This window comes from Lampetra fluviatilis, chromosome 77, assembly GCF_964198595.1.
Source record: "Lampetra fluviatilis chromosome 77, kcLamFluv1.1, whole genome shotgun sequence".
NCBI lineage: Eukaryota > Metazoa > Chordata > Hyperoartia > Petromyzontiformes > Petromyzontidae > Lampetra > Lampetra fluviatilis.
The window spans coordinates 1,341,512-1,411,967 of NC_136351.1; positions in this window are offsets into that span (position 1 = coordinate 1,341,512).

The following is a 70,456-nucleotide window of genomic DNA, read 5'->3' on the forward strand; positions in this document are numbered from 1 at the left end:
GAGTGAGTGAGTGGCTGAGTGAGTGGGTGGGTGAGTGAGTGAGTGGGTGAGTGAGTGGCCGAGTGGCTGAGTGAGTGAGTGGGTGGCTGAGTGAGTGAGTGGCTGAGCGAATGAGTGGCTGAGCGAGTGAGTGGATGAGTGAGCGAGCGACTCACGTGAAGAGCATGCTCACGACGTAGGTGCCACCGCCGCCGCCGCGGTCGTTGGCGACGTTGTTCAGCTGCTCCTCACCGATCGTCACTGCAGTCTCCCCGGCGACTCCATCGCCCGCGAACACCTTGGAGTAGTTGCCCCACTGGGCGGCGCCGGCCCTGGCGAGGACGGTGCCCAGCAGCCGCACGTTGGCGCTGGTGATGTTGAACGGCGACGGGACGTCAGCACCGGCACCTTCGGGGGTGGAGGGAAATCGGTGAGCGGGAGGAGAGGGAAGGGGGGGGGGGACGTGCAGGAGATGGTGACTGCCTCGCCTGGTACGCAGGAGGTCGTGGGTTCGATGTTGAGATGGTGACGACATCGCCTGGTTTACAGGAGGTCGTGGGTTCAATGTTGAGATGGTGACATCACCTGGTTTACAGGAGGTCGTGGGTTCGATGTTGAGATGGTGACGACATCACCTGGTTTACAGGAGGTCGTGGGTTCATTGTTAAGATGGTGACGACATCGCCTGGTTTACAGGAGGTCGTGGGTTCGATGTTGAGATGGTGACGATATCTCCTGGTTTACAGGAGGTCGTAGGTTCGATGTTGAGATGGTGACAACATCACCTGGTTTACAGGAGGTCGTGGGTTCGATGTTGAGATGGTGACGACATCACCTGGTTTACAGGAGGTCGTGGGTTTGATGTTGAGATGGTGATTACATCGCCTGGTTTACAGCAGGTCGTGGGTTCGATCCCGGACCCGAACACCACGGTGGCTAGGATATATTAAAAACCTACCCTGGTACGCAGGAGGTCGTGGGTTCGATCACGGACCCTGACGCCTGTTGCGTATTTGGAGTTTGCGTCTCTCTCTCTCTCACCTTGGTCGAGGGAATTTTTCTCCTGGTGCCGTCCAGCATCTCCCTGATTCTACGCGTGTCTCCCCATGTCTCTTAGTGTATCCCAGTGTCTCTTAGTGTCTCTCAGTGTCTCCCAGTGTATGTGCCTGTAATCTGTGCCTCCGCATTTCTCTCCCTGTCTCCCAGTGTCTCCTCATGTCTCCCAGTCTCTCTCGCTGTCTCCCAGTGTCTCCCCGTGTCTCCCAGTGTCTCCCAGTGTATCCCCCTGTCTCCCAGTGTCTCCCAGTGTTTACCAATGTCTCCCCCTGTCTCCCAATGTCTCCCCCTGTCTCCCAGTGTCTCCCAGTGTCTCACCGTGTCTCTCAGTGTATCCCCTGTCTCCCCCTGTTTCCCAGTGTCTCCCAGTGTCTCCCCGTGTCTCACAGTGTCTCCCCCTGTCTCCCAGTGTCTCCCCCGTCTCCTAGTATTTCCCCCTGTCTCCCAGTGTCTCCCAGTGTCTCCTCATGTCTCCCAGTCTCTCCTGCTTTCTCCCAGTGTCTCCCAGTGTCTCCCAGTGTCTCCCCGTGTCTCCCCCAGTGTCTCCCCCAGTGTCTCCCAGTGTCTCTCCCAGTGTCTCCTCGTGTCTCCCAGTGTCTCCCCCTGTCTCCCAGTGTCTCCCAGTGTCTCCCAATGTCTCCCCCTGTCTCCCAGTGTCTCCCAGTGTCTCCCCGTGTCTCTCAGTGTCTCCCCTGTCTCCCCCTGTTTCCCAGTGTCTCCCAGTGTCTCCCCGTGTCTCCCAGTGTCTCCCCCTGTCTCCCAGCGTCTCCCCCTGTCTCCCAGTATTTCCCCCTGTCTCCCAGTGTCTCTCAGTGTCTCCTCATGTCTCCCAGTCTCTCCTGCTTTCTCCCAGTGTCTCCCAGTGTCTCCCAGTGTCTCCCCGTGTCTCCCCCAGTGTCTACCAGTGTCTCCCCGTGTCTCTCCCAGTGTCTCCTCGTGTCTCCCAGTGTCTCCCAGTGTCTCTCAGTGTCTCTCCTGTCTCCCCCTGTTTCCCAGTGTCTCCCGGTGTCTCCCAGTGTCTCCCCCTGTCTCCCAGTGTCTCCCCCTGTCTCCCAGTATTTCCCCCTGTCTCCCAGTGTGTCCCAGTGTCTCCTCATGTCTCCCAGTCTCTCCTGATTTCTCCCAGTGTCTCCCCCTGTCTCCCAGTATTTCCCCCTGTCTCCCAGTGTCTCCCAGTGTCTCCTCATGTCTCCCAGTCTCTCCTGCTTTCTCCCAGTGTCTCCCAGTGTCTCCCAGTGTCTCCCCGTGTCTCCCCCAGTGTCTCCCAGTGTCTCCTCGTGTCTCCCAGTGTATCCCAGTGTCTCCCAGTGTCTCTCAGTGTCTCCCCTGTCTCCCCCTGTTTCCCAGTGTCTCCCCGTGTCTCCCAGTGTCTCCCCCTGTCTCCCAGTGTCTCCCCCTGTCTCCCAGTATTTCCCCCTGTCCCCCAGTGTCTCCCAGTGTCTACTCATGTCTCCCAGTCTCTCCTGCTTTCTCCCAGTGTCTCCCAGTGTCTCCCAGTGTCTCCCAGTGTCTCCCCGTGTCTCCCCCAGTGTCTCCCCCAGTGTCTCCCAGTGTCTCTCCCAGTGCCTCCTCGTGTCTCCCAGTGTCTCCCCCTGTATCCCAGTGTCTCCCAGTGTTTCCCAATGTCTCCCCCTGTCTCCCAATGTCTCCCCCTGTCTCCCAGTGTCTCCCAGTGTCTCCCCGAGTCTCTCAGTGTCCCCCCTGTCTCCCCTTGTTTCCCAGTGTCTCCCAGTGTCTCCCAGTGTCTCCCCGTGTCTCCCAGTGTCTCCCCCTGTATCCCAGTGTCTCCCAGTGTTTCCCAATGTCTCCCCCTGTCTCCCAATGTCTCCCCCTGTCTCCCAGTGTCTCCCAGTGTCTCCCCGAGTCTCTCAGTGTCCCCCCTGTCTCCCCCTGTTTCCCAGTGTCTCCCAGTGTCTCCCAGTGTCTCCCCGTGTCTCCCAGTGTCTCCCCCTGTCTCCCAGTGTCTCCCCCTGTCTCCCAGTATTTCCCTCTGTCTCCCAGTGTCTCCCAGTGTCTCCTCATGTCTCCCAGTCTCTCCTGCTTTCTCCCAGTGTCTCCTCGTGTCTCCCAGTGTCTCCCAGTGTCTCTCAGTGTCTCCCCTGTCTCCCCCTGTTTCCCAGTGTCTCCCCGTGTCTCCCAGTGTCTCCCCCTGTCTCCCAGTGTCTCCCCCTGTCTACCAGTATTTCCCCCTGTCTCCCAGTGTCTCCCAGTGTCTCCCCCTGTCTCCCAGTATTTCCCCCTGTCTCCCAGTATCTCCCAGTGTCTCCTCATGTCTCCCAGTCTCTCCTGCTTTCTTCCAATGTCTCCCCCTGTCTCCCAGTGTCTCCCAGTGTATCACCGTGTCTTTCAGTGTATCCCCTGTCTCCCCCTGTTTCCCAGTGTCTCCCAGTGTCTCCCCGTGTCTCCCAGTGTCTCCCCCTGTCTCCCAGTGTCTCCCCCTGTCTCCTAGTATTTCCCCCTGTCTCCCAGTGTCTCCCAGTGTCTCCTCATGTCTCCCAGTCTCTCCTGCTTTCTCCCAGTGTCTCCCAGTGTCTCCCAGTGTCTCCCCGTGTCTCCCCCAGTGTCTCCCCCAGTGTCTCCCAGTGTCTCTCCCAGTGTCTCCTCGTGTATCCCAGTGTCTCCCCCTGTCTCCCAGTGTCTCTCAGTGTTTCCCAATGTCTCCCCCTGTCTCCCAATGTCTCCCCCTGTCTCCCAGTGTCTCCCAGTGTCTCCCTGTGTCTCTCAGTGTCTCCCCTGTCTCCCCCTGTTTCCCAGTGTCTCCCAGTGTCTCCCCGTGTCTCCCAGTGTCTCCCCCTGTCTCCCAGTATTTCCCCCTGTCTCCCAGTGTCTCCCAGTGTCTCCTCATGTCTCCCAGTCTCTCCTGCTTTCTCCCAGTGTCTCCCAGTGTCTCCCAGTGTCTCCCCGTGTCTCCCCCAGTGTCTACCAGTGTCTCCCCGTGTCTCTCCCAGTGTCTCCTCGTGTCTCCCAGTGTCTCCCAGTGTCTCTAAGTGTCTCCCCTGTCTCCCCCTGTTTCCCAGTGTCTCCCCGTGTCTCCCAGTGCCTCCCCCTGTCTCCCAGTGTCTCCCCCTGTCTCCCAGTATTTCCCCCTGTCTCCCAGTGTCTCCCAGTGTCTCCTCATGTCTCCCAGTCTCTCCTGCTTTCTCCCAGTGTCTCCCAGTGTCTCCCAGTGTCTTCCAGTGTCTCCCCGTGTCTCCCCCAGTGTCTCCCAGTGTCTCCTCGTTTCTCCCAGTGTATCCCAGTGTCTCCCAGTGTCTCTCAGTGTCTCCCCTGTTTTCCCCTGTTTCCCAGTGTCTCCCCGTGTCTCCCAGTGTCTCCCCCTGTCTCCCAGTGTCTCCCCCTGTCTCCCAGTATTTCCCCCTGTCTCCCAGTGTCTCCCAGTGTCTACTCATGTCTCCCAGTCTCTCCTGCTTTCTCCCAGTGTCTACCAGTGTCTCCCAGTGTCTCCCAGTGTCTCCCCGTGTCTCCCCCAGTGTCTCCCCCAGTGTCTCCCAGTGTTTCTCCCAGTGTCTCCTCGTGTCTCCCAGTGTCTCCCCCTGTCTCCCAGTGTCTCCCAGTGTTTCCCAATGTCTCCCCCTGTCTCCCAATGTCTCCCCCTGTCTCCCAGTGTCTCCCAGTGTCTCCCCGTGTCTCTCAGTGTCCCCCCTGTCTCCCCCTGTTTCCCAGTGTCTCCCAGTGTCTCCCAGTGTCTCCCCGTGTCTCCCAGTGTCTCCCCCTGTCTCCCAGTGTCTCCCCCTGTCTCCCAGTATTTCCCCCTGTCTCCCAGTGTCTCCCAGTGTCTCCTCATGTCTCCCAGTCTCTCCTGCTATCTCCCAGTGTCTCCCCGTGTCTCTCCCAGTGTCTCCTCGTGTCTCCCAGTGTCTCCCAGTGTCTCTCAGTGTCTCCCCTGTCTCCCCCTGTTTCCCAGTGTCTCCCCGTGTCTCCCAGTGTCTCCCCCTGTCTCCCAGTGTCTCCCTCTGTCTACCAGTATTTCCCCCTGTCTCCCAGTGTCTCCCAGTGTCTCCCCCTGTCTCCCAGTATTTCCCCCTGTCTCCCAGTATCTCCCAGTGTCTCCTCATGTCTCCCAGTCTCTCCTGCTTTCTTCCAATGTCTCCCCCTGTCTCCCAGTGTCTCCCAGTGTCTCACCGTGTCTCTCAGTGCATCCCCTGTCTCCCCCTGTTTCCCAGTGTCTCCCAGTGTCTCCCCGTGTCTCCCAGTGTCTCCCCCTGTCTCCCAGTGTCTCCCCCTGTCTCCTAGTATTTCCCCCTGTCTCCCAGTGTCTCCCAGTGTCTCCTCATGTCTCCCAGTCTCTCCTGCTTTCTCCCAGTGTCTCCCAGTGTCTCCCAGTGTCTCCCCGTGTCTCCCCCAGTGTCTCCCCCAGTGTCTCCCAGTGTCTCTCCCAGTGTCTCCTCGTGTCTCCCATTGTCTCCCCCTGTCTCCCAGTGTCTCTCAGTGTTTCCCAATGTCTCCCCCTGTCTCCAAATGTCTCCCCCTGTCTCCCAGTGTCTCCCAGTGTCTCCCCGTGTCTCTCAGTGTCTCCCCTGTCTCCCCCTGTTTCCCAGTGTCTCCCAGTGTCTCCCCGTGTCTCCCAGTGTCTCCCCCTGTCTCCCAGCGTCTCCCCCTGTCTCCCAGTATTTCCCCCTGTCTCCCAGTGTATCCCAGTGTCTCCTCATGTCTCCCAGTCTCTCCTGCTTTCTCCCAGTGTCTCCCAGTGTCTCCCAGTGTCTCCCCGTGTCTCCCCCAGTGTCTACCAGTGTCTCCCCGTGTCTCTCCCAGTGTCTCCTCGTGTCTCCCAGTGTCTCCCAGTGTCTCTCAGTGTCTCCCCTGTCTCCCCCTGTTTTCCAGTGTCTCCCCGTGTCTCCCAGTGTCTCCCCCTGTCTCCCAGTATTTCCCCCTGTCTCCCAGTGTGTCCCAGTGTCTCCTCATGTCTCCCAGTCTCTCCTGATTTCTCCCAGTGTCTCCCCCTGTCTCCCAGTATTTTCCCCTGTCTCCCAGTGTCTCCCAGTGTCTCCTCATGTCTCCCAGTCTCTCCTGCTTTCTCCCAGTGTCTCCCAGTGTCTCCCAGTGTCTCCCAGTGTCTCCCCGTGTCTCCCCCAGTGTCTCCCAGTGTCTCCTCGTGTCTCCCAGTGTATCCCAGTGTCTCCCAGTGTCTCTCAGTGTCTCCCCTGTCTCCCCCTGTTTCCCAGTGTCTCCCCGTGTCTCCCAGTGTCTCCCCCTGTCTCCCAGTGTCTCCCCCTGTCTCCCAGCATTTCCCCCTGTCTCCCAGTGTCTCCCAGTGTCTACTCATGTCTCCCAGTCTCTCCTGCTTTCTCCCAGTGTCTCCCAGTGTCTCCCAGTGTCTCCCAGTGTCTCTCCGTGTCTTCCCCAGTGTCTCCCCCAGTGTCTCCCAGTGTCTCTCCCAGTGTCTCCTCGTGTCTCCCAGTGTCTCCCCCTGTCTCCCAGTGTCTCCCAGTGTTTCCCAATGTCTCCCCCTGTCTCCCAATATCTACCCCTGTCTCCCAGTGTCTCCCAGCGTCTCCCGTGTCTCTCAGTGTCCCCCCTGTCTCCCCCTGTTTCCCAGTGTCTCCCAGTGTCTCCCAGTGTCTCCCCGTGTCTCCCAGTGTCTCCCCCTGTCTCCCAGTGTCTCCTCATGTCTCCCAGTCTCTCCTGCTTTCTCCCAGTGTCTCCCCGTGTCTCTCCCAGTGTCTCCTCGTGTCTCCCAGTGTCTCCCAGTGTCTCTCAGTGTCTCCCCTGTCTCCCCCTGTTTCCCAGTGTCTCCCCGTGTCTCCCAGTGTCTCCCCCTGTCTCCCAGTGTCTCCCCCTGTCTACCAGTATTTCCCCCTGTCTCCCAGTGTCTCCCAGTGTCTCCCCCTGTCTCCCAGTATTTCCCCCTGTCTCCCAGTATCTCCCAGTGTCTCCTCATGTCTCCCAGTCTCTCCTGCTTTCTTCCAGTGTCTCCCAGTGTCTCCCAGTGTCCCCCAGTGTCTCCCCGTGTCTCCCCCAGTGTCTCCCAGTGTCTCCTCGTGTCTCCCAGTGTATCCCAGTGTATCCCAGTGTCTCCCAGTGTCTCTCAGTGTCTCCCCTGTCTCCCCCTGTTTCCCAGTGTCTCCCCGTGTCTCCCAGTGTCTCCCCCTGTCTCCCAGTGTCTCCCCCTGCCTCCCAGTATTTCCCCCTGTCTCCCAGTGTCTCCCAGTGTCTCCTCATGTCTCCCAGTCTCTCCTGCTTTCGCCCAGTGTCTCCCAGTGTCTCCCAGTGTCTCCCAGTGTCTCCCCGTGTCTCCCCCAGTGTCTCCCCCAGTGTCTCCCAGTGTCTCTCCCAGTGTCTCCTCGTGTCTCCCAGTGTCTCCCCCTGTCTCCCAGTGTCTCCCAGTGTCTCCCCGTGTCTCTCAGTGTATTCCTTGTCTCCCCCTGTTTCCCAGTGTCTCCCAGTGTCTCCCCGTGTCTCCAAGTGTCTCCCCCTGTCTCCCAGTGTCTCCCCCTGTCTCCTAGTATTTCCCCCTGTCTCCCAGTGTCTCCCAGTGTCTCCTCATGTCTCCCAGTCTCTCCTGCTTTCTCCCAGTGTCTCCCAGTGTCTCCCAGTGTCTTCCAGTGTCTCCCCGTGTCTCCCCCAGTGTATCCCCCAGTGTCTCCCAGTGTCTCTCCCAGTGTCTCCTCGTGTCTTCCAGTGTCTCCCCCTGTCTTCCAGTGTCTCCCAGTGTTTCCCAATGTCTCCCCCTGTCTCCCAATGTCTCCCCCTGTCTCCCAGTGTCTCCCAGTGTCTCCCCGTGTCTCTCAGTGTCTCCCCTGTCTCCCCCTGTTTCCCAGTGTCTCCCAGTGTCTCCCCGTGTCTCCCAGTGTCTCCCCCTGTCTCCCAGTGTCTCCCCCTGTCTCCTAGTATTTCCCCCTGTCTCCCAGTGTCTCCCAGTGTCTCCTCATGTCTCCCAGTCTCTCCTGCTTTCTCCCAGTGTCTCCCAGTGTCTCCCAGTGTCTCCCCGTGTCTCCCCCAGTGTCTCCCCCAGTGTCTCCCAGTGTCTCTCCCAGTGTCTCCTCGTGTCTCCCAGTGTCTCCCCCTGTCTCCCAGTGTCTCCCATTGTTTCCCAATGTCTCCCCCTGTCTCCCAATGTCTCCCCCTGTCTCCCAGTGTCTCCCAGTGTCTCCCCGTGTCTCTCAGTGTCTCCCCTGTCTCCCCCTGTTTCCCAGTGTCTCCCAGTGTCTCCCCGTGTCTCACAGTGTCTCCCCCTGTCTCCCAGTGTCTCCCCCTGTCTCCCAGTATTTCCCCCTGTCCCCCAGTGTCTCCCAGTGTATCCTCATGTCTCCCAGCCTCTCCTGCTTTCTCCCAGTGTCTCCCAGTGTCTCCCAGTGTCTCCCCGTGTCTCCCCCAGTGTCTCCCAGTGTCTCCCCGTGTCTCTCCCAGTGTCTCCTCGTGTCTCCCAGTGTCTCCCAGTGTCTCCCAGTGTCTCTCAGTGTCTCCCCTGTCTCCCCTTGTTTCCCAGTGTCTCCCCCTGTCTCCCAGTATTTCCCCCTGTCTCCCAGTGTGTCCCAGTGTCTCCTCATGTCTCCCAGTCTCTCCTGATTTCTCCCCGTGTCTCCCCCAGTGTCTCCCAGTGTCTCCCCGTGTCTCTCCCAGTGTCTCCTCGTGTCTCCCAGTGTCTCCCAGTGTCTCTCAGTGTCTCCCCTGTCTTCCCCTGTCTCCCAGTGTCTCCCCCTGTCTCCCAGTATTTCCCCCTGTCTCCCAATGTGTCCCAGTGTCTCCTCATGTCTCCCAGTCTCTCCTGATTTCTCCCAGTGTCTCCCCCTGTCTCCCAGTATTTCCCCCTGTCTCCCAGTGTCTCCCAGTGTCTCCTCATGTCTCCCAGTCTCTCCTGCTTTCTCCCAGTGTCTCCCAGTGTCTCCCAGTGTCTCCCAGTGTCTCCCCGTGTCTCCCCCAGTGTCTCCCAGTGTCTCCTCGTGTCTCCCAGTATATCCCAGTGTCTCCCAGTGTCTCTCAGTGTCTCCCCTGTCTCCCCCTGTTTCCCAGTGTCTCGCCGTGTCTCCCAGTGTCCCCCCCTGTCTCTCAGTGTCTCCCACTGTCTCCCAGTATTTCCACCTGTCTCCCAGTGTCTCGCAGTGTCTCCTCATGTCTCCCAGTCTCTCCTGCTTTCTCCCAGTGTCTCCCAGTGTCTCCCAGTGTCTCCCCGTGTCTCCCCCAGTGTCTCCCAGTGTCTCTCCCAGTGTCTCCTCGTGTCTCCCAGTGTCTCCCCCTGTCTCCCAGTGTCTCCCACTGTTTCCCAATGTCTCCCCCTGTCTCCCAATGTCTCCCCCTGTCTCCCCCTGTCTCCCAGTGTCTCCCAGTGTCTCCTCATGTCTCCCAGTCTCTCCTGCTTTCTCCCAGTGTCTCCCAGTGTCTCCCAGTGTCTCCCCGTGTCTCCCCCAGTGTCTCCCCCAGTGTCTCCCAGTGTCTCTCCCAGTGTCTCCTCGTGTCTCCCAGTGTCTCCCCCTGTCTCCCAGTGTCTCCCAGTGTTTCCCAATGTCTCCCCCTGTCTCCCAATGTCTCCCCCTGTCTCCCAGTGTCTCCCAGTGTCTCCCCGTGTCTCTCAGTGTCTCCCCTGTCTCCCCCTGTTTCCCAGTGTCTCCCAGTGTCTCCCCGTGTCTCACAGTGTCTCCCCCTGTCTCCCAGTGTCTCCCCCTGTCTCCCAGTATTTCCCCCTGTCTCCCAGTGTCTCCCAGTGTATCCTCATGTCTCCCAGCCTCTCCTGCTTTCTCCCAGTGTCTCCCAGTGTCTCCCAGTGTCTCCCCGTGTCTCCCCCAGTGTCTCCCAGTGTCTCCCCGTGTCTCTCCCAGTGTCTCCTCGTGTCTCCCAGTGTCTCCCAGTGTCTCTCAGTGTCTCCCCTGTCTCCCCTTGTTTCCCAGTGTCTCCCCCTGTCTCCCAGTATTTCCCCCTGTCTCCCAGTGTGTCCCAGTGTCTCCTCATGTCTCCCAGTCTCTCCTGATTTCTCCCCGTGTCTCCCCCAGTGTTTCCCAGTGTCTCCCCGTGTCTCTCCCAGTGTCTCCTCGTGTCTCCCAGTGTCTCCCAGTGTCTCCTCATGTCTCCCAGTCTCTCCTGATTTCTCCCAGTGTCTCCCCCTGTCTCCCAGTATTTCCCCCTGTCTCCCAGTGTCTCCCAGTGTCTCCTCATGTCTCCCAGTCTCTCCTGCTTTCTCCCAGTGTCTCCCAGTGTCTCCCAGTGTCTCCCCGTGTCTCCCCCAGTGTCTCCCAGTGTCTCCTCGTGTCTCCCAGTATATCCCAGTGTCTCCCAGTGTCTCTCAGTGTCTCCCCTGTCTCCCCCTGTTTCCCAGTGTCTCGCCGTGTCTCCCAGTGTCCCCCCCTGTCTCTCAGTGTCTCCCACTGTCTCCCAGTATTTCCACCTGTCTCCCAGTGTCTCGCAGTGTCTCCTCATGTCTCCCAGTCTCTCCTGCTTTCTCCCAGTGTCTCCCAGTGTCTCCCAGTGTCTCCCCGTGTCTCCCCCAGTGTCTCCCAGTGTCTCTCCCAGTGTCTCCTCGTGTCTCCCAGTGTCTCCCCCTGTCTCCCAGTGTCTCCCAGTGTTTCCCAATGTCTCCCCCTGTCTCCCAATGTCTCCCCCTGTCTCCCAGTGTCTCCCAGTGTCTCCCCGTGTCTCTCAGTGTCCCCCCTGTCTTCCCCTGTTTCCCAATGTCTCCCAGTGTCTCCCCGTGTCTCCCAGTGTCTCCCCCTGTCTCCCAGTGTCTCCACCTGTCTCCCAGTATTTCCCCCTGTCTCCCAGTGTCTCCCAGTGTCTCCTCATGTCTCCCAGTCTCTCCTGCTTTCTCCCAGTGTCTCCCAGTGTCTCCCAGTGTCTCCCCGTGTCTCCCCCAGTGTCTCCCCCAGTGTCTCCCAGTGTCTCTCCCAGTGTCTCCTCGTGTCTCCCAGTGTCTCCCCCTGTCTCCCAGTGTCTCCCAGTGTTTCCCAATGTCTCCCCCTGTCTCCCAATGTCTCCCCCTGTCTCCCAGTGTCTCCCAGTGTCTCCCCGTGTCTCTCAGTGTCTCCCCTGTCTCCCCCTGTTTCCCAGTGTCTCCCAGTGTCTCCCCGTGTCTCCCAGTGTCTCCCCCTGTCTCCCAGTGTCTTCCCCTGTCTCCCAGTATTTCCCCCTATCTCCCAGTGTCTCCCAGTGTCTCCTCATGTCTCCCAGTCTCTCCTGCTTTCCCCCAGTGTCTCCCCGTGTCTCTCCCAGTGTCTTCTCGTGTCTCCCAGTGTCTCCCAGTGTCTCTCGGTGTCTCCCCTGTCTCCCCCTGTTTCCCAGTGTCTCCCCGTGTCTCCCAGTGTCTCCCCCTGTCTCCCAGTGTCTCCCCCTGTCTCCCAGTATTTCCTCCTGTCTCCCAGTGTCTCCCAGTGTCTCCCCCTGTCTCCCAGTATTTCCCCCTGTCTCCCAGTATCTCCCAGTGTCTCCTCATGTCTCCCAGTCTCTCCTGCTTTCTCCCAGTGTCTCCCAATGTCTCCCAGTGTCTCACAGTGTCTCCCCGTGTCTCCCCCAGTGTCTCCCCCAGTGTCTCCCAGTGTCTCTCCCAGTGTCTCCTCGTGTCTCCCAGTGTCTCCCCCTGTCTCCCAGTGTCTCCCAGTGTTTCCCAATTTCTCCCCCTGTCTCCCAATGTCTCCCCCTGTCTCCCAGTATTTCCCCCTGTCTCCCAGTGTCTCCCAGTGTCTCCTCATGTCTCCCAGTCTCTCCTGCTTTCTCCCAGTGTCTCCCCGTGTCTCTCCCAGTGTCTCCTCGTGTCTCCCAGTGTCTCCCAGTGTCTCTCAGTGTCTCCCCTGTCTCCCCCTGTTTCCCAGTGTCTCCCCGTGTCTCCCAGTGTCTCCCCCTGTCTCCCAGTGTCTCCCCCTGTCTACCAGTATTTCCCCCTGTCTCCCAGTGTCTCCCAGTGTCTCCCCCTGTCTCGCAGCATTTCCCCCTGTCTCCCAGTATCTCCCAGTGTCTCCCCATGTCTCCCAGTCTCTCCTGCTTTCTCCCAGTGTCTCCCAGTGTCTCCCAGTGTCTCCCAGTGTCTCCCCGTGTCTCCCCCAGTGTCTCCCAGTGTCTCCTCGTGTCTCCCAGTGTATCCCAGTGTCTCCCAGTGTCTCTCAGTGTCTCCCCGTGTCTCTCAGTGTGTTCCTTGTCTCCCCCTGTTTCCCAGTGTCTCCCCGTGTCTCCCAGTGTCTCCCCCTGTCTCCCAGTGTCTCCCCCTGCCTCCCAGTATTTCTCCCTGTTTCCCAGTGTCTCCCAGTGTCTCCTCATGTCTCCCAGTCTCTCCTGCTTTCTCCCAGTTTCTCCCAGTGTCTCCCAGTGTCTCCCCGTGTCTCCCCCAGTGTCTCCCCCAGTGTCTCCCAGTGTCTCTCCCAGTGTCTCCTCGTGTCTCCCAGTGTCTCCCCCTGTCTCCCAGTGTCTCCCAGTGTCTCCCCGTGTCTCTCAGTGTGTTCCTTGTCTCCCCCTGTTTCCCAGTGTCTCCCAGTGTCTCCCCGTGTCTCCCAGTGTCTCCCAGTGTCTCCCCCTGTCTCCCAGTGTCTCCCAGTGTCTCCTCATGTCTCCCAGTTTCTCCTGCTTTCTCCCAGTGTCTCCCAGTGTCTCCCAGTGTCTCCCAGTGTCTCCCCGTGTCTCCCCCAGTGTCTCCCCCAGTGTCTCCCAGTGTCTCTCCCAGTGTCTCCTCGTGTCTTCCAGTGTCTCCCCCTGTCTTTCAGTGTCTCCCAGTGTTTCCCAATGTCTCCCCCTGTCTCCCAATGTCTCCCCCTGTCTCCCAGTGTCTCTCAGTGTCTCCCCGTGTCTCTCAGTGTCTCCCCTGTCTCCCCCTGTTTACCAGTGTCTCCCAGTGTCTCCCCGTGTCTCCCAGTGTCTCCCCCTGTCTCCCAGTATTTCCCCCTGTCTCCCAGTGTGTCCCAGTGTCTCCTCATGTCTCCCAGTCTCTCCTGATTTCTCCCCGTGTCTCCCCCAGTGTCTCCCAGTGTCTCCCCGTGTCTCTCCCAGTGTCTCCTCGTGTCTCCCAGTGTCTCCCAGTGTCTCCTCATGTCTCCCAGTCTCTCCTGATTTCTCCCAGTGTCTCCCCCTGTCTCCCAGTATTTCCCCCTGTCTCCCAGTGTCTCCCAGTGTCTCCTCATGTCTCCCAGTCTCTCCTGCTTTCTCCCAGTGTCTCCCAGTGTCTCCCAGTGTCTCCCAGTGTCTCCCCGTGTCTCCCCCAGTGTCTCCCAGTGTCTCCTCGTGTCTCCCAGTATATCCCAGTGTCTCCCAGTGTCTCTCAGTGTCTCCCCTGTCTCCCCCTGTTTCCCAGTGTCTCGCCGTGTCTCCCAGTGTCCCCCCCTGTCTCTCAGTGTCTCCCACTGTCTCCCAGTATTTCCACCTGTCTCCCAGTGTCTCGCAGTGTCTCCTCATGTCTCCCAGTCTCTCCTGCTTTCTCCCAGTGTCTCCCAGTGTCTCCCAGTGTCTCCCCGTGTCTCCCCCAGTGTCTCCCAGTGTCTCTCCCAGTGTCTCCTCGTGTCTCCCAGTGTCTCCCCCTGTCTCCCAGTGTCTCCCAGTGTTTCCCAATGTCTCCCCCTGTCTCCCAATGTCTCCCCCTGTCTCCCAGTGTCTCCCAGTGTCTCCCCGTGTCTCTCAGTGTCCCCCCTGTCTTCCCCTGTTTCCCAGTGTCTCCCAGTGTCTCCCCGTGTCTCCCAGTGTCTCCCCCTGTCTCCCAGTGTCTCCACCTGTCTCCCAGTATTTCCCCCTGTCTCCCAGTGTCTCCCAGTGTCTCCTCATGTCTCCCAGTCTCTCCTGCTTTCTCCCAGTGTCTCCCAGTGTCTCCCAGTGTCTCCCCGTGTCTCCCCCAGTGTCTCCCCCAGTGTCTCCCAGTGTCTCTCCCAGTGTCTCCTCGTGTCTCCCAGTGTCTCCCCCTGTCTCCCAGTGTCTCCCAGTGTTTCCCAATGTCTCCCCCTGTCTCCCAATGTCTCCCCCTGTCTCCCAGTGTCTCCCAGTGTCTCCCCGTGTCTCTCAGTGTCTCCCCTGTCTCCCCCTGTTTCCCAGTGTCTCCCAGTGTCTCCCCGTGTCTCCCAGTGTCTCCCCCTGTCTCCCAGTGTCTTCCCCTGTCTCCCAGTATTTCCCCCTATCTCCCAGTGTCTCCCAGTGTCTCCTCATGTCTCCCAGTCTCTCCTGCTTTCCCCCAGTGTCTCCCCGTGTCTCTCCCAGTGTCTTCTCGTGTCTCCCAGTGTCTCCCAGTGTCTCTCGGTGTCTCCCCTGTCTCCCCCTGTTTCCCAGTGTCTCCCCGTGTCTCCCAGTGTCTCCCCCTGTCTCCCAGTGTCTCCCCCTGTCTCCCAGTATTTCCTCCTGTCTCCCAGTGTCTCCCAGTGTCTCCCCCTGTCTCCCAGTATTTCCCCCTGTCTCCCAGTATCTCCCAGTGTCTCCTCATGTCTCCCAGTCTCTCCTGCTTTCTCCCAGTGTCTCCCAATGTCTCCCAGTGTCTCACAGTGTCTCCCCGTGTCTCCCCCAGTGTCTCCCCCAGTGTCTCCCAGTGTCTCTCCCAGTGTCTCCTCGTGTCTCCCAGTGTCTCCCCCTGTCTCCCAGTGTCTCCCAGTGTTTCCCAATTTCTCCCCCTGTCTCCCAATGTCTCCCCCTGTCTCCCAGTATTTCCCCCTGTCTCCCAGTGTCTCCCAGTGTCTCCTCATGTCTCCCAGTCTCTCCTGCTTTCTCCCAGTGTCTCCCCGTGTCTCTCCCAGTGTCTCCTCGTGTCTCCCAGTGTCTCCCAGTGTCTCTCAGTGTCTCCCCTGTCTCCCCCTGTTTCCCAGTGTCTCCCCGTGTCTCCCAGTGTCTCCCCCTGTCTCCCAGTGTCTCCCCCTGTCTACCAGTATTTCCCCCTGTCTCCCAGTGTCTCCCAGTGTCTCCCCCTGTCTCGCAGCATTTCCCCCTGTCTCCCAGTATCTCCCAGTGTCTCCCCATGTCTCCCAGTCTCTCCTGCTTTCTCCCAGTGTCTCCCAGTGTCTCCCAGTGTCTCCCAGTGTCTCCCCGTGTCTCCCCCAGTGTCTCCCAGTGTCTCCTCGTGTCTCCCAGTGTATCCCAGTGTCTCCCAGTGTCTCTCAGTGTCTCCCCATGTCTCTCAGTGTGTTCCTTGTCTCCCCCTGTTTCCCAGTGTCTCCCCGTGTCTCCCAGTGTCTCCCCCTGTCTCCCAGTGTCTCCCCCTGCCTCCCAGTATTTCTCCCTGTTTCCCAGTGTCTCCCAGTGTCTCCTCATGTCTCCCAGTCTCTCCTGCTTTCTCCCAGTTTCTCCCAGTGTCTCCCAGTGTCTCCCCGTGTCTCCCCCAGTGTCTCCCCCAGTGTCTCCCAGTGTCTCTCCCAGTGTCTCCTCGTGTCTCCCAGTGTCTCCCCCTGTCTCCCAGTGTCTCCCAGTGTCTCCCCGTGTCTCTCAGTGTGTTCCTTGTCTCCCCCTGTTTCCCAGTGTCTCCCAGTGTCTCCCCGTGTCTCCCAGTGTCTCCCCCTGTCTCCCAGTGTCTCCCAGTGTCTCCTCATGTCTCCCAGTTTCTCCTGCTTTCTCCCAGTGTCTCCCAGTGTCTCCCAGTGTCTCCCAGTGTCTCCCAGTGTCTCCCCGTGTCTCCCCCAGTGTCTCCCCCAGTGTCTCCCAGTGTCTCTCCCAGTGTCTCCTCGTGTCTTCCAGTGTCTCCCCCTGTCTTTCAGTGTCTCCCAGTGTTTCCCAATGTCTCCCCCTGTCTCCCAATGTCTCCCCCTGTCTCCCAGTGTCTCTCAGTGTCTCCCCGTGTCTCTCAGTGTCTCCCCTGTCTCCCCCTGTTTACCAGTGTCTCCCAGTGTCTCCCCGTGTCTCCCAGTGTCTCCCCCTGTCTCCCAGTGTCTCCCCCTGTCTCCTAGTATTTCCCCCTGTCTCCCAGTGTCTCCCAGTGTATCCTCATGTCTCCCAGCCTCTCCTGCTTTCTCCCAGTGTCTCCCAGTGTCTCCCAGTGTCTCCCCGTGTCTCCCCCAGTGTCTCCCCCAGTGTCTCCCAGTGTCTCTCCCAGTGTCTCCTCGTGTCTCCCAGTGTCTCCCCCTGTCTCCCAGTGTCTCGCAGTGTTTCCCAATGTCTCCCCCTGTCTCCCAATGTCTCCCCCTGTCTCCCAGTGTCTCCCAGTGTCTCCCCGTGTCTCTCAGTGTCTCCCCTGTCTCCCCCTGTTTCCCAGTGTCTCCCAGTGTCTCCCCGTGTCTCACAGTGTCTCCCCCTGTCTCCCAGTGTCTCCCCCTGTCTCCCAGTATTTCCCCCTGTCTCCCAGTGTCTCCCAGTGTATCCTCATGTCTCCCAGCCTCTCCTGCTTTCTCCCAGTGTCTCCCAGTGTCTCCCAGTGTCTCCCCGTGTCTCCCCCAGTGTCTCCCAGTGTCTCCCCGTGTCTCTCCCAGTGTCTCCTCGTGTCTCCCAGTGTCTCCCAGTGTCTCTCAGTGTCTCCCCTGTCTCCCCTTGTTTCCCAGTGTCTCCCCCTGTCTCCCAGTATTTCCCCCTGTCTCCCAGTGTGTCCCAGTGTCTCCTCATGTCTCCCAGTCTCTCCTGATTTCTCCCCGTGTCTCCCCCAGTGTCTCCCAGTGTCTCCCCGTGTCTCTCCCAGTGTCTCCTCGTGTCTCCCAGTGTCTCCCAGTGTCTCCTCATGTCTCCCAGTCTCTCCTGATTTCTCCCAGTGTCTCCCCCTGTCTCCCAGTATTTCCCCCTGTCTCCCAGTGTCTCCCAGTGTCTCCTCATGTCTCCCAGTCTCTCCTGCTTTCTCCCAGTGTCTCCCAGTGTCTCCCAGTGTCTCCCCGTGTCTCCCCCAGTGTCTCCCAGTGTCTCCTCGTGTCTCCCAGTATATCCCAGTGTCTCCCAGTGTCTCTCAGTGTCTCCCCTGTCTCCCCCTGTTTCCCAGTGTCTCGCCGTGTCTCCCAGTGTCCCACCCTGTCTCTCAGTGTCTCCCACTGTCTCCCAGTATTTCCACCTGTCTCCCAGTGTCTCGCAGTGTCTCCTCATGTCTCCCAGTCTCTCCTGCTTTCTCCCAGTGTCTCCCAGTGTCTCCCAGTGTCTCCCCGTGTCTCCCCCAGTGTCTCCCAGTGTCTCTCCCAGTGTCTCCTCGTGTCTCCCAGTGTCTCCCCCTGTCTCCCAGTGTCTCCCAGTGTTTCCCAATGTCTCCCCCTGTCTCCCAATGTCTCCCCCTGTCTCCCAGTGTCTCCCAGTGTCTCCCCGTGTCTCTCAGTGTCCCCCCTGTCTTCCCCTGTTTCCCAGTGTCTCCCAGTGTCTCCCCGTGTCTCCCAGTGTCTCCCCCTGTCTCCCAGTGTCTCCACCTGTCTCCCAGTATTTCCCCCTGTCTCCCAGTGTCTCCCAGTGTCTCCTCATGTCTCCCAGTCTCTCCTGCTTTCTCCCAGTGTCTCCCAGTGTCTCCCAGTGTCTCCCCGTGTCTCCCCCAGTGTCTCCCCCAGTGTCTCCCAGTGTCTCTCCCAGTGTCTCCTCGTGTCTCCCAGTGTCTCCCCCTGTCTCCCAGTGTCTCCCAGTGTTTCCCAATGTCTCCCCCTGTCTCCCAATGTCTCCCCCTGTCTCCCAGTGTCTCCCAGTGTCTCCCCGTGTCTCTCAGTGTCTCCCCTGTCTCCCCCTGTTTCCCAGTGTCTCCCAGTGTCTCCCCGTGTCTCCCAGTGTCTCCCCCTGTCTCCCAGTGTCTTCCCCTGTCTCCCAGTATTTCCCCCTGTCTCCCAGTGTCTCCCAGTGTCTCCTCATGTCTCCCAGTCTCTCCTGCTTTCCCCCAGTGTCTCCCCGTGTCTCTCCCAGTGTCTTCTCGTGTCTCCCAGTGTCTCCCAGTGTCTCTCGGTGTCTCCCCTGTCTCCCCCTGTTTCCCAGTGTCTCCCCGTGTCTCCCAGTGTCTCCCCCTGTCTCCCAGTGTCTCCCCCTGTCTCCCAGTATTTCCTCCTGTCTCCCAGTGTCTCCCAGTGTCTCCCCCTGTCTCCCAGTATTTCCCCCTGTCTCCCAGTATCTCCCAGTGTCTCCTCATGTCTCCCAGTCTCTCCTGCTTTCTCCCAGTGTCTCCCAATGTCTCCCAGTGTCTCACAGTGTCTCCCCGTGTCTCCCCCAGTGTCTCCCCCAGTGTCTCCCAGTGTCTCTCCCAGTGTCTCCTCGTGTCTCCCAGTGTCTCCCCCTGTCTCCCAGTGTCTCCCAGTGTCTCCTCATGTCTCCCAGTCTCTCCTGCTTTCTCCCAGTGTCTCCCCGTGTCTCTCCCAGTGTCTCCTCGTGTCTCCCAGTGTCTCCCAGTGTCTCTCAGTGTCTCCCCGGTCTCCCCCTGTTTCCCAGTGTCTCCCCGTGTCTCCCAGTGTCTCCCCCTGTCTCCCAGTGTCTCCCCCTGTCTACCAGTATTTCCCCCTGTCTCCCAGTGTCTCCCAGTGTCTCCCCCTGTCTCGCAGCATTTCCCCCTGTCTCCCAGTATCTCCCAGTGTCTCCCCATGTCTCCCAGTCTCTCCTGCTTTCTCCCAGTGTCTCCCAGTGTCTCCCAGTGTCTCCCAGTGTCTCCCCGTGTCTCCCCCAGTGTCTCCCAGTGTCTCCTCGTGTCTCCCAGTGTATCCCAGTGTCTCCCAGTGTCTCTCAGTGTCTCCCCGTGTCTCTCAGTGTGTTCCTTGTCTCCCCCTGTTTCCCAGTGTCTCCCCGTGTCTCCCAGTGTCTCCCCCTGTCTCCCAGTGTCTCCCCCTGCCTCCCAGTATTTCTCCCTGTTTCCCAGTGTCTCCCAGTGTCTCCTCATGTCTCCCAGTCTCTCCTGCTTTCTCACAGTTTCTCCCAGTGTCTCCCAGTGTCTCCCCGTGTCTCCCCCAGTGTCTCCCCCAGTGTCTCCCAGTGTCTCTCCCAGTGTCTCCTCGTGTCTCCCAGTGTCTCCCCCTGTCTCCCAGTGTCTCCCAGTGTCTCCCCGTGTCTCTCAGTGTGTTCCTTGTCTCCCCCTGTTTCCCAGTGTCTCCCAGTGTCTCCCCGTGTCTCCCAGTGTCTCCCCCTGTCTCCCAGTGTCTCCCAGTGTCTCCTCATGTCTCCCAGTTTCTCCTGCTTTCTCCCAGTGTCTCCCAGTGTCTCCCAGTGTCTCCCAGTGTCTCCCAGTGTCTCCCCGTGTCTCCCCCAGTGTCTCCCCCAGTGTCTCCCAGTGTCTCTCCCAGTGTCTCCTCGTGTCTTCCAGTGTCTCCCCCTGTCTTTCAGTGTCTCCCAGTGTTTCCCAATGTCTCCCCCTGTCTCCCAATGTCTCCCCCTGTCTCCCAGTGTCTCTCAGTGTCTCCCCGTGTCTCTCAGTGTCTCCCCTGTCTCCCCCTGTTTACCAGTGTCTCCCAGTGTCTCCCCGTGTCTCCCAGTGTCTCCCCCTGTCTCCCAGTGTCTCCCCCTGTCTCCTAGTATTTCCCCCTGTCTCCCAGTGTGTCCCAGTGTCTCCTCATGTCTCCCAGTCTCTCCTGATTTCTCCCAGTGTCTCTCCCTGTCTCCCAGTATTTCCCCCTGTCTCCCAGTGTCTCCCAGTGTCTGCTCATGTCTCCCAGTCTCTCCTGCTTTCTCCCAGTGTCTCCCATTGTCTCCCAGTGTCTCCCAGTGTCTCCCCGTGTCTCCCCCAGTGTCTCCCAGTGTCTCCTCGTGTCTCCCAGTATATCCCAGTGTCTCCGAGTGTCTCTCAGTGTCTCCCCTGTCTCCCCCTGTTTCCCAGTGTCTCCCAGTGTCTCCCAGTGTCTCCCCCTGTCTCTCAGTGTCTCCCCCTGTCTCCCAGTATTTCCACCTGTCTCCCAGTGTCTCGCAGTGTCTCCTCATGTCTCCCAGTCTCTCCTGCTTTCTCCCAGTGTCTCCCAGTGTCTCCCAGTGTCTCCCCGTGTCTCCCCCAGTGTCTCCCCCAGTGTCTCCCAGTGTCTCTCCCAGTGTCTCCTCGTGTCTCCCAGTGTCTCCCAGTGTCTCCCCGTGTCTCTCAGTGTCCCCCCTGTCTCCCCCTGTTTCCCAGTGTCTCCCAGTGTCTCCCCGTGTCTCCCAGTGTCTCCCCCTGTCTCCCAGTGTCTCCCCCTGTCTCCCAGTATTTCCCCCTGTCTCCCAGTGTCTCCCAGTGTCTCCTCATGTCTCCCAGTCTCTCCTGCTTTTTCCCAGTGTCTCCCAGTGTCTCCCAGTGTCTCCCAGTGTCTCCCAGTGTCTCCCCGTGTCTCCCCCAGTGTCTCCCCCAGTGTCTCCCAGTGTCTCTCCCAGTGTCTCCTCGTGTCTCCCAGTGTCTCCCCCTGTCTCCCAGTGTCTCCCAGTGTTTCCCAATGTCTCCCCCTGTCTCCCAATGTCTCCCCCTGTCTCCCAGTGTCTCCCAGTGTCTCCCCGTGTCTCTCAGTGTCTCCCCTGTCTCCCCCTGTTTCCCAGTGTCTCCCAGTGTCTCCCCGTGTCTCCCAGTGTCTCCCCCTGTCTCCCAGTGTCTTCCCCTGTCTCCCAGTATTTCCCCCTGTCTTCCAGTGTCTCCCAGTGTCTCCTCATGTCTCCCAGTCTCTCCTGCTTTCCCCCAGTGTCTCCCCGTGTCTCTCCCAGTGTCTCCTCGTGTCTCCCAGTGTCTCCCAGTGTCTCTCGGTGTCTCCCCTGTCTCCCCCTGTTTCCCAGTGTCTCCCCGTGTCTCCCAGTGTCTCCCCCTGTCTCCCAGTGTCTCCCCCTGTCTCCCAGTATTTCCTCCTGTCTCCCAGTGTCTCCCAGTGTCTCCCCCTGTCTCCCAGTATTTCCCCCTGTCTCCCAGTATCTCCCAGTGTCTCCTCATGTCTCCCAGTTTCTCCTGCTTTCTCCCAGTGTCTCCCAGTGTCTCCCCTGTCTCCCCCTGTTTCCCAGTGTCTCCCCGTGTCTCCCAGTGTCTCCCCCTGTCTCCCAGTGTCTCCCCCTGCCTCCCAGTATTTCTCCCTGTTTCCCAGTGTCTCCCAGTGTCTCCTCATGTCTCCCAGTCTCTCCTGCTTTCTCCCAGTTTCTCCCAGTGTCTCCCAGTGTCTCCCCCTGTCTCCCAGTGTCTCCCAGTGTTTCCCAATGTCTCCCCCTGTCTCCCAATGTCTCCCCCTGTCTCCCAGTGTCTCCCAGTGTCTCCCCGTGTCTCTCAGTGTCTCCCCTGTCTCCCCCTGTTTCCCAGTGTCTCCCAGTGTCTCCCCGTGTCTCCCAGTGTCTCCCCCTGTCTCCCAGTGTCTTCCCCTGTCTCCCAGTATTTCCCCCTGTCTCCCAGTGTCTCCCAGTGTATCCTCATGTCTCCCAGTCTCTCCTGCTTTCTCCCAGTGTCTCCCAGTGTCTCCCAGTGTCTCCCCGTGTCTCCCCCAGTGTCTCCCCGTGTCTCTCCCACTGTCTCCTCGTGTCTCCCAGTGTCTCCCAGTGTCTCTCGGTGTCTCCCCGGTCTCCCCCTGTTTCCCAGTGTCTCCCCGTGTCCCCCAGTGTCTCCCCCTGTCTCCCAGTATTTCCCCCTGTCTCCCAGTGTCTCCCAGTGTCTCCTCATGCCTCCCAGTCTCTCCTGCTTTCTCCCAGTGTCTCCCCTTGTCTCCCAGTATTTCCCCCTGTCTCCCAGTGTCTCCCAGTGTCTCCTCATGTCTCCCAGTCTCTCCTGCTTTCTCCCAGTGTCTCCCAGTGTCTCCTAGTGTCTCCCCGTGTCTCCCAGTGTCTCCCAGTGTTTCCCAATTTCTCCCCCTGTCTCCCAATGTCTCCCCCTGTCTCCCAGTGTCTCCCAGTGTCTCCCCGTGTCTCTCAGTGTCCCCCCTGTCTCCCCCTGTTTCCCAGTGTCTCCCAGTGTCTCCCCGTGTCTCCCAGTGTCTGCCCCTGTCTCCCAGTGTCTTCCCCTGTCTCCCAGTATTTCCCCCTGTCTCCCAGTGTCTCCCAGTGTCTCCTCATGTCTCCCAGTCTCTCCTGCTTTCTCCCAGTGTCTCCCCGTGTCTCTCCCAGTGTCTCCTCGTGTCTCCCAGTGTCTCCCAGTGTCTCTCAGTGTCTCCCCTGTCTCCCCCTGTTTCCCAGTGTCTCCCCGTGTCTCCCAGTGTCTCCCCCTGTCTCCCAGTGTCTCCCCCTGTCTCCCAGTATTTCCCCCTGTCTCCCAGTGTCTCCCAGTGTCTCCCCCTGTCTCCCAGTATTTCCCCCTGTCTCCCAGTATCTCCCAGTGTCTCCTCATGTCTCTCAGTCTCTCCTGCTTTCTCCCAGTGTCTCCCAGTGTCTCCCAGTGTCTCCCAGTGTCTCCCAGTGTCTCCCAGTGTCTCCTCGTGTCTCCCAGTGTATCCCAGTGTCTCACAGTGTCTCTCAGTGTCTCCCCTGTCTCCCCCTGTTTCCCAGTGTCTCCCCGTGTCTCCCAGTATCGCCCCCTGTCTCCCAGTGTCTCCCCCTGTCTCCCAGTATTTCCCCCTTTCTCCCAGTGTCTCCCAGTGTCTCCTCATGTCTCCCAGTCTCTCCTGCTTTCTCCCAGTGTCTCCCAGTGTCTCCCCGTGTCTCCCCCAGTGTCTCCCGCAGTGTCTCCCAGTGTCTCTCCCAGTGTCTCCTCGTGTCTCCCAGTGTCTCCCCCTGTCTCCCAGTGTCTCCCAATGTTTCCCAATGTCTCCCCCTGTCTCCCAATGTCTCCCCCTGTCTCCCAGTGTCTCCCAGTGTCTCCCCGTGTCTCTCAGTGTCTCCCCTGTCTCCCCCTGTTTCCCAGTGTCTCCCAGTGTCTCCCGTGTCTCCCAGTGTCTCCCCCTGTCTCCCAGTGTCTTCCCCTGTCTCCCAGTATTTCCCCCTGTCTCCCAGTGTCTCCCAGTGTATCCTCATGTCTCCCAGTCTCTCCTGCTTTCTCCCAGTGTCTCCCAGTGTCTCCCAGTGTCTCCCCGTGTCTCCCCCAGTGTCTCCCAGTGTCTCCCCGTGTCTCTCCCAGTGTCTCCTCGTGTCTCCCAGTGTCTCCCAGTGTCTCTCGGTGTCTCCCCGGTCTCCCCCTGTTTCCCAGTGTCTCCCCGTGTCCCCCAGTGTCTCCCCCTGTCTCCCAGTGTCTCCCCCTGTCTCCCAGTATTTCCCCCTGTCTCCCAGTGTCTCCCAGTGTCTCCTCATGCCTCCCAGTCTCTCCTGCTTTCTCCCAGTGTCTCCCCTTGTCTCCCAGTATTTCCCCCTGTCTCCCAGTGTCTCCCAGTGTCTCCTCATGTCTCCCAGTCTCTCCTGCTTTCTCCCAGTGTCTCCCAGTGTCTCCTAGTGTCTCCCCGTGTCTCCCCCAGTGTCTCCCAGTGTCTCCTCGTGTCTCCCAGTGTCTCCCAGTGTCTCTCAGTGTCTCCCCTGTCTCCCCCTGTTTCCCAGTGTCTCCCAGTGTCTCCCCGTGTCTCCCAGTGTCTCCCCCTGTCTCCCAGTGTCTCCCCCTGTCTCCCAGTATTTCCCCCTGTCTCCCAGTGTCTCCCAGTATCTCCTCATGTCTCTCAGTCTCTCCTGCTTACTCCCAGTGTCTCTCCCAGTGTATCCTCTTGTCTCCCAGTGTCTCCCAGTGTCTCTCCGTGTCTCCCAATATTGCCCGTGTCTCCTCATGTCTCCCCTGTGTCTCCCCCAATGGCTCCCCGTATATCCCGATATTTCCCCGTGTCTCTCCCGATGACTCCCGTTGACTCCCCCATGTCACCCCCCTGTCTCCCCAGTGTATCTCCCCGTGTCGCCCCGTATATCCCAGTATCTTCATCCCCCCCCCCCAAACCCGCCCACACCTGCCCACATGCTCACGTGTGCCCGTGGCGAGGCTCGTGGTGTTCATCCTCGTCACGAAAGTCTCCACGGTGCCGAGGAGGTCGGAGCTGTCCGACTGGTTCAGCATCTGCAGCGACTTCCAGGAGTCCAAGTTGCTCATCGCCAGCAGGTTGCTCGCCGTGACGAGGAAGCTCTGTCGAGAGGTGGCACGGCGGGTAGAGTCACTGTACACTACACTATACACTACACTATACACTACACTACTATACACTACACTATACACTACACTACTATACACTACACTATACACTACACTACTATACACTACACTATACACTACACTACTATACACTACACTATACTACACTATACACTACACTACTATACACTACACTATACACCACACTATACACTACACTATACACTACAGTATACACTACACTATACACTACACTACAATACACTATACACCACACCATGCACTACACTATACACTACACTATACACTACATTATACACTACACTATACACTACACTATACACTACACTACTATACACTACACTGCACACTACATTATACACTATACACTACACTATACACTACGTTATACACTACACTACTATACACTACACTATACTATTATACACTACACTATACACTACACTATACACTATACTACTATACACTACACACTACACTATACACTACACTACTATACACTACACTACTATACACTACACAACTATGCACTACACTATACACTACACTATACACTACACTATACACTACACTATACACTATACACTACACACTATACACTACACTATACACTACACTACTATACACTACACTACACTATACACTACACTATACACTACACTATACACTACACTACTATACACTATACACCACACTATGCACTACACTATACACTACACTATACACTACACTATGCACTACACTACACTACTATACACTACACTATACACTACACTATTATACACTACGTTATAATATACTACACTACTACACACTACACTATACACTACACTACTATACACTACACTATACACTACACTACACACTACACTACACACTACACTATACACTACACTACTATACACTACACTACACACTACATTATACACTACACACTACACTATACACTACACTACACTCTACACTACACTCTACACTACACTCTACACTACACACTACACTACTATACACTACACTACACACTACATTACACACGACACTGTTATCCACTACACTATACACTACACTATACACTACACACTACACTACACTACACACTACTATACACTACACTACTATACACTACACTCTACACTACACTCTACACTACACTCTACACTACACTACACTCTACACTACACTCTACACTACACACTACATTACACTATACACTATACTACACACTAAAGACTACACTACTATAAACTACACTCTACACTACACTCGACACTACACTACACACTACACTATACACTACACTACTATACACTACACTACACACTTCACTACTATACACTACACTACACACTACATTATACACTACACGCTACACTATACACTACACTACACACTACACTCTACACTATACACTACACTACACACTACACTACACACTACACTACACACTACACTGTTATCCACTACACTATACACTACACTATACACTCTACACTACACACTACACTCTACACTACACTACACACAACACTATACACCACACTCTACACTACACTCTACACTACACTCTACACTACACTACACACTACACTCTACACTACACTCTACACTATACACTACACTCTACACTACACTACACACTACACTATACACTACACTGCACTCTACACTACACTATACACTACACCACGGCACACTGGGGCTCACCTCCGCCACCTGTTTGCCGAAGACGATGCTCTTGTTCTGGGTCGCCATCGCGATCAGCCCCAGCGCGGCGCTCGCAGCGCGGATGCTGTCGGGGGTGAGGCTGCCCCCTACAGGGTTCGTCTGCATGGTGAGGTTTTGCAGCAGGATGGGAACCTCCCTCTCCACCACCTCCTTAGGCTGGTTTTGTAAATCCTGTGGGGGAGGTGAGAGATGCATATACAGTGTATTATATAGTGTAATGTATAGTGTAGTTTATAGTAGTGTATAGTGTAGTTTATAGTAGTGTAGTGTAAAGTAGTGTAGTGTATAGTAGTGTAGTATATAGTAGTGTAGTGTATAGTAGTGTAGTGTATAGTGTAGTGTGTAGTAGTGTAGTTTATAGTGTCGTGTATAGCGTAGTGTATAGTGTAGTGTATAGTAGTGTAGTGTATAGTAGTGCAGTGTATAGCAGTGTAGTTTATAGTGTAGTGTATAGTAGTGTAGTTTATAGTGTCGTGTATAGTGTAGTGTATAGTGTAGTGTATAGTAGTGTAGTGTATAGTAGTGCAGTGTATAGTAGTGTAGTTTATAGTGTAGTGTATAGTAGTGTAGTGTATTGTGTAGTGTAGTGTATCGTGTAGTGTAGTGTATAGTATAGTGTATAGTAGTGTAATTTATAGTGTAGTGTACAGTAGTGTAGAGTGTAGTGTACAATAGTTTAGTGTATAGTAGTGTAGTGTATAGTAGTGTAATATCGTTGAGGACTCTTGGACGCCGGGGTTGGAGGCACACGTATTTATTCCGCGTCAGTTGGCACAATCACGGACATACAACATTGGAGGGGGTATCGGCCCCCTCACCCGGCTAGCTGGGGATACACTTGCTAGCTATGCCTAACCTACCTCCTAGTCCTCCACTAACGGGCTAGGGGAGGCTATCTGGCCCGACACTGGTAAGTCGGGCTTACGGTACCCGGAGTCCCAGAGCACTGGCTCTGGCTCTCGGGACCACGCCGCTGGCTCGGTCCTGTGCGGCCCTGATAAGGGCGGCGATCCAGGGGAGTCCAGGGCCCTATCTAGACGATCTTCGGTCTTCACTGGTTTAGCTTAACATATCTCTCCAAGCCCTCCGGCTCATCCCCTTTTATACCAAACCCCCCGCTGAGGGGTGGGGCCCCGGGGGATCCCAGCTCCGAGTCAGCCCCCCAGGCTGCCCGATGCGGACGTCGCTGGGAGCACCTGCCCGTGCACCGACATAGCCATGCCCACTGTGTTTCTTTCCCATCTGATCCCATTGTATACAGCCCCTCCGTAACACCCCTACATCACCCCCCCCTGTACAGCTCGCAGCCGTCCCGGCTGCAAAAAACAACAATAAAAGTGTATTTACCCCTTGAACCCGCGTGTGCCTCACAATTTTTTTCAACAATAACAAGAACACCAACAAGAACCGCAACAGCAAGAAGAGAATTAACCCAGCGCACCCCCCTGAATAAATACGAATACCGTAAGAGCACCCTATATACAATATGTAGGAGAACACACCACACACACAACACACAATGAACACAACATATGTACAATCCAATGTGCAGGAAACACACCACCCACACAACACACAATGAACACAACATATGTACATTTCTCCGGGCCTCACAAAAGTCTGCGCATTTTTGCGCGCGTTCTTGCAGCGGGCCTGTCACACGGGGCAACCCCGGATGGCGGACTGTCGGGTGGCAACTGTCCGTCTCCGAGTGAGTGTCTTTTTGATGCCGAGAGACCCTCGGCATCCCCAGGAGGGGTTGTCGGGCGTGAGCCCGTCACTCCTGGTGCACCTGGGGGCGGGACAGCCGGCAACACGTCAGGTGAGAGCAGCGGAGACGGACCCTTTGAGTCGGTCGACCCCCCACATGTTTGGCCAAGCGTGTGTGAAGTGGGAAATCATACCGCAACGAAGGGTTTTAATCTGGACGGGTGCACAAACCACCGCCGCTTCCCCCATTTGATGCGTACGCACTGCGGCCGCAAAATCTCAACCACCTCCACAGGGCCCTGCCACGGCCGCACCAGTTTAGAGGAGGTTGCAAGTGGTACCGGTGGACAGTGCAGCCATGCCTTGTCCCCCGGCTTCCACTGCAGCACGTGCGCCCGACCCAGTCTGAGTCTCTCATTAGCTTTCTGACGGAGGTCGGAATTTTGCATGGCAGCATCCCGTGCCTCTGTTAATTTAGCAAGATTAAATTTAACATGGTCGGCCAATTTAGTTTTACCCTGCGGCGCGGGAATCTGCAGCTGGGCCCGAACAGGCGGGTCAGGTTCGCGGCCATACATCAGGAAGAAGGGGGAAAATCCCGTTGCCGCATGGGGGGCCATTCTATATGCTGCCAAGACCCCTTGAATTTGCAGGTCCCAATCGGTCTGTGAGTCCGAAACCTGCTGTGACAACATCAACGTGATGGTTCGATGCAGACGCTCGACCATCCCGTCAGTTTGCGGGTGATACGGGGAGGTACGAATTTTTTTCGTGCCCAGGAGCTCACAGACTTGTTGGAGTAGTTTGCCGGAAAGATTTTTGCCCTGGTCGGTCAGCAGCCGCTCCGGAGCACCTTTGTCCATGACGTATCCCTGGACAAAGGCCTCCACGATGGCTGCTGCCGACTGGTTGGCAAGGGGCCAGGCCATAGGCCAGCGCGTAAAGTACTCCACACCGGTCAACAAATATCTATTGCCCCTGGGGGTGGCGGGGAATGGGCCCAGAATATCCAGCGCGACAAGCTCGTTGACTCTGGAGACTTTGATAGATTGCAAAGGCGGGCTAGACTCCCGTGCTGGTGGTTTCCGTTGCGCACACCGAGGGCATGACCCCAACAGATCCGCGACATCCCTTGTCATGCCCGGCCAAAAAAAATCAAGCTGGAGCAAGGAGAGGGTCTTTTGGGTCCCCAGGTGGAGGAGGCGCTCATGAGCTGCCCACACCACCTTACCCCGCAACGCAGACGGGACCACCAGCTGGTGTCGATGGGATCTCCCGTCCCAATGCATTAGCATACCCTGGACCATTTCCCATGAGTCGGCATCACCCCTCCCCCGCCCAGCACCCCCGACGTGACGACGCAACGCGAGGAGGGAGGTATCCTTCATCTGGAGGCGCCCCCATTCAGTGACAGGCAACCCCAACAGGGAATCTTTTCCCTGTTGTGCGATCGAATTCGTCATTGACGCTGCGTCGTCGGCGGCCGCCAAGACCGGAACGGATATCTGACCCGGAGGCCTGCAACGTCCCAACCCCAGGAGGCATGCACATTCGGAGGTGGTTGGCATGCACGACAGAGCGTCCGCATTGGTGTGGCGAACGCCCTTACGGTACGTAGTTTCAAAATCAAAGTCCTGGAGAATCTCCAACCATCGAGACAATTGTCCCGATGGTTGTTGAACTCGCAGGGCGTACTGTAGTGCCGCATGATTTGTACGGACGGTGAAACGCCGACCGTACAGATACGGGCGGTACTGTTGGATGAAATTGACAATTGCCAACAGTTCCCGACGGGTGACACAATATCTTTGCTCCGCTGGAGACAACACCCGACTACCGTACGCGACTACCCGTTCTACGCCGTCAACCACCTGGGAAAGCACGCCCCCAATACCCGTGTTGCTCGTATCGGTGTTGAGCAAAAAGGGTTTAGAAAAATCGGAGTAAACCAAGGGAGGAGCTTTCACCAGAGCGTCCCGAAGGGAGCGAAAAGCAGCCTCCTCCTCCTGTCCCCAATGAAACCGGACCCCCTTTCACGTCAAAGCGTGTAGGGGCTTTGCAATTGTCGCAAAATCCGCGACAAACCGTCGGTAATACGACGCGAATCCAACGAAACTCCTGACCTCTCCCACAGAGGTGGGAGTCGGCCAGGAGCTGACGCACTGCGTTTTGGCGGGATCGGAAGCAATACCTGAGCGTCCGACGATATGTCCCAAATAACGCACAGATTCGTGTAACAGATGACATTTTTGGGGTTTAAATTTCAAATTAGCAGCCCGCATTTTGAGGAAAACCACCCGCAACCTCTGGAGATGTTCGTCAAATGTTTTGCTAAAGACGATAACGTCATCCAAATAAATCAAGCACGAGTCCCATTGCAATCCAGCCAAAACCAATTCCATCAATCGCTGGAAAGTTGCCGGCGCTGAGTGTAGTCCCATCGGCAACCGGTTGAATTAGAACAGGTCGTGCGGTGTACGGAATGCAGTTTTAGGCTTTGAATCATCATCCAGAAGAAGCTGCCAGAAACCCGAAAGCAAATCCAATGTGGAGAAGAATCGCGCTCCCGCCAAGGCGTCAAGTGATTCGTCCATCCGTGGGAGCGGGTATGTGTCGGCAACATAAATTTTGTTGAGGCGACGAAAATAGACGCAAAAACGCAACGAGCCGTCCTGTTTTTTAACCAGGACAATCGGCGCTCCCCAAGGGCTGGTGGAGGGAGAAATGATGTCGGCGGCTAACATGTCATCAACGGCCGATTTGACATGGTCCTTTTCGGCGGGACTTAACCGAAAAGGATTCTGGCGAATTGGCGCGCTGTCACCTGTATCAATATGGTGACGCAGCAGATGAGTACAGCCCAAATCGAATTTGTTCCGACTGAAAACGTCGGAAAATTCACGCAGCAGTGTTTTAAGCTTTTGACGCTCTAAATCCGACAGGTCCGTCGATCCCGCACAAAGCGCCTCGAGCCACCCTTCATCGCTGTCCGAATGTGGTCGCGGCAGAGGGACAGTGCTTACGTGATTCGCGACGGGTTCCTCACAGGGCACCGGCGTTGCGTGAGCAAGCACGGTCCCCTGTGGAACCACCACCGTCTGCGACCCCACATTGAGGACCGCGATGAAAGGATCCCCGTCCCCTTTAACGATGGTCTGGGCCGGAATTAAATGAGGTTCGCTAACCCCGGCCCTAGACGGCCCCAGCAGAACCCCCTGGTCCCCAATGCCTTTAGCGAAGGGCCGACGAAGTTTAAGAGGCACCAACATTTGTGCCCCCGGCAGTACGCGTACCGTTCTATCGACGAACGCCGGTACCGTCGCGAACGCTGTCCGACTCGCAGCGGGGGACGGCAGAAACGCCATGCGTCGGCCCGACGGGAGCTCAATGCAGCCCTGGTCGATCACAATACGAATCGGCATTTTGCCCAGTAGGTCCGTCCCCAGCAGGCACGGAATCGCCAGCGAGGAGGAAACAAAAATCGGGCCAGATAATTTGATATCACCGATACAAATTTGCGCTTGAATTTGTCCAATGATGCCAAGTGAGCCCCCGTTAGCAGCATAGAATGGAACGTTAACGGGCAGCAAAGGACGGCTCTGGACAGGAAGAATATTGTAAATTAGTTCTGAAATGATGGTCGCCGATGCTCCCGTATTGACCAGGATGCGCACCTCAACCCCGTCAATGTGCCCCACAACGGCTGACGATCCCGACGATGCAGCCACAACGGGATGGGCCAACACGGACCACTGGCTGGGTTCGATATGAGTCCCCACAGTGGTGCGTGTTGGCGCGACGGTGTGCAATGTCGGCCCCCGTTCGCTGTGGTGTGCGAGTGTGTGACGGGTGTGTGCATGGGTCAAACATGAGGGGTCCCGCGACTTGCCAGGTTATGTTGATGGAGCTTGGGAGGAGGGCCGGCGTCCTGTCAAGGCGTCGTCCCGCGCTGCCGAGGAGAGCGGCACCCCGAGGCGACATGGCCCCGGATGCCGCAATTGTAACAGCGCGGGAGCGCTGGCGACGACGATGGATGGTCGAGGCGGCTCGACCCGTCCCGGCCCGCCCGTACTCCCGTTCTCTGATGCAGTTGACGATCGACGGCGCAAATTTCCTCCGCCGGGAGTGTGGCTGCAGCCACTGCACGCCCGGTCGCTGCCTTGCTGGCCTTCCGTCGCTGCGAGAGTAGGTTGGCGTGGAGGAGTCGGGCAGCCTGGAGGGAACACATTTCTGCGTCGTCCTGTGCCACGACGACGATGTCTAAGTCGTCCGCCAGCAGGAGGATCTTCTCGGTTACCATAGCGTCCAGACCTTCGTTGTCCATTCGTGGGAAGGCCGTCTTTGCTAGTGCCAGGAGACTCGTACGATACGCCAGGGGCGACTCCTTTGCACCTCACTGGCGATCATAAAAGAGCTGCCTGCAGTCCGACGGTGGTCCGTAGACTGCAGCCAGCAGCTACAGTGCCATCTGCAGCATGGAGCGTTTGTCCTTCGATGCTGATGTAAGAGTGGCGAGGGCGTCGCTGTCGAGGAGCGCCGGCAGCGCGCGGCGAGCCTCGGCATCTGTCCACTGCGCCATTTCCTGATGCGTGAGGAAGCGCCGCTGGAAGCCGCCCCAGTCGCCATCCTCGCCAACAAACTCCTTGAGTGGAGGTAGCCGTTGGTGTAACGCAGCGGCTGCCGTGGAAGGTCGCTCTCCGTTGTCACCGTCACTCTGCTCGGCTTCGGCGCGAACGACGGATGGCATCGCCGGTCGCACCAGTGGTGACGCTCTGTCCGCTGGTGATGACGCGGCAGCCACTGTACGTCCGACGTCGGATGCGAGGCTCAGGCCGGCCACGCCCTCAGCAACTGCTGCGGCGATGGCGGGAGATTCGAAGTTGGGCTCCGTCGAAATGGCGGGAAGGCGCACTGGTCGTCGGCTGTCGTCGCCCCGTGGCGGTCCACCAGCCCCCAGCCGTGTGATCTGTTCGAGCGTGGCGGCAGCAGCGTACAGCAGCTCCGCCAGTTTTGCGTGAGCCTGCCTCAGTCCATCTGTCGACGGATCTCCCCCATCCCAATGCTGCGGTGTGGATGCATCCGGCCCCGGCTGCTCGATGCCTTCTTCAGCCGTCTCGTGCTCCACAACTGCATCGGTGTCCTCAGCCTCCGGTACCCTGGCTCGAGCTGTCCGGCGCGTGTCCATGTTCGTGGTTGTTCACTTCTGTCACCAGATGTAATATTGTTGAGGACTCTTGGACGCCGGGGTTGGAGGCACACGTATTTATTCCGCGTCAGTTGGCACAATCACGGACATACAACATTGGAGGGGGTATCGGCCCCCTCACCCGGCTAGCTGGGGATACACTTGCTAGCTATGCCTAACCTACCTCCTAGTCCTCCACTAACGGGCTAGGGGAGGCTATCTGGCCCGACACTGGTAAGTCGGGCTTACGGTACCCGGAGTCCCAGAGCACTGGCTCTGGCTCTCGGGACCACGCCGCTGGCTCGGTCCTGTGCGGCCCTGATAAGGGCGGCGATCCAGGGGAGTCCAGGGCCCTATCTAGACGATCTTCGGTCTTCACTGGTTTAGCTTAACATATCTCCCCGAGCCCTCCGGCTCATCCCGTTTTATACCAAACCCCCCGCTGAGGGGTGGGGCCCTGGGGGATCCCAGCTCCGAGTCAGCCCCCCAGGCTTGCCCGATGTGGACGTCGCTGGGAGCACCTGCCCGTGCACCGACATAGCCACGCCCACTGTGTTTCTTTCCCATCTGATCCCATTGTATACAGCCCCTCCGTAACACCCCTACAGTAGTGTAGTGTATAGTAGTGTAGTGTATAGTAGTTTAGTGTATAGTAGTGTAGTTTATAGTAGTGTAGTTTATAGTAGTGTATAGTGTAGTGTATAGTAGTGTATAGTGTAGTGTATAGTGTAGTGTATAGTAGTGTAGATTATAGTGGAGTGTATAGTGTAGTATAGTGGTCTAGGTCAAGGCAGTGAGGTTCTTGAGAAGGAGAGGTGGGGGGTGGTCACGGGTTGCTGAGGAGTTAGAGTCTGCCTCAGCAGCCAGCGATCACAAATCACTCTTCAATTTCATCAAAAAAGTAACTTGCAGCACCACACCTATTGCCATCATTAGGGGAAAGAACGGTGATCCAATCTCCGACTCCCTGGAACAGGTTTGCAGATTTTGCTAAGCATTTCTGTGAAGTCCTGGGGGAGATGAAATCCCTCCACATGGAAAAGATCGTGGGACAAAGTGGGAATGACCCTGCTGAGGCTGCGGTGCCTGAAATATTGGAAGAAGAAGTCACCCCCTGTGAGTGGCTGGCTGAGGTGCCATCTGTTGAGGAAGTACTGAAGGCGATCCAGAGTCTGAGACGAGGAAAGGCACGGGGCAGAGATGATCACCCAAGCGAAATGCTGAGAGAGAGTGGCGTTTGTGCGCAGACTGCCCTACATGACATCATACCTAAAATCTGGACCACTAGACAGGTTCCGCAGGATTGGAAAGATGCCCTGGTGGTCCCCCTCTTTAAGAAGGGGGACCACACAGACTGTAACAACTTCAGAGGCATCTCACTCCTCAGTGTGCCGGGAAAGGTCCTGGCAAGGATTACTCAACATCGCCTTGCTAGGCACGCTGAGGAGAGGCTTGCGGAGCCCCAATGTGGTTGCAGGAAAGGGCGGTCCTGAACAGATGCCATATTTTCTGTCCGTCTGATACAGCAGAGGTGTAGGGATTTCCAACACGACTAACATATTTGCTTTATTGACCTGGTCAAGGTCTATTCCATCAGTCAGCCTGGGCTCTGTGTTCTTCTTCACACTTTTAGACCCTCTGACCCTCTGCTCACGATCATTAAGGACTTTCATGATGGTGAGCTGGCCAAGGTAAAGCTACGTGGCCGGGAGACAGAGCCTTTTCCTGTTCACCTTGGGGTGCGACAGGGATGTCCTCTGGCTCCAACATTATTTAACATATTTTTTAACCACGTAGTTCACGAAGCCTTCTGAGGCTGATTGATGCCCGGGTGCGGTCCAAAGATGGCTCCATATTGGTCAACCACGTTATGTATGCCAATGATTTGATAATTGCTGCTTACTCAGAGGAGGAGTTGGAGGTGCTGCTGCTGAACCTGGAGCGTGCCAATAACAGGTGGGGCCTTACCATCAGCCCCATCAAAACTAAGCACCTGCCTGGGTATTTTATACCATCAGACACTCCATCCCCACAACTCACAATTGGTGATGGAGCAGTTGTGGAGAGAGTGGAGAGTTTCCCATACCTGGGCAATGTGCTCATGACCAGCTCTGGTTTAACGGGAGAGGTCTCACTCCGAATCAGTTGAGCAGCATTATATTTTCATCAGATGTGCAATGATGTGTGGAAGCTAAATGGTCTGTCGCTCCACACAAAATTTTGGGTCTTCTCGGCCACAGTCATTCCCTCCCTTTTCTACGCTTGCGAAACGTGGACCCCCGTAATGGAACATCTGCGCCGATTAGAAACTTTCAGTCTGGCATGCCTACGATCCCTCCTGGGTTAAATCTGCAGGCTGGATTGTGTAAAGAGCTCATAAATCCTTGAAAGATCTGGACACATTCCCATCGGTGAACTCCTCCGGCAGGCAAGTCTGCATTGGCTGGGTCATGTAGCCCGCATGCCCAGCCACCGCATGCCTAAACAGCTTTTGTTCAGCAAGATAGAGCTACTGGGCAGTTGGAGGCAGTCGCCCTCCAACAACAACGGAGGGCGGAGGAGCGAGGCTCACAACAACGAGCGGAGCGCCGGGTGGCTAAAGCACAGCAGGTTGGCACAGTAGGGGGCACAGGTGGTGCATCAACCAGTCATCTCGGTCATCTCAGTCAGTCGACGCGTGGCACCTGGGTCTGCCCCGTGACCTCCTGTCAGCAGCGAGCCTTTGACACTTCACGTGGCCTCAAAGTGCACCTAGCCTGGCACAGGCGCCGTGGTGACGTCACCGTCACTTAGTGGCGATTGGTGCGGCCATTGGTGTTGGTGATGGTGGTGGTGTTGTTGGTGATAGTAGTGGTAATTGATGGTGGTGATTGTGATGATGGTGGTGGTGGTGGTAATGATGATGGTGATAATGGTGGTGATGATGGTGATGATGGTGATGATGGTGGTTCTGGTGTCGATGGTGATGGTGGTGATGATGGTGGTGATGATGGTGATGATGGTAATGATGATGATGGTGGTCGTGGTCGTGACTATAGTGGTGGTGGTGGTGATGATGGTGATGGTGGTAATGATACTCACCTTCGATTGATTTAAGATCTCATTAAGCCTCTCAGTGGTGACGTTAGTGGTGGTACCTGCGGACGGTCATCAATGGGACAGGGTCAGGATTGAGATCGAACCCACGACCTCTTGCGTACCAGGCGAGGGAGTCAACATCTGCTAGCCACGGTGACGTTAGGGTCCGGGATCGAATCCCCGACCTCCTGCGAACCAGGCGAGGTAGTCAACATCTCCTAGCCACCGTGGGTGTCAGGGTCCGCGATCGAACACACGACCTCCTGCGCACCAGGCGAGGTAGTCAACATCTCCTGGCCACCATGGCGTTAGGGTCCGGGATCGAACCCATGACCTCCTGCGCACCAGGCGAGGTAGTCAACATCTCCTGGCCACCGTGGCGTTAGGGTCTGTGATCGAACCCACGACCTCCTGCGCACCAGGCGAGGTAGTCAACATCTCCTGGCCATGGTGAGCATCAGGGTCCTGGATCGAACCCACGACCTCCTGCCCCCGGGGCGAGGTAGTCAACATCTCATAACCCCCCCTCCCCATCTCTCACCACGTACCGTTGATGTTGAAGTCCCGGATGACCGGAACTCCGGCCGCTATCAAAGCGTCAATGGCCAAGGCGGTCAAGTTGGTGACCTCGGAGTCGGTGAGGCTGTAGCCACTCACGTTCACGGATGCTAGGACACTGCCGGGCCTGCAACGGCGGGGAGAGACATGCGGGTAGTGGGTGAGTGGGTGGGTGAGTGGGTGGGTGGGTGAGTGAGTGAGTGGGTTAGTGAGTGGGTAGGTGGGTTAGTGAGTGGGTAGGTGGGTGAGAGAGTGGGTGTGTGAGTGGGTTAGTGAGTGTGTAGGTGGGTGAGTGGGTAGGTGGGTGAGTAAGTGGGTAGGGGGTGAGTGAGTGGGTGAATGAGTGGGTTAGTGAGCGTGTAGGTGGGTGAGTGAGTGGGTAGATGGGTGAGTGAGTGTGTAGGTGGGTGAGTGAGTGGGTGAGTGAGTGGGTTAGTGTGTGTGTAGATGGGTGAGCGAGTGGGTAGGTGGGTGAGTGAGTGGGTAAATTAATGAATGGGTTAGTGAGTGGGTAGGTGGGTGAGTGAGTGGGTAAATTAATGAATGGGTTAGTGAGTGGGTAGGTGGGTGAGTGGGTGGGTGAGTGAGTGGGTTAGTGAGTGAGTGGGTAGGTGGGTGAGAGGGTGAGTAGGTGAGTGGGTGAGTGGGTGGGTGGGTGAGTAGGTAAGTGGGTGGGTGAGTAGGTGAGTGGGTGGCTGAGTGGGTGAGTGGGTGGGTGAGTAGGTGAGTGGGTGGGTGAGTGGGTTAGTAAGTAGGTAGGTGGGTGAGTGGGTGAGTTGGTGGGTGAATTGGTGGGTGAGTGGATGAGTGAGTGAGTGAGTGGGTTCGTGAGTGGGTAAGTGGCTGAGTGAGTGGGTGAGTGGGTGAGTTGGTGGGTGGGTGAGTAGGTGAGTGGGTGAGTGAGTGAGTAGGTAGGTGAGTGAGTGGGTTAGTGAGTGGGTAGGTGGCTGAGTGAGTGGGTGAGTGGGTGGCTGAGTTGGTGGGTGGGTGAGTAGGTGATTGGGTGGGTTAGTGGGTGGGTGAGTGAGTGAGCGGGTTAGTGATTGGGTAGGTGGGTGAATGAGTGGGTAGGTAGGTGGGTGGGTTAGTGAGTAGATGAATGAGTAGCTGGGTGAGTGTGGTAGGAGGTAGGCAGGTGAGTTAGTGGGTCGGTGATTGGTTGGGTGGGTAGGTGAGTGAGTTAATGGCTGGATGGGTTATTGAGTTAGTGAGTATGTTAGTTAGTGAGTGGGATAGTGAGTGGATGAGTTGGTAAGTGAGTTAGAGAGTGATTGAACGTGTGATAAAGTAAGTGGGTGATTGAGTGAATGGGTGACTGAGTGGGTGAGTTAGTGGTGGTGTGGGTGGGTGAGTGAGTGGGTGAGTGAGCGAGTGATTGGGTGGGAGAGTGTGTGAGTGGGTGAGTGGGTGGGTGAGTGGGTGAGTGAGAGGATGGTTGAGTGAGTGAGTGGCTGGGTGGGTGAGTGATTGATTGAGTGGGTGGATGGGTGGGTGAGTGAGTGGGTGAGCGAGTGAGTGTGTTAGAAGGTGAGCGGGGAGTGAGTGGCGCAGTAGTTAGGAAGGGCAGCGAGTGGGTGATCGGTTTGGTGGGTGAATTCATTAAAAAGTGGATGGGTTAGTGAGATAGTGAGTGGGGTAGTTAGTGATGGGGTAGTTGAGTGGGTAAGTGAGTGAGAGAGTGATTGAACGTGTGATAGAACAATTGGGTGAATTAGTGAATGGGTGATTGAGTGAGCGTGCGGTTATGTGAGTGGGTGAGTGGTCTATGGTGCAGTGTTGGGTCTCAATGCTGAGTCTATGGTACAGTGTTAAGTCTTTGGGTAGCATTGCTGAGTCTCTGGGTAGCAATGTTGAGTCTATGGGTAGCATTGTTGAGTCTCTGGGTAGCAGTATTGAGTCTACGGGAAGCATTGTTGAGTCTATGAGCAGCAGTGTTGAGTCTATGAGTAGCATTGTTGAGTCTATGCTGCAGTGTTGAGTCTCAGTGCTGAGTCTATGGTGCAAAATGCTAAGTCTATGGTGCAGTGTTGAGTCGATGGGTAGCAGTGTTGAGTCTATGGTGCAGTGTTGAGTCTATGGGTAGCAGTGTTGAGTCTATGGTGCAGTGTTGAGTCTATGCGTAGCAGTGTTGAGTCTACGGTGCAGTGTTGAGTCTATGGGTAGCAGTGTTGAGTCTACGGTGCAGTGTTGAGTTTATGCGTAGCAGTGTTGAGTCTATGGTGCAGTGTTGAGTCTATGGGTAGCAGTGTTGAGTCTATGGTGCAGTGCTGAGTCTATGGTGCAGTGCTGAGTCTATGGTGCAATGCTGAGTCTATGGTGCAGTGTTGAGTCTATGGGTAGCAGTGTTGAGTCTATGGTGCAGTGTTGAGTCTATGTGTAGCAGTGTGGAGTCTATGGTGCAGTGTTGAGTCTATGGGTAGCAGTGTTGAGTCTATGGTGCAGTGTTGAGTCTATGGGAAGCAGTGTTGAGTCCATGGTGCAGTGTTGAGTCTATGCGTAGCAGTGCAGAGTCTATGGTGCAGTGTTGAGTCTATGGGTAGCATTGTTGAGTCTATGGTGCAGTGATGAGTCTATGGGGAGCAGTGTTGAGTCTATGGACAGTGTTGACTTTATGGGCAGTGTTGAGTCTATGGGTAGCAGTGTTGAGTCTATAGTGCAGTGTTGAGTCTATGGGTAGCAGTGTTGAGTCTATGGTGCAGTGGTGAGTCTATGCATAGCAGTGTTGAGTCTATGGTGCAGTGTTGAGTCTATGGGTAGCATTGTTGAGTCTATGGTGCAGTGTTGAGTCTATGGTGCAGTACTGAGTTTATGGTGCAGTGTTGAGTCTACGGTGCAGTGCTGAGTCTATGGTGCAGTGCTGAGTCTACTGTGCAGTGCTGAGTCTACGGTGCAGTGCTGAGTCTATGGTGTAGTGTTGAGTCTATGGTGCAGTGTTGAGTATATGGGCAGTGCTGAGTCTATGGTGCAGTGTTGAGTCTATGGTGCAGTGTTGAGTCTATGTGCAGTGCTGAGTCTATGGTGCAGTGTTGAGTCTATGGTCCAGTGTTGGGTCTTTGTGCAGTGCTGAGTCTATGGTGCAGTGTTGAGTCTATGGGCAGTGTTGAGTCTACGGTGCAGTGTTGAGTCTATGGGTAGCAGTGTTGAGTCTATGGTGCAGTGCTGAGTCTATGGTGCAGTGTGGAGTCTATGGTGCAGTGTTGAGTCTATGGTGCAGTGTTGAGTCTATGGGTAGCAGTGTTGAGTCCATGGTGCAGTGCTGAGTATATGGTGCAGTGCTGAGTCTATGGTGCAGTGCTGAGTCTATGGGTAGCAGTGTTGAGTCCATGGTGCAGTGCTGAGTATATGGTGCAGTGCTGAGTCTATGGTGCAGTGCTGAGTCTATGGTGCAGTGCTGAGTCCAGGGGCAGTGCTGAATCTATAGGCAGTGCTGAGTCTTTGGGCAGTGCTGAGTCTATGGTGCAGTGCTGATTCTATGGTGCAGTGCTGAGTCTATGGGTAGCAGTGTTGAGTCTATGGTGCAGTGTTGAGTCTATGTGCAGTGCTGAGTCTATGGTGCAGTGCTGAATCTATGGTGCAGTGCTGAGTCTATGGTGCAGTGTTGAGTCTATGGTGCAGTGTTGAATCTATGGGCAGTGCTGAGTCTTTGGGTAGTGCTGAGTCTATGGTGCAGTGCTGAGTCTATGAATATCAGTGTTGAGTCTATGGTGCAGTGTTGATTCTATGTGCAGTGCTGAGTCTATGGTGCAGTGCTGAGTCTATGGGTAGCAGTGTTGAGTCTATAGTGCAGTGTTGAGTCTATGTGCAGTGCTGAGTCTACGGTGCAGTGTTGAGTCTATGGGCAGTGTTGAGTCTATGTGCAGTGCTGAGTCTATTGTGCAGTGTTGAGTCTACGGTGCAGTGCTGAGTCTATGGTGCAGTGCTGAGTCTATGGTGCAGTGCTGAGTCCAAGTGATTGCGGAGTGACGGAGTGACGCGAGTTTAAGCGGTCCTCACCGGAAGTTTAAGATCGCCACTTGCACGAACCGAGACCCGAGGCTCTGATAGGAGCTGGTGAGCTGTGGAACGGGGGGGGTGGAGGTGGTGGGTGGAGTGGTGGGGGGGGGGAGTAGTGGGGGGGGGAGAGCCGTGTCATCAAAGCAATCGTTTATTTCATTATCGTTGTCACAGTCCCACAAGGACACAAACCGTGCCCTGTGGGGTCACGGGAAGAGAGCCATCGCAGATGACGAGCAGGAGGTCAGGGTTCTCTCGTCGGCTATGGTGTGGTGTATAGTATAGTGTAGTGTGTGGTGTGTAGTGTAGTGTGTGGTGTGTAGTGTATAGTATAGTGTGTGGTGTGTAGTGTAGTGTAGTGTGTGGTGTGTAGTGTAGTGTGTGGTGTGTAGTGTATAGTGTAGTGTAGTGTGTGGTGTGTAGTGTAGTGTGTGGTGTGTAGTGTATAGTGTATAGTGTGGTGTGTAGTGTAGTGTGTGGTGTATAGTGTATAGTAGTGTATTGTGTTTATTGTAGCGTATAGTGGTGTAGTGTATAGTGGAGTGTGGTGTATAGTGGAGTGTGGTGTATAGCATAGTGTAGTGTGTGGTGTGTAGTGTAGTGTATAGTGTAGTGTAGTGTGTGGTGTATGGTGTAGTTTGGTGTCTAGTGCGGTGTCTAGTGTAGTGTCTAGTGTAGTGTATAGTGTAGTGTATAGTGTAGTGTATTGTGTAGTGCAGTGCCTAGTAGAGTAGTGTAGTATAGAACATTGTAGTGTTCATTCGTGTCATGTACAGTGTAGTGTATTTTAGGGCATAGTGTAGTGTGTATAGTGTAGTATATTGTGTAGTGTGGTTTATAGAGGAGTGTATTCTAGTGTATAGTGTCGTGTAAAGTAGTATATAGTCGTTTGGTGTCGTGTTATGTATAGTGTTGTGTATAGTCCCATCGGTGAGCTCCTCCGGCAGGCAAGGCTGCGTTGGCTGAGTCATGTAGCCCGCATGCCCAGCCACCGCATGCCAAAACAGCTTTTGTTCGGCCTGATAGAGGGGACTAAACGGGCGCGGCACGGGCTAGATAAGAGATGGAGTAATGTGGTACAGGAGGACGTGGAGCTGAGTGGACTTGCCGATGACCGGTACCAGTGTTGTCAAGATCGGCCTCTGTGAAGGAGACTCGTGAAGGACGCTACTGGGCAGTTGGAGGCAGTCGCCCTCCAACAACAGCGGAGGGCGGAGGAGAGATGCTCACAACAACGAGCGGAGCACCGGGTGGCTAAAGCACAGCAAGTTGGTACAGTAGGGGGCACAGGTGGTGCATCAGCCAGTCATCTCGGTCATCTCAGTCAGTCGACCCGTGGCACCTGCTGGGTCTGCCCCGTGACCTCCTGCCAGCGGGCGTTCGAGACTTCACGTGGCCTCAAGGTGCACATGGCCTGGCACAAGCGCCGTGGTGACGTCACCGTCACTTAGTGGCGAATGGCGGTTGTTGTACTGTATAGTGTATAGTAGTGCAATGTATAGTAGTGTAGTATATTGTGTGTAGTGTATCTTGTGTAGTGTATCGAGTGTTGTGTATCGTAGAGTAGTGTGGTGTACAGTGTCAATTTTAGTGTAGTGTCGTTATATTTCTGGATGAGTATGGGTCTCTCTCTATGTATCTCTATGGGTATTTATGAATATGGGTCTCCGTGGATCTGCATGGGTCTCTATGAGTATTGGTCTCTGTGGGTCTCTATGAGTATGGGTCTCTGTGGGTCTGTATGGGTCTCTGAGTATGGGTCTCTGTGCGTCTGTATGGGTCTCTATGAGCATGGGTCTCTGTGGGTCTGTATGGGTCTCTATGAGTACGGGTCTCTGTGGGTCTCTATGGGTCTCTATGAGTATGGGTCTCTGTGGGTCTGTATGGGTCTCTATGAGTACGGGTCTCTGTGGGTCTGTATGGGTCTCTATGAGTACGGGTCTTTGTGGGTCTCTATGGGTCTCTATGAGCATGGGTATCTGTGGGTCTGTATGGGTCTCTGTGAGTATGGGTCTCTGTGGGTCTGTATGGGTCTCTATGAATATGGGTCTCTGTGGGTCTCTATGGGTCTCTATGAGTCTGGGTCTCTGTGGGTCTGTATGGGTCTCTGCGAGTACGGGTTTCTGTGGGTCTGTGTGGGTCTGTATGAGTATGGGTCTCTGGGGGTCTCTATGGGTCTCTATGAGTACGGGTCTCTGTGGGTCTGTATGGGTCTCTATGAGTATGGGTCTCTGTGGGTCTCTATGAGTATGGGTCTCAGTGGGTCTGTATGAGTCTCTATGAGTATGGGTCTCTGTGGGTCTGTATGGGTCTCTGCGAGTATGGGTCTCTGTGGGTCTCTATGAGTATGGGTCTCAGTGGGTCTGTATGAGTCTCTATGAGTATGGGTCTCTGTGGGTCTGTATGGGTCTCTATGAGTACGGGTCTCTGTGGGTCTGTATGGGTCTCTGTGAATATGGGTTTCTGTGGGTCTGTGTGGGTCTGTATGAGTATGGGTCTCTGGGGGTCTCTATGGTTGTCTATGAGTATGGGTCTCTGTGGGTCTGTATGGGTCTCTATGAGTATGGGTCTCTGTGGGTCTCTATGAGTATGGGTCTCAGTGGGTCTGTATGAGTCTCTATGAGTATGGGTCTCTGTGGGTCTGTATGGGTCTCTATGAGTACGGGTCTCTGTGGGTCTCTATGGGTCTCTATGAGCATGGGTATCTGTGGGTCTGTATGGGTCTCTGTGAGTATGGGTCTCTGTGGGTCTGTATGGGTCTCTATGAATATGGGTCTCTGTGGGTCTCTATGGGTCTCTATGAGTATGGGTCTCTGTGGGTCTGTATGGGTCTCTGCGAGTACGGGTTTCTGTGGGTCTGTGTGGGTCTGTATGAGTATGGGTCTCTGGGGGTCTCTATGGGTCTCTATGAGTACGGGTCTCTGTGGGTCTGTATGGGTCTCTATGAGTATGGGTCTCTGTGGGTCTCTATGAGTCTCTATGAGTATGGTCTCTGTGGGTCTGTATGGGTCTCTGCGAGTATGGGTCTCTGTGGGTCTCTATGAGTATGGGTCTCTGTGGGTCTGTATGGGTCTCTATGAGTACGGGTCTCTGTGGGTCTGTATGGGTCTCTGTGAATATGGGTTTCTGTGGGTCTGTGTGGGTCTGTATGAGTATGGGTCTCTGGGGGTCTCTATGGTTGTCTATGAGTATGGGTCTCTGTGGGTCTGTATGGGTCTCTATGAGTATGGGTCTCTGTGGGTCTCTATGAGTATGGGTCTCAGTGGGTCTGTATGAGTCTCTATGAGTATGGGTCTCTGTGGGTCTGTATGGGTCTCTGCGAGTATGGGTCTCTGTGGGTCTCTATGAGTATGGGTCTCTGTGGGTCTGTATGGGTCTCTCTGAGCATGGGTCTCTGTGGGTCTGTATGAGTCTCTATGAGTATGGGTCTCTGTGGGTCTCTATGGGTCTCTATGAGTATGGGTCTCTGTGGGTCTCTATGAGTATGGGTGTCTGTGGGTCTCTATGAGTATGGGTCTCTATGCGTCTCTGTGAGTATGGGTCTCTGTGGGTCTGTATGGGTCTCTCTGAACATGGGTCTCTGTGGGTCTGTATGAGTCTCTATGGGTATGGGTCTCTGTGGGTCTCTATGGGTCTCTATGAGTATGGGTCTCTGTGGGTCTCTATGAGTATGGGTCTCTGTGGGTCTCTATGAGTATGGGTCTCTATGGGTCTCCGAGTTTGGGTCTCTGTGGGTCTGTATGTGTCTCTCTGAGCCTGAGTCTCTGTGGGCCTGTATGGGTCTGGTCAAATGACAAGTGAAGTGAGTTTATACTTCGCCGTTGTGAGATGTCTTACGCTGGGTAGGAGCCTGTTGGACATGGTCCTGTAATCCAGCGAGTTTGGGTCACTCAGGGCAGAGTTGAAGACTTCACTGATTGTCAGCGTGACTGGGACCACCTTGAGGTCTGTGGGAGACAAAGACAAAGATTACCATTACAGCCTCTACCAGACTGTAGGGGAAAGTGCTGTTAGTGGTACTGAGTAGCGGAACAGACACACACACAGACACACTCAAAGATAAACAAAGATCCCCCCGGATAGCCTCGAACAGACTGTTGGGGCAAGTGCTGTTAGCGAGCACCTATGAAGGCCGGAACAGCGCATGAAGGCATGGGTAGCCAGCAACTACACTCGATCGCCTATGTCTCCACAGTGGCGATGATTACACACCGCACCAGGTATTCATTTGAGGCTGAGTCGACCTAGGGGAGGCCAACGACCGGTTCAGATAATCGTCACTGGTGGTGTTGGCCGTGAGTGGGAATCGAACTTGGGTCTCTTACTGGGTTCGTAGCGCTAACCACTCCTCCACCTATTCCCACTAACACGCACCAACTCATACAAGTGCACATACACACACTCATCCACACGTACAAACTCCACTCACTCACTCTGTAGAACAGGTGGAGATCATACAAACTCCACTCACTCACTCTGTAGAACAGGGGGAGATCACACAAACTCCATTCACTCTGTAGAACAGGGGGAGATCATACAAACTCCACTCACTCAATTTGTAGAACAGGGGGAGATCATACAAATTTCACTCACTCACTCTGTAGCACAGTGGGAGATCATACAAACTCCACTCACTAACTCTGTAGAACAGGGGGAGATCATACAAACTCCACTCTCTCACTCTGCAAAACAGTTGGAGATAATTCAAACTCGACTCACTTGCTCACTCTGTAGAACAGGGTGAGATCACACAAACTCCAGACTGACAAAAGTAATTCAGAATCGGGAATGGACCCAAAGGCCGCCTTTCGCTGCCTGCGAGAGCCATCGCAAGTGCCACCTTCCTCGCTCACCTTGGGGCGCGTAGGGGCTGCTCGTGCGATTCGAACCACCGGTTGCCATCGTTGTGCCCAGGACAGGAGTCGCAGTGGTGTTCAGGACCACTGCAGTGGTCGCAGTGGTGTTCAGGACCACTGTAGTGGTCGCAGTGGTGTTCAGGACCACTGCAGTGGTCACAGTAGCGTTCAGGGTCGTCTCAGAGGTCACAGTAGCGTTCAAGGTCATCTCAGTGGTCGCAGTGGCGTTCAGGGTCGTCTCAGAGGTCGCAGTGGCGTTCACGACCACCGCAGCGACCGCCGTAGCGTTCAGGACGGTAGTGGCATCGGTGGGGTTGGCGGTCGTGCACGATGGCAGAGGCTCCGGCCGAGGCACGCACTGCACCCCGTCGGGCGGCAACCCCTTGATGCACGTGCAGGAAGGGAAAAAGCTGGAGCCGGAGTAGGAAGAAGGGGCGGAGCCGGGCGAGGGGGAGGGGCCGGACGCGGCAGCGTCATCGCACGCGCCCACCTGCCGGCAGGCAGCGGCGCTCCACAGCAAGCCGGGGCCGCAGTGGCAACGCGTTTGAGGACCGTCCAACACGCACCCTGGCGAGAGATCGGTGGGGCATGGGGGGGGTGGTGGTGGAGGAGGAGGGGAGTGGGGGGAGGGGAGGGAGAGGAGGGGGGGTGGGACGAGGTGATGACGAGGTGATGACGAGAGGAAGGAGGCGGTAACATTATGGTGGCGGTCGCGGTCAGATACGGTTGCATTGTGGGGGCCATTGTCTTGTCCGGCTGATATGGGGGACCACCGCTACTTGCGAACATTCGACTTACGAACTTTCGGAGACACCAACAAACTGTGTTCCCGTACGTCCAGTTGCAGCTGTTCGGAATGAGAGATGTAAGGTCAACGTGAAGAACCAGTGGCATCTACATCTGCATAACGTGAAGAACCAATGGCATCTACATATACAGCATATCAAGAACCAGTGCCATCTACATCTGCAGAACGTGAAAAACCAGTGGCATCTACATCTGCATAACGTGAAAAACCAATGGAATCTACATATACAGAAGATGAAGAACCAGTGGCATCTACATCTGCATAACGTGAACAAAAAATGGCATCTACATCTGCAGAACAAGAACCAGTGGCATCTACATATACAGAATATCAAGAACCAGTGCCATCTACATCTGCAGAACGTGAAAAACCAGTGGCATCTACATCTGCATAACGTGAAGAACCAATGGCATCTACATATACAGAAGATGAAGAACCAGTGGCATCTACATCTGCAGAACGTGAAGAACCAGTGGCATCTGCAGAACGTGAAACACCAGTGGCATCAACATCTACAGAAGATGAAGAACCAGTGGCATCTACATCTGCAGAACGTGAAGAACCAGTGGCATCTACAGAACGTGAAGAACCAGTGGCATCTACATCTGCAGAACGTGAAGAACCAGTGGCATCTACATCTGCAGAACGTGAAGAACCAATGGCATCTACATCTGCAGAACGCGAAGAACCAGTGGCATCTACATCTACAGAACGTGAAGAACCAGTGGCATCTACATCTGCAGAACGTGAAGAACCAGTGGCATCTACAGAACGTGAATAACCAGTGGCATCTACATCTGCAGAACGTGAACAACCAATGGCATCTACATTTGCAGAACGTGAAGAACCAGTGGCATCTACATCAGCAGAACGGAACAACCAATGGCATCTACATCTGCATAACGTGAAGAACCAGTGGCATCTACATATACAGAAGACGAAGAACCAGTGGCATCTGCATCTGCAGAACGTGAAGAACCAGTGGCATATACATCTGCAGAACGTGAATAACCAGTGGTTTCTACATCTGCAGAATGTGAAGAACCAGTGGCATCTACAGAAAGTGAAGGACCAGTGGCATCTACATCTGCATAACGTGAACAAAAAATGGCATCTACATCTGCAGAACAAGAACCAGTGGCATCTACATCTGCAGAACGTGAGAAACCAGTGGCATCAACATCTACAGAAGATGCAGAACCAGTGGCATCTACATCTGCAGAACGTGAAAACCAGTGGCATCTACAGAACGTGAAGAACCAGTGGCATCTACAGAACGTGAAGAACCAGTGGCATCTACATCTGCAGAACGTGAAGAACCAGTGGCATCTACATCTGCAGAACGTGAAGAACCAATGGCATCTACATCTACAGAAGATGAAGAACCAGTGGCATCTACATATGCATAACGTGAAGAACCAGTGGCATTTACATCTTCAGAACATTAATAACCAGTGGCATCTACATCCGCGGAATGTGAAGAACTAGTGGCATTTACATCTTCAGAACGTGAAGAACCAGTGGCATCTACATCCGCGGAAAATTAATAACCAGTGGCATATTCATCTACATAACGTGAAGAACCAGTGGCATCTACATCTGCAGAACGTGAAGAACCAGTGGCATCTACATCTGCAGAACGTGAAGAACCAATGGCATCTACATCTACAGAAGATGAAGAACCAGTGGCATCTACATATGCATAACGTGAAGAACCAGTGGCATTTACATCTTCAGAACATTAATAACCAGTGGCATCTACATCCGCGGAATGTGAAGAACTAGTGGCATTTACATCTTCAGAACATTAAGAACCAGTTGCATCTACATCTGCAGGAGATTCTACAACTTTAAATCCATTCCCCGTGTTTAGTGTACACTCTGTACAACATGTTTGGAATCGCAAGGGAGTAAAGTTGAAAATTGCGAACAAAATAGACTGACAAACAGACCTCTGGGACCCAACTCGTTCGTAAGTAGAGGAGTGCATGTAAATATGGAAGTTACACTAATAGGGTTTTCCCCCTTTTTTCTGGAAACAAAACTGACACCTTTTGCAAGGAATCATGTTTACATTAACCACAATACTTGCAGTCAAATGCAAAAAAAACATTACTCTGATAATGTATGCATTGTCCTTGAAACTGATTGGTCCACACCAGAGCATACATTATCAGAGTATTGTTTTTTGTTTGCATTTGACTGAAAGTTCTGTGGTTAATGTAAACATGATTCCTTGAAAAAGGTGTCAGTTTTGTTGCCAGAAAAAAGGGGAAAACCCCTATTAGTATATTTTGGTACTGGCAAAGAATGTCCCTGTAAATATGGAAGTTTGTCGTCAAACCTGCCACCACCACCATCGCTGCCACCCATCATGGCCAATCAGTATGATGTTTTTGTCACGTAAACCACAAGATGTGGCTAATTAGTTACTAGTTCAGTACTATAACCTGTGTGTGTCTATTCGAGAGTTAAACCCACCACAAAACACGGGCATCGATTTGCCTCCCATTGTATATGTACCAGATCAAAGTTCCTCTGGGACAGCCATGGAAAGCTTATCGAACTAAGTGGTAATTTTTAAATGTAAATAATAATGTAGGTGCCAGAGAACATCCCTGTCGTACCCCTAGGTGAACAGGGAATGGCTCCATGTCCCAGCCGTACAGTTTTACCCGGGCCTGCTCACCATCACGAAGGTTCTTAAATGATTGTGAGCAGAGAGCCAGAGTCTCTGAAAGTACGAAGAACAACCCCAAACACAGGCCTATTGATGGTATCAAAGGCCTTGACCAGGTCAATAAAACAGAGATGTAGATCTTGTTGGAATTCTCTACACCTCTGCTGTAACAGACGGACAGAAAATATTGCATCTGTGCAGGACTGCCCAGGCTTGAAACCGCATTTGGGCACCGCAAGCCTCTCCTCAGAGTGCCTGGCAAGGCGATGTTGAAAAATCCTTGCCACGAATTTTCCTGTCACAATGAGAAGGGAGATGCCCCTTTAGTTATTATAGTCTGTGGGACCCCCCTTCTTAAAGAGGGGGACCACCAGGGTATCCTGCTAATTCTGCGGAACCCGTCCAGTGGTCCAGGCTGTTGTTATGATGTCATATTGGGCAGTCTTTACACAAACGCCACCCTCCTTCAGCAGTTCACTTGGGAGATCATCTCTGCCCGGTGCTTTTCCTGGTCTCAGCGTTTGGATCGCCTTCCTTAAAACCTCAACAGATGGCACCTCAGCCAGCCACTCACAGGGGGTCACAACTTCTTTCAATATTTGAGGCACTGCAGCCTCCGCAGGGTTATCCCCAATTTGCCCCATTGATGTTTTCCAGACTGAAGGATTTCCCTTTCCCCAAGACCTCACAGAAATGCTCGACAAATCTGCAAACTTGTTCCTGAGGGCCAGAGATCGATCACCCTTCTTTCCACTAAGAATTGCGATAGATGTTGCACCGCGGTGCCGCACGGCTCTCCTAACCTCCGAGCGAAGGCTGCAGTAATCCTCCTCATTCTCCGATGTGGGATGCAGTAGACGGTGGGAGTGGTCCTGTCGATTTTTGTCAGCCAGCCTGAACACCTCCTCCGTCAGCCAGGGTCCCTGGGCGGGTTTTGCATCGTGTACCCAAAGCAGCCATTGCAGCTGCATGAGACACAGTTCAAAACTCTCGCGCCATTTTCCCTCGGCATCAGGAAGAATGGGGGACGATGCCAACCCCAGCCGCAAGCGATGATGACATTTTTGCTTCCAACGTTCATCTTCTAGTTGAGACCAGGCCACTGTAGGTTTAATTGGGGTTCTAGATGGACACCCACCATGGGAGTGGAAGAATGGCAGGCGCATCTTACAGATGACAAGTCGATGGTTAGTGCGCAGATCAGCTCCACGGAAGGTCCTGGTGTCAAGCACATGTGCCCGTATCCGCTGTTCCATCACTATGTAGTGCAGCAGATGTTCTTGCTTGTGCCCAGCATGCATCCATGATATTGCGTGGATGTGGCGATGCCAGATAAGCGTGGTTGGTTTATTACAAGCCCATGGGCTGCACAGAAGTCTAGCAGCCTCCTACCGTTATTTTTTAGCTGATCTGGCCCATGCCGTTTGATCAGTCCATGCCCAGGTGCCAGCATCATGACCAACTTTGGCATTAAAATCACCCAACAAGATGACTTTTTCCCAAAGGGGCCACTTTAGCTAGCACCCTTGAGTGGATGGATGCATCCATCCACTGATGTTCATCTTCGGTGGGGTGCATAAACAACCACCACCAACACCACTCCTCACCTCCAGTTAATGTGGAGGCCAGCCCAAGTAGCCTGGAGCTTACAGCTTCCCACACCTCACCACCACGCTCCCACACCCCCTCGATTGTTTTATTCAGAATAGCCACTCCCCTTTGTTTGGCATTCTCCTGCCCCGAGTAGAGGACTGTCCACCCTCATGGTGGCTGGAGCCAGAGCCGGTCCACCAGACCTCCTGAATGCCACAGAGATCCAGGCGGTACCAGTCCAGCTCTCGACAGATGAGTGGCAGCCTCTCCTTCGTTCGAACATTCCATGTGGCCACCCGTAGTGTTTTCTAGTTGTTTCTGGAGGAGCCCCGAGGGTAATGATTCAGTCCTCTGGCTCCGCCAAAAGGGGTTTGGCCAGGAGACGTCATGGATGCCTGTTCCTCTGGCACCTCGGGCACAAGCTTAGATTCATTTCCACGTAGTTTAGTGATCACACACTCACACACGTGTACACACACGCAGGCCGTAGCCATGATACTCACAGCTGAGCACCGTGACGCTGCTGGTGACATTCTGTTTGCTGACGATGAATTCAAACGAGCAGTTCCCACTGCCGATGGGAGCATCCGTCTCGATCTGCATGCTCGCCTCGGTCGTGAACGACGTCGTGTCTGGAGACCAGATGGAGAGACGGAGAGACAGACAGACAGGCAGACAGATTTTATCTAACCATGCGTAAGGTCCCCACTGAGCTAGGTAGCTCTCTTTCAGAAGCGACCTGGCTCATCGCGCATGAAAGCTCAACCAAGTGGCCGATATCACTGCGTGGAAATTTACAGTGGCAGCCGAATGCTCTCAACGCGTGGCGATGTTGATTCTAAAATGTGGAGGGGAAAACCCGAAGGACTCGGAGAAAAATGCACAGGAACCACGGAGAGAGAGAGAGAGACACGCAAACTCAAAATATACAGCAGTAGGCGTCATGGTCGGGATCGAACCCTCGACCTCCTGCGTACCAGGCAAGGTAGTTAACATCTCCTAGCCACCGTGGTGTTAGGGTCCGGGATTAAAACCACGACCTCCTGCGTACCAGGCGTGGTAGTCAACATCTCCTAGCCACCGTGGCGTTAGGATCCGGGATTAAAACCACGACCTCCTGCGAACCAGGTGAGGTAGTCAACATCTCCTAGCCACCGTGGCGTTAGGGTCCATGATTAAAACCACGACCTCCTGCATACCAGGCGAGGTAGTCAACATCCCCTAGCCACCGCGGCGCCCAGTAAGAAGGGAATATTCACCCTTTCCCTGTTTCTGAGACACCTCCAAGTCGCAGGGGTGGATGGGCAAGCGCCCGTTCACCGCGGAATCCCGTAACTCGTGTGTACGCACGGCAGAGGTCGCAAACGGGTTATGATTCCTTATCCGTACCCGTACCCGGCTGCACCAGGGTCGCAAACGGGTACCCGTACCCTACTCGATACCCGGCTACCCATACCCGGCCGGGTATCGGGTAGAGTACGGGTATCGGGTAGGGTATGGGTATCGGGTACCCGATTGCGACCTCTGGCACACGGGCTCGGTTTTAATTTTATTTCAGATTAGAGGCGTAGCAGTAGCAGTCGTCACAGTAGCAGCACCGCCACTGCCATCGTCGTCGTTACAAAGACGCCGTAACCCACCGCAGAGAACCGTAGCAACACGACCTACCGCCAGAACAAACACGTGTTACGTAATTATAACTTTATGTAACACGATTTCTGTTCCTGGGTAGTAAGTGTTATTTTCCAATTGCTTATGCCTCAAAAGTAGAGCGAGTGGCTATTATTCCCCACAACACTTTGCTTTTGTGACCAGGACTTCACGTGAAGGAATGACACAAATGCACACCACGTTGTCTCGTTGAAAATAGGTACATTTCAAAATGATGACTTTACCCCACCATGCTACCCCCCCATGCCCCCCACCCGCCCCTCCAATCTTGGCCCTCCCCCCAACGCCCACCCACCCGCCCCTCCACCCCACGCCCCCCTCCCCATCTCGGCCACTCCCCCCATGGCCCCGCCCCCCATCTCGGCCCCTCCCCCCCACGTCGGGCTGTAGAGGAACGGGGCGGTCCACTCGCCCCCAATTGAGATTCGGTGGCGCGCGTCGGTGGCGGGGAGATTGGAACCGCGGACAGTTTGGTGCCGTTGTGGTCTTTATTCATATAGAATACTCTCGATGATTCCAATTTTAGACACTTTCTTTGAACTCACTCTGTTGTTGTCGTTGTTGTCGTTGTTGTATCCTCAAATCTTGTAACTCAATTTTAACCCACTTCCCAATGTGGTATCGACTGCAACCTTGGTATACTGATGTCATACTAATAACAATATATTCTATCATAAAAATATATGTTTTTAAACATTCTTTTTTACATGTTATGTTTCGGCTTGGGTAAAATTATCCTCGGTAAACTGACGTTGGCTGTAATTGGCCACGGTCCCATACAATATGGCAAGCTTCGGGGCCACTTCCTGGAGTCGTGGAGTTCTGCCATTACTAGTACATTTCATAAAAGCGTGTTTAAAAAAAAAGTGTTTTTATATTACTTATTAAATGGAGGCCACGGACTGCGCCAATGAGCTTTTAGCGGTAAACAAGGAACCATATTTACCGGGTAATACTTCGCACTTCCTTTACCCTTCCGGGTAATTCTTCCGAGCTACCTTTACCCTGTACCCTTTACCTTACCCCTTGGCATGTCGACACCTTTACCCTTTACCTTAATCCCTTTTACCTGGGAAAAAGGGTAAATTACCTTACTTTGCCGAGGTCTAGTAATGTGTGTCCGTGTGTGTGTGTGCATGTGTGTCTGTGTATGTATGTGTGTGTCCGTGTGTGTGTGTCCCTGTATGTATGTGTGTCAGTGTGTGTGTGTCCGTGTGTGTGTCTGTGTGTGTGTCTGTGTGTGTGTCCATGTATGTGTAAGGGTGTCAGGGGAAGGATTCCCACCAATAGGAGTGTTAGTGGGAGGGGTAATCGAGGAGATATAAGGGGAAAACGGGCGGGAAGAAGGGGCCTTTGGCGGGAACGAGATTGGGACGGCTGGGGACAGGTGTGGATGGGAGAAAAGGATTAAAAGACGAACCCCCTGCAATCTTGTGTCGGCTCTCCTTTACATATGTATGTGTGTGTCAGTGTGTGTGTGTCCGTGTGTGTGTCCGTGTGTGTGTCCGCGTGTGTGTCTGTGTATGTATGTGTGTGTCAGTGTTTGTGTGTCCGTGTGTGTGTCAGTGTTTGTGTGTCCGTGTGTGTGTCTGTATGTGTGTGTGTGTTCGTGCTGACCACTACGAACAAGCCACTTGAACCAACAGACTGCATCGGGGGCGGCGTCCCATTTGTCAACTTTGTCGGCAGCACAAAGCCTCGGCCGCCTTTGTCTCCCTATTCCATCCTGTTGTCGATGTTTACCCAGGGACCAAACAAAAGCGACAATGGACCGCTCAAGAGTCTATCCTTTTGTGATGTTTCTCGTTCGGTGAGGCAAACCTCCGGGTGAAGGGCTCTCACTTTTTGGTCGGCTGGAAAAACACGCTCAACGGTTTCAAGAAGGCTGCTGTCACCACTGAACTCTAAAACTGCTATCACCACTGCTGTCCCAATCAACACCACCACTGCTATCACCACTGCTATCCCAATCAACGTCGTGATTTTTATTTTATTTTACTTTTATTAATTTAAATTTTTTACCTACGTGACTTTACCGAAAAAACCTAAGAATACCAATCAACACTACGACTGATATCACCACGACCAAACACGTCACCGGATGACAAGCCCATGACGCGCTCGTACACGTCATGGACTCGTGTGCATGTACTCAAGCCCATGACGCACGCGTGCTCATCATCGCCACGGCAACAAAAAGTTGGGTTTCGAAGTGAAGAGAAAGAAATTGTGAAGTGCGCTTGTCAAAAACACGACAAAAATGGCTGCGCTTACCATTCACAGCGGGACAAGATGGCCGCTGGGAGACGGCGGTTGCTGTGGAGGTGGTCAGCATCACTGCTGCAGTGGTGGTGGCGGTTGCTGCCGTTCCGTTTGTTGTTGTTGTTGTTGGTGCGGTTGTCACACTTGGCGTGGCCAACGTCGTCGTCGCAGGGAAGACAAAGGCGGTCGTGCTGCTCGCGGACCCGGTGGTTGTCGCCGAAACGGTCGTGTTGGTTGCGACGGGAGCGGTTGTGTTGTCCGCAGCTGTTGTTGATGTTGTGCTCAGTGTGACAACAGTCGTGGTGATGATTGGGACAGAAGTGGTGGTAGCAGTCGTGGTGGTGATTGGGATAGCTGTGGTGATAGCAGTCGTGGTTTTGATTGGGGTAGCTGTAGTGATAGCAGTCGTGGTGTTGATTGGGACAGCAGTGGTGATAGCAGTCGTGGTGTTGATTGGGGCATCAGTGGTGATAGCAGTCGTGGTGTTAATTGAGATAGCAGCTCTGATAGCATTCGTAGTATTGATTGGGACAGCAGTGGTGATGGCAGTCGTAATGTGGATTGGGACAGCAGTGGTGGTAGCAGTCGTAATGTTGATTGGGGGAGCAGTGGTGATAGCAGTGGTGGTGATGATTGGGGCAGCAGTGGTGATATCTGTCGTAATGTTGATTGGAACAACAGTGGTGGTAGCAGTCGTAATGTTGATTGGGACAGCAGTGGTCATAGCAGTCGTAATGTTGATTGGAACAGCAGTGTTGGTAGCAGTCGTGGTGTTGATTGGAACAGCAGTGGTGGTAGCAGTCGTGGTGATGATTGGAACAGCAGTGGTGATATACGCCGTAATTTTGATTGGAACAGCAGTGGTGGTAGCAGTCGTGGTGATAATTGGGACAGCAGTGGTGATAGCAGTCGTGGTGATGATTGGGACAGCAGTGGTGGTAGCAGTCGTGGTGATGATTGGGACAGCAGTGGTGGTAGCAGTCGTGGTGATGATTGGGACAGCAGTGGTGATAGCAGTCGTGGTGTTGATTGGGACAGCAGTGGTGATAGCAGTCGTGGTGTTGATTGGGACAGCAGTGGTGATATCAGTCATAGTGATGATTGGGACAGCAGTGGTGATATCAGTCGTATTGTTGATTGGGGGAGCAGTGGTGATAGCAGTCGTGGTGATGATTGGGACAGCAGTGGTGGTATCAGTCATAGTGATGATTGGGACAGTTGTAGTGATAGCAGTCGTAATGTTGATTGGGACAGCAGTAGTGATATCAGTCGTAATGTTGATTAGGACAGCAGTGGTGATATCAGTCGTAATGTTGATTGGAACAGCAGTGGTGGTAGCAGTCGTAATGTTGATTGGAACAGCAGTGGTGGTAGCAGTCGTGGTGATGATTGGGACAGCAGTGGTGATAGCAGTCGTGGTGATGATTGGGACAGCAGTGGTGATATCAGTCGTAATGTTGATTGGGACAGCAGTGGTGATATCTGTCGTAATGTTGATTGGAACAACAGTGGTGGTAGCAGTCGTAATGTTGATTGGGACAGCAGTGGTCATAGCAGTCGTAATGTTGATTGGAACAGCAGTGTTGGTAGCAGTCGTGGTGTTGATTGGAACAGTAGTGGTGGTAGCAGTCGTGGTGATGATTGGAACAGCAGTGGTGATATACGTCGTAATGTTGATTGGAACAGCAGTGGTGGTAGCAGTCGTGGTGATGATTGGGACAGCAGTGGTGGTAGCAGTCGTGGTGATGATTGGGACAGCAGTGGTGGTAGCAGTCGTGGTGATGATTGGGACAGCAGTGGTGATAGCAGTCGTGGTGATGATTGGGACAGCAGTGGTGGTAGCAGTCGTGGTGATGATTGGGACAGCAGTGGTGGTAGCAGTCGTGGTGATGATTGGGACAGCAGTGGTGATAGCAGTCGTGGTGTTGATTGGGACAGCAGTGGTGATAGCAGTCGTGGTGTTGATTGGGACAGCAGTGGTGATATCAGTCATAGTGATGATTGGGACAGCAGTGGTGATATCAGTCGTATTGTTGATTGGGGGAGCAGTGGTGATAGCAGTCGTGGTGATGATTGGGACAGCAGTGGTGGTATCAGTCATAGTGATGATTGGGACAGCTGTAGTGATAGCAGTCGTAATGTTGATTGGGACAGCAGTAGTGATATCAGTCGTAATGTTGATTAGGACAGCAGTGGTGATATCAGTCGTAATGTTGATTGGAACAGCAGTGGTGGTAGCAGTCGTAATGTTGATTGGAAAAGCAGTGGTGGTAGCAGTCGTGGTGATGATTGGGACAGCAGTGGTGATAGCAGTCGTGGAAATGATTGGGAAAGCAGTGGTGATATCAGTCGTAATGTTGATTGGGACAGCAGTGGTGATATCAGTCGTAATGTTGATTGGGGGAGCAGTGGTGAGAGCAGTGGTGGTGATGATTGGGACAGCAGTCGTGGTGTTGATTGGGACAGCAGTGGTGATATTAGTCGTAATGTTGATTGGGGGAGCAATGGTGATAGCAGTCGTGGTGATGATTGGGACAGCAGTGGTGGTTTCAGTCATAGTGATGTTTGGGACAGCTGTAGTGATAGCAGTCGTAATGTTGATTGGGACAGCAGTGGTGATATCAGTCGTAATGTTGATTGGGGGAGCAGTGGTGATAGCAGTGGTGGTGATGATTGGGACAGCAGTGGTGATATCAGGCGTAATGTTGATTGGAACAACAGTGGTGGTAGCAGTCGTAATGTTGATTGGGACAGCAGTGGTCATAGCAGTCGTAATGTTGATTGGAACAGCAGTGGTGGTAGCAGTCGTGGTGTTGATTGGAACAGCAGTGGTGATATCCGTCGTAATGTTGATTGGAACAGCAGTGGTGGTAGCAGTCGTGGTGATGATTGGGACAGCAGTGGTGGTAGCAGTCGTGGTGATGATTGGGACAGCATTGGTGGTATCAGTCGTAGTGATGATTGGGACAGCTGTAGTGATAGCAGTCGTAATGTTGATTGGGGGAGCAGTAGTGATAGCAGTCGTAATGTTGATTGGGACAGCAGTGGTGATATCAGTCGTAATGTTGATTGGGGGAGCAGTGGTGATAGCAGTGGTGGTGATGATTGGGACAGCAGTGGTGATATCAGGCGTAATGTTGATTGGAACAACAGTGGTGGTAGCAGTCGTAATGTTGATTGGGACAGCAGTGGTCATAGCAGTCGTAATGTTGATTGGAACAGCAGTGGTGGTAGCAGTCGTGGTGTTGATTGGAACAGCAGTGGTGATATCCGTCGTAATGTTGATTGGGACAGCAGAGGTGATGGCAGTCGTGGTGTTGATTGGGGCAGCAGTGGTGATAGCAGTCGTAGTGATGATTGGGACAGCAGTGGTGATAGCAGTCGTGGTGATGATTGGGACAGCAGTGGTGGTATCAGTCATAATGTTGATTGGAACAGCAATAGTGATAGCAGTCGTAGTGTTGATTGGAACAGCAGTGGTGATATCAGTCGTAATGTTGATTGGAACAGCAGTGGTGGTAGCAGTCGTGGTGATGATTGGGACAGCAGTGGTGATAGCAGTCGTGGTGTTGATTGGAACAGCAGTGGTGATAGCAGTTGTGGTGTTGATTGGGTGAGCAGTGGCGGTAGCAGTCGTGGTGATGTTTGGGACAGCAGTGGTGATAGCAGTCGTGGTGATGATTGGCACAGCAGTGGTGATAGCAGTTGTAGTGTTGCTTGGGACAGCAGTGGCGATACCAGTGGTGATAGCAGTCGTGGTGATGATTGGAACAGCAGTGGTGATAGCAGTCGTAATGTTGATTGGGGGAGCAGTGGTGATAGCAGTCGTAATGTTGATTGGGACAGCAGTGGTGATATCAGTCGTAATGTTGATTGGAACAACAGTGGTGGTAGCAGTCGTAATGTTGATTGGGACAGCAGTGGTCATAGCAGTCGTAATGTTGATTGGAACAGCAGTGGTGGTAGCAGTCGTGGTGTTGATTGGAACAGCAGTGGTTGTAGCAGTCGTGATGATGATTGGAACAGCAGTGGTGATATCCGTCGTAATGTTGATTGGAACAGCAGTGGTGGTAGCAGTCGTGGTGATGATTGGGACAGCAGTGGTGGTAGCAGTCGAGGTGATGATTGGGACAGCAGTGGTGATAGCAGTCGTGGTGTTGATTGGGACAGCAGTGGTGATAGCAGTCGTGGTGATGATTGGGACAGCATTGGTGATAGCAGTCGCAGTGATGATTGGAACAGCATTGGTGATAGCAGTCGCAGTGATGATTGGGATAGCAGTGGTGATAGCAGTCGTAGTTTTGATTGGAATAGCAGTGGTGATATCAGTCGTAATGTTGATTGGAACAGCAGTGGTGATATCAGTCGTAATGTTGATTGGAACAGCAGTGGTGGTAGCAGTCGTAATGTTGATTGGGACAGCAGTGGTGATAGCAGTCGTGGTGTTGATTGGGACAGCAGTGGTGATAGCAGTCGTGGTGATGATTGGGACAGCATTGGTGATAGCAGTCGCAGTGATGATTGGAACAGCATTGGTGATAGCAGTCGCAGTGATGATTGGGATAGCAGTGGTGATAGCAGTCGTAGTTTTGATTGGAATAGCAGTGGTGATATCAGTCGTAATGTTGATTGGAACAGCAGTGGTGATATCAGTCGTAATGTTGATTGGAACAGCAGTGGTGATAGCAGTCGTAATGTTGATTGGAACAGCAGTGGTGGTAGCAGTCGTGGTGATGATTGGGACAGCAGTGGTGGTAGCAGTCGTAATGTTGATTGGGTCAGCAGTGGTGGTAGCAGTCGTGGTGATGATTGGGACAGCAGTGGTGGTAGCAGTCGTGGTGATGATTGGGACAGCAGTGGTGATAGCAGTCGTAATGTTGATTGGAACAGCAGTGGTGGTAGCAGTCGTGGTGATGATTGGGACAGCAGTGGTGGTAGCAGTCGTGGTGATGATTGGGACAGCAGTGGTGATAGCAGTCGTAATGTTGATTGGGTCAGCAGTGGTGATAGCAGTCGTGGTGTTGATTGGGACAGCAATGGTGATAGCAGTCTTAATGTTGATTGGGTCAGCAGTGGTGATAGCAGTCGTGGTGTTGATTGGGTCAGCAGTGGTGATAGCAGTCGTAATGTTGATTGGGTCAGCAGTGGTGATATCAGTCGTGGTGATGATTGGGGCAGCAGTGGTGATAGCAGTCGTAATGTTGATTGGGGGAGCAGTGCTGATAGCAGTCGTGGTGATGATTGAGACAGCAGTGGTGATAGCAGTCGTAATGTTGATTGGAACAACAGTGGTGGTAGCAGTGGTGGTGATGATTGGGAGAGCAGTGGTGGTATCCGTCGTAGTGATGATTGGGACAGCTGTAGTGATAGCAGTCGTAATATTGATTGGGGGAGCAGTGGTGATAGCAGTCGTAATGTTGATTGGGACAGCAGTGGTGATATCAGTCGTGGTGTTGATTGGGACAGCAGTGGTGATAGCAGTCGTGATGTTGAATGGGACAGCAGTGGTGATAGCAGTCGTAATGTTGATTGGAACAGCAGTGGTGATATCAGTCGTAATGTTGATTGGGGCATCAGTGGTGATAGCAGTCGTGGTGTTGATTGGAACAGCAGTGGTAATATCAGTCGTAATGTTGATTGGAACAGCAGTGGTGGTAGCAGTCGTGGTGATACTTGGGACAGCAGTGGTGATACCAGTCGTAATGTTGATTGGAACAGCAGTGGTGGTAGCAGTCGTGGTGTTGATTGGAACAGCAGTGGTGATATCAGTCGTAATGTTGATTGGAACAGCAGTGGTGGGAGCAGTCGTGGTGATGATTGGGACAGCAGTGGTGATAGCAGTCGTAATGTTGATTGGAACAGCAGTGGTGATATCAGTCGTAATGTTGATTGGGTCAGCAGTGGTGATATCAGTCGTGGTGATGATTGGGGCAGCAGTGGTGATAGCAGTCGTAATGTTGATTGGGGGAGCAGTGCTGATAGCAGTCGTGGTGATGATTGAGACAGCAGTGGTGATAGCAGTCGTAATGTTGATTGGAACAACAGTGGTGGTAGCAGTGGTGGTGATGATTGGGAGAGCAGTGGTGGTATCAGTCGTAGTGATGATTGGGACAGCTGTAGTGATAGCAGTCGTAATGTTGATTGGGGGAGCAGTGGTGATTGCAGTCGTAATGTTTATTGGGACAGCAGTGGTGATATCAGTCGTGGTGTTGATTGGAACAGCAGTGGTGATATCAGTCGTAATGTTGATTGGAACAGCAGTGGTGGTAGCAGTCGTGGTGATGATTGGGACAGCAGTGGTGGTAGCAGTCGTAATGTTGATTGGGACAGCAGTGGTGATAGCAGTCGTAATGTTGATTGGAACAGCAGTGGTGGTAGCAGTCGTGGTGATGATTGGGACAGCAGTGGTGATAGCAGTCGTAATGTTGATTGGAACAGCAGTGGTGATATCAGTCGTAATGTTGATTGGGTCAGCAGTGGTGATATCAGTCGTGGTGATGATTGGGGCAGCAGTGGTGATAGCAGTCGTAATGTTGATTGGGGGAGCAGTGCTGATAGCAGTCGTGGTGATGATTGAGACAGCAGTGGTGATAGCAGTCGCAATGTTGATTGGAACAGCAGTGGTGGTAGCAGTGGTGGTGATGATTGGGAGAGCAGTGGTGGTATCAGTCGTAGTGATGATTGGGACAGCTGTAGTGATATCAGTCGTAATGTTGATTGGAACAGCAGTGGTGGTAGCAGTCGTGGTGATGATTGGGACAGCAGTGGTGATAGCAGTCGTAATGTTGATTGGAACAGCAGTGGTGGTAGCAGTCGTAATGTTGATTGGGTCAGCAGTGGTGATAGCAGTCGTAATGTTGATTGGGGGAGCAGTGGTGATAGCAGTCGTAATGTTGATTGGGGGAGCAGTGCTGATAGCAGTCGTGGTGATGATTGGAACAACAGTGGTGGTAGCAGTGGTGGTGATGATTGGGAGAGCAGTGGTGGATTCAGTCGTAGTGATGATTGGGACAGCTGTAGTGATAGCAGTCGTAATGTTGATTGGGGGAGCAGTGGTGATAGCAGTCGTAATGTTGATTGGGACAGCAGTGGTGATATCAGTCGTGGTGTTGATTGGGACAGCAGTGGTGATAGCAGTCGTGATGTTGAATGGGACAGCAGTGGTGATAGCAGTCGTAATGTTGATTGGAACAGCAGTGGTGATATCAGTCGTAATGTTGATTGGGGCATCAGTGGTGATAGCAGTCGTGGTGTTGATTGGAACAGCAGTGGTAATATCAGTCCTAATGTTGATTGGAACAGCAGTGGTGGTAGCAGTCGTGGTGATACTTGGGACAGCAGTGGTGATAGCAGTCGTAATGTTGATTGGAACAGCAGTGGTGGTAGCAGTCGTGGTGTTGATTGGAACAGCAGTGGTGATATCAGTCGTAATGTTGATTGGAACAGCAGTGGTGGTAGCAGTCGTGGTGATGATTGGGACAGCAGTGGTGATAGCAGTCGTAATGTTGATTGGAACAGCAGTGGTGATATCAGTCGTAATGTTGATTGGGGCATCAGAGGTGATAGCAGTCGTGGTGTTGAATGGGACAGCAGTGGTGATAGCAGTCGTAATGTTGATTGGAACAGCAGTGGTGATATCAATCGTAATGTTGATTGGGGCATCATTGGTGATAGCAGTCGTGGTGTTGATTGGAACAGCAGTGGTAATATCAGTCGTAATGTTGATTGGAACAGCTGTGGTGGTAGCAGTCGTGGTGATGCTTGGGACAGCAGTGGTGATAGCAGTCGTAATGTTGATTAGAACAGCAGTGGTTGTAGCATTCGTGGTGTTGATTGGAACAGCAGTGGTGATATCAGTCGTAATGTTGATTGGAACAGCAGTGGTGGTAGCAGTCGTGGTGATGAATGCGACAGCAGTTGGGATAGCAGTCGTGGTGTTGATTGGAACAGCAGTGGTGATAGCAGTCGTAATGTTGATTGGAACAGCAGTGGTGATATCAGTCGTAATGTTGATTGGAATAGCAGTGGCGATAGCAGTCGTAGTGTTGATTGGAACATCAGTGGTGGTAGCAGTCGTGGTGATGATTGGGACAGCAGTGGTGATAGCAGTCGTAATGTTGATTGGGACAGCAGTGGTGGTAGCAGTCGTGGTGATGATTGGGACAGCAGTGGTGATAGCAGTCGTGGTGATGATTGAGATAGCAGTTCTCATAGCAGTCGTAATGTTGATTGGGTGAGCAGTGGTGATAGCAGTCGTAATGTTGATTGGGTTAGCTGTAGTGATTGGAGTCGTGGTGATGATTGGGACAGCAGTGGTGAAAGCGGTCGTAGTGTTCAGCGTGATGACCATGGCAGAAGTAGCATTTTGATCCGTGGTGATGACCGCAGCGACAGTGGTGGCAGTGGTGGCGATGGTGGCAGTGGTAGTTGTGGTCATAGTCGTGGTGGTGCTGTTGGTGGTGGTGGCAGTGGCGGTGGTGGCGGTGGTGGCGGTGCTGGCGGTGGTGGAGTAACAATCAACGTTGGGATCCAGCGCCACGTTTCTCCTGCCCATGCATTGCGTCCCGTCCGTCAGAGGCCCCTGGATGCACTGGCAGGACGAGGTGGAGGAGGAGGTGGAGGTGGTCGCCCCGGGGGTCCAGTTCGTGCCATCCGGGCACGGCTTGGACGAGCCGCAGGTGGCAGGAGCCCAGTGGAGGTAGAAGCCGCCGCAGTAGCAGCACTCGACCTGGGCACCCGCACGGCATGCTGCATCGCAAACGACTGCCGTCACCCAACGCTGTGCCGATCAACACTACAACTGCTATCACCACTGCTGTCCATATCATCACAACGACCGCTATCACCACTGCTGATCACACAAACTCGATTCACTCTGTAGAACAGGGGGAGATCATACAAACTCCACTCACTCTGTAGAACAGGGGGAGATCATACAAACTCTACTCCACTCACTTTGTAGAACAGGGGGAGATCATACACACTCCACTCCACTCACTCTGTAGAACAGGGGGAGATCATACAAACTCCACTCACTCGCTCTGTAAAACAGGCGGAGATCATACAAACTCCACTCACTCACTGTAGAACAGGGGGAGCACATACAAACTCCACTCACTCGCTCTGTAGAACAGTGGGAGATCATACAAACTCCACTCACTCTGTAGAACAGGGGAGAGATCATACAAACTCTACTCCACTCACTCACTCTGTAGAACAGGGGGAGATCATACAAACTCCACTCACTCACTCTGTAGAAGAGGGGGAGATCATACAAACTCCTCTCACTCACTCTGTAGATCAGGGGGATATCATACAAACTCCACTCACTCACTCTGTAGAACAGGGGGAGATCACACAAACTCCATTCACTCTGTAGAACAGGGGGAGATCACACAAACTCCACTCACTCACTCTGTAGAACGGGGAGAGATCATACAAACTCCACTCACTCACTCTGTAGAACAGAGGGAGATCTTACAAACTCCACTCACTCACTCTGTAGAACAAAGGGAGATCATACAAACTCCACTCACTTACTCTGTAGAGCAGGGGGATATCATACAACTCCATTCACTCACTCTGTAGAACAGGGGGAGACTACACAAACTCCACTCACTCACTCTGTAGAAGAGGGGGAGATCATACAAACTCCACTCGCTCACTCTGTAGAACAGGGGGAGATCATACAAACTCCACTCACTCACTCTGTAGAACAGGGGGAGATCATACAAACTCCACTCACTCACTCTGTAGAACAGGGGGGAGATCATACAAACTCCACTCACTCACTCTGTAGAACAGGGGGAGATCATACAAACTCCACTCACTCACTCTGTAGAACAGAGGGAGATCATACAAACTCCACTCACTCACTCTGTAGAACAGGGGGGAGATCATACAAACTCCACTCGCTCACTCTGTAGAACAGGGGGGAGATCATACAAACTCCACTCACTCACTCTGTAGAACAGGGGGAGATCATACAAACTCCACTCACTCACTCTGTAGAACAGAGGGAGATCATACAAACTCCACTCACTCACTCTGTAGAACAGGGGGGAGATCATACAAACTCCACTCGCTCACTCTGTAGAACAGGGGGAGATCATACACACTCCACTTACTCACTCTGAAGAACAGGGGGGAGATCATACAAACTCCACTCACTCACTCTGTAGAACAGGGGGAGATCATACAAACTCCACTCACTCACTCTATAGAACAGGGGGAGATCATACAAACTCCACTCACTCACTCTGTAGAACAGGGGGGAGCTCATACAAACTCCACTCGCTCACTCTGTAGAACAGGGGGAGATCATACACACTCCACTCACTCACTCTGTAGAACAGGGCGAGATAATACAAACTCCACTCACTCTGTAGAACAGGGGGAGATCATACAAACTCCACTCACTCACTCTGTAGGACAGGGGGAGATCATACAAACTCCACTCCACTCTGTCGAACTTACAGCTCAGGATGCTGAAGCTCGTGACAGAGACGTAGTATTGGCCACCGCAGAGCGTCTCGGAATGGAACATCAGAGCGTCCGGTGAATTCGAGCCGACGATCCGGACATCCACCGTATAGATCGCAGTGGCGTTGACAGCTGTGCCTGAAAAAGGGGGGGGGGGAATGAACCTCATAGCGGGACCTCCGGGGGTCCCCGAATAAACGGAAGTTAAAAAATCGCACCACCGCGCACACAAACGTCGCAGCCCACGTGGCGCGGATCATCCCTGCAGAGTTTGCTGGTACATGTTGTTAACGTCGTTTATTGTGAAAATTCGGTCACAGTTCCTATGATCACTGTTTCATTGCTTTTATGGCTTTATTTTGGTGATTTTCGTTTAGTTTTTTGGTTTGGCCATGTTTGTTTGTTGTAGTACAGAGTTAGACTGATGGCCTTAATCTAAGTTGTCTTGTGGTTGTTGTTGTTGTTTGACTTGCATCCCACTGGGATTTTTGCACATTTTTGTGTTCGATGCTTTTTCTTGGATTTTCTGTTTGCACTCAGTCACATATTCACTTTAAGATGTTTTCTTGTTCATGTTTTAGTTTTGTTTGTTTGTTGCGGTTGCACCCGATTCAAGAGCCGAATGGCTCACAGGGCTGTACCTAATAAATTAACTTGAACGTGATCCCGTCGACGTGTCGTCCAAGCAGCAGCGACGAGGACGAATGCCTTCGTCGTCGCGAACAAAACTTTTGAAATCTCGATTCGAAGTTTCCGTGACCGCTGGAATCCACACTCTTAAATTATTTCGGTAAAGCCACGTAGGTCGACAAATTAGTAGATCACGACGTTTCGATCGCAACGCAAGCAACCGTCTTCAGGTGAGATAATCAGACTGCTGTGGACGAGGCATCATCGATGAGGTTGAGCTTCTTGACTCGCAGTCTGTTAAAAGATCTCAAAGTTGTTGTGTGGAAACCCTCCCCGTAGAGGCGGTTCAATCTCCGTTCGAAGCTTTCGTGACCGCAGGAATCCACGCTCTTTGCTTGTTTCGGTAAATTCACGTAGGTTGACAAAATAAATAATGAATCACGACGTTTCGATCACAACACCTGCAATCGTCATCAGGTAGAAAGACGCTGCAGCAGTTCAGCAGTTTCACTGCGGAATCTACCTGATGCCATCGAAACGTCGTGATTTTTTTATTCAACCTATACGTGACTTTACCGAAACAACTTTGAAACTTTGATAAGCGTGTCGTGTGGAGCTCGTCGAGAGAAATCAGATGGCCGAATCGCTCGCCTTCAACAGACGTGAAATGATGTCTCAACGCAGTTTATGCGAGAGCCGGGGGCTTACGGGACCCCGAGGTCACGCCATGAGGTTCAGATGCACTCCTGAGCCTCATGCAGGGACCAGCTCTACTTAATGGACGAGTTGGGGTTCCCAGGTCTGTTCGTAAGTCGATTTGTTTGTAAGTCCAAACTTTACTCCCTGGCGATTCCAAACGTGTTGTACGGCGTGTACACTAAACACGGGGGTGGTGGTGGTGGGAGTGGCGGGGGTGGTTGTAGGGGTGGTGGTGGTTGTAGGGGTGGTGGTGGTGGGGGTGGTGGTGGTTGTAGGGGTGGTGGGGGTAGTGGTGGTAGGGGTGGTGGGGGTGGTGGGGGTGGTGGGGGTGGTGGTTGTAGGGGTGGTGGCGGTGGTGGGGGTGGTGGGGGTGGTGGTGGTGGTTGTAGGGGTGGTGGGGGTGGTGGTGGGGGTGGTGGTGGTGGTGGTGGGGGTGGTGGTGGTGGTTGTAGGGGTGGTGGGGGTGGTGGGGGTGGTGGGGGTGGTGGTGGTTGTAGGGGTGGTGGTGGTGGTAAGGGTGGTGGTGGTGGGGGTGGTGGTGGTGGAGGTGGTGGTGGTGGTGGTAGAGGTGGTGGGGGTGGTGGTGATAGTGGTGTGTGTTAGCGCTTCTACGACCCCTGACCACCCGGGTTCGATTCCCGCTCACAGCCAACACCGCCAGTGATGATTATCTGAACCGGTCATGGGCCTCCCCTAGGTCGACTCAGCCTCAACTGAGTAGCTGGTGTAGCTGTGGTGGTAGTGTAGTGAACATCGCCAGCACTGGGGAGACAAAGGCGGCCGGGCGTGGTGCTGGCCACCCACCCCCTCGTGTGCCGTGCCGGCCTTCATAGGTGCTCGCTAACAGCACTTTCCCTACAGTCTGACAGGCTACACGGGGGATCTTTGTCTTTGTATGTGTGTACGTGAGTGTGTGTGAGTGTATTTGTGTATGTGTGTGTGAGTGGATGTGTGTGAGTGGATGTGTGTGTGAGTGGATGTGTGTATTTGTGTGCATGTGTGTGTGTGAGTGTATGTGAGTATGTGTGTCTGTGTGTGTGAGTGTATGTGAATGTATGTGTGGATGTATGTGTGAGTCCATGTGTGTGTGAGTGTGTAACTACAAGGGCATCTCACTCCTCAGTATGCCGGGAAAGGTTCTGGCAACGCAGGATCGCCCATTCCTGAAACCGCATTGGGAGCCCCAATGCGGTTTCAGGAATGGGCGATCCTACACAGATGCCATATTTTCCGTCCGTCTGCTACAGCAGAGGTGTAGGGAATTCTTACAAGACCTACATGTCTGCTTAATTGACCTGGTCAAGGCCTGTGATACCATCAGTAGGCCTGGGCTCTGCGTTGTTCTTCGTGCTTTTGGATTCCCTGACCCTCTGCTCACGCTCATTAAGGACCTTCATGATGGTGAGCAGGCCCGGGTAAAACTACGTGGTCGGGAGTCAGAGCCTTTCCCTGTACACCTTGGGGTACGACAGGGATGTCCTCTGGCTCCCACATTATCTAATATCTATTTTGACCACGTAGTTCGTGAAGTCTTCAGTAGCTGTACCGGAGGAATTTCACAACAACGAGCGGAGCGCCGGGTGGCTAAAGCACAGCAAGTTAGCACAGTAGGGGGCAAAGGTGTTGCATCAGCCAGTCGTCTCGGTCATCAGAGTCAGTCGACCTGTGGCACCTGGGTCTGCCCCGTGACCTCCTGACAGCGGGCGTTCGACACTTCACGTGGCCTCAAGGTTGTTGTTGTTGTGTATGTCTGTGTGTGTTTGTGTATGTGTAGGGGTGTTACGGAGGGGCTGTATACAATGGAATCAGATGGGAAAGAAACACAGTGCGCGTGGCTATGTCGGTGCACGGGCAGGTGCTCCCAGCGACGTCCGCATCGGGCAGCCTGGGGGGCTGACTCGGAGCGGGGGGGTTGGTATAAAAGGGGATGAGCCGGAGAGCTCAAGGAGAGATGTTAAGCTAAACCAGTGAAGACGGAAGATCATCATAGATAGAGCCCTGGACTCCCCTGGATCGCCGCCCTTATCAGGGCCGCACAGGATCGAGCCAGTGGCGTGGTCCCGAGAGCCAGAGCCGGTGCTCTTGTCAGAGCTGGTCTGGGACTCCGGGTACCGAAAGCCCGACTTACCAGTGTCGGGCTAGCTAGCCTCCTCTAGCCCATTAGTGGAGGACCCAGAGGTAGGCTAGGTGTAGCTAGAGAGTGTATCCCCAGTTAGACGGGTGAGGGGGCCGATACCCCCTCCAGTGTTGTATGTCAGTGCTGTACTGTACCGACACGGAATAAATACGTGTGCCTCCAACCCCGGTGTCAAGGTCTTCTGGAACATTATTACATCTGGTGTTAGAAGTGATCATCCACGAACATGGACACGCGACGGACAGCTCGTGCCAGGGTACCGGGGGAGCAGGACAACGCTGCAGAAGCTGAGCCCGAGATGGCTGAAGGCGACGCCGAGCAGCCGGGGCCGGATACGTCCACACCGCAGCGTCCGGATGGAGGGGAGCCGTCAGCAGATGGACTGTGGCAGGCTCACGCGAGACTGGCGGAGCTGCTCTACGCTGCTGCCGCCACGCTCGAACAAATTACGCGGCTGGGGGCTGGTGGACCGCCACGGAGCGACAACAGTCAACGACCAGCACGGGTTCCCGCCATTTCGACGGGGCCGGAGTTTGATTCTCCCGCCATCGCCGCAGCAGCTGCTGAGGGCGTGGCCGGGCTGAGCCTCGCGTCCGACGTCGGCCGTACAGTGGCTGCAACGTCATCGACAGCGGCCAGCGCGTCACCAGTGGTGCGACCGGCGATGCCACTCGTTGTTCGCGCTGAAGCCAAGATGAGTGGTGGGAGCAACGGGGGGCGACCTTCCACTGCGGCCGCTGCATTACACCAACGTCTGCCTCCCCTCACGGAGTTTGTGGGCGAGGATGGAGACTGGGGCGGCTTCCAGCGGCGCTTCCTCGCACACCAGGAGATGGCGGAGTGGACCGATGCCGAAGCTCTCCGCGCGCTGCCGGCGCTGCTCGACAGCGATGCCCTCGCCACTCTCACCTCGGCGCCGAAAGACAAGCGCGCCACGCTGCAGATGGCACTGCAGTTGCTGGCTGCAGTCTACGGACCACCGTCTGACTGCAGACAGCTATTTTATGATTGTCAGCGGGGTGCAAAGGAGTCGCCCCTGGCGTATCGCACGAGTCTCCTGGCGCTAGCAAGAACGGCCTTCTCGCGAATGGACGACGATGGAGTGGACGCCATGGTCACCGAAAAGATACTCTTGCTGGCTGACGAATTGGACATCATCATCGTGGCGCAGGATGACGTCGAGATGTCTTCCCTCCGGGCCGCACAACACCTCCACGCCAACTTACTCTCGCATCGACGAAAGGCCAGCAAGGTGGCGACCAGTCGTGCTGTGGCTGCAGCCACCCTCCCGGCGGAGGAAATTTGCGCTGTCGACCGTCAGCTGGAGTGGAGAGCGAGAGTACGGCCGGCTCGGGACGGACCGGGCCGCCTCGACCAGCCAACGTCATCGCCAGCGCTCCCGCGCTGCTACAATTGCGGCCTCCAGGGTCATGTCGCCTCGGGATGCCGCTCTCCTCGGCAGCGCGGTGCGACGCCGCGACAGGACGCCGCGCCTCCTCCCAAGCTCCAACAACATAACCCGGCGAGTCGCGGCACCCCTCATGTTTGGCCCACACACACACCCGTCACACACTCACGCACCGCAACGAACGGGGGGCCGAAATTGCACACCGTCGCGCCAACACGTACCACTGTGGGGACTAATATCCAACCCAGCCAGTGGTCCGTGTTGGCCCATCGCGTTGTGGCCGCGTCGTCGGGGTCGTCAGCCGTTGTGGGGCACATTGATGGGGTTGAGGTGCACATCCTGGTCGATACGGGAGCATCGGCGACCATTATTTCGGAATTGATTTACAACATTTTTCCTGTTCAGAGCCGTCCTTTGCTGCCCGTTGATGTACCGTTCTATGCTGCTAACGGGGGCTCACTGGGCATCATTGGACAAATTCGAGCGCATATTTGTATCGGGGATATCAAATTATCTGGCCCAATTTTTGTCTCTTCCTCGCTGGCGGTTCCGTGCCTGCTGGGGACGGACTTCCTGGGCAAAATGCCGATCCGTATCTTAATCGACCAGGGCTGTATTGAGCTCCCGTCGGGCCGACGTATGGCATTTCTGCCGTCTCCCTCTGCGGGTCGGACGGCGTTCGCGACGGTACCGGCGCTCGTTGACAGAACGGTACGCGTACCGCCGGGGGCCCAGATGCTGGTGCCTCTTAAACTACGTCGGCCTTTCGCTAAAGGGATTTGGGACCAGGGGGTTCTGCTGGGCCCGTCCAGGGTTGGGGTTAGCGGACCTCATTTAATTCCGGCCCAGACCATCGTTAAGGGGGACGGGGACCCTTTCATCGCGGTCTTCAATGTGGGGTCGCGGACGGTGGTGCTTCCACAGGGGACCGTGCTTGCTCACGCAACGCCGGTGCCCTGTGAGGAACCCGTCGTAAATCACGTGAGCGCTGCCCCTCTGCCGCGACCACATACGGACAGTGATGAGGGGTGGCTCGAGGCGCTTTGTGCTGGATCGACGGACCTGTCGGACTTAGAGCGTCAAAAGCTTAAAACACTGCTGCGTGAATTTTCCGACGTTTTCAGTCGGAACAAATACGATCTGGGCTGTACTCATCTGCTGCGTCACCATATTGATACGGGTGACAGCGCGCCAATACGCCAGAATCCTTTTCGGTTAAGTCCCGCCGAAAAGGA